The sequence below is a fragment of the Scomber japonicus genome, chromosome 14 (genome assembly GCF_027409825.1).
Source record: "Scomber japonicus isolate fScoJap1 chromosome 14, fScoJap1.pri, whole genome shotgun sequence".
Taxonomy (NCBI): Eukaryota; Metazoa; Chordata; class Actinopteri; order Scombriformes; family Scombridae; genus Scomber; species Scomber japonicus.
Genome location: NC_070591.1, coordinates 32,134,163 through 32,206,251, shown reverse-complemented (window position 1 = coordinate 32,206,251; position 72,089 = coordinate 32,134,163). Strand labels below are relative to the sequence as shown.

Sequence of the window (72,089 nt, the reverse complement as noted above, 5' to 3'; positions counted from 1 at the left end):
ATGATGACACTGATAAATCACATTCAGTGCATGGAAACCTTTGTACACACAGTTACTGTAACACGCTCAGAGATAAATGTGGCCCCCCAATTGACACACCTCAGAACTGACTGAGGGGCCAGTCTGAGTATCCAACTTTTGATCCATTCTGTTAACTACAATATCTTCTGCCAGCTTTGTTAACCACTGAGATCTTGGCAGATGTCAGCGGACAAGATGATAGCTTGGCTGCCACCTCATCTCTGTTCTCTCTGTTCAGTGATAGCATCACATCTCTCCTGTGTGATCAGCTCTTCCAACACAATGCGGGGATTAAACCCTGGCAGTTGTCACACATTTGAGCTGCCAACTATTGCTAACTGTTGCTTTTGAGGGAACTTGTTCTTCAACTGCAAACAAGACAACAGACGATAGAAATAAGTTGTAGTTTTTTTCTTGGCTTTATAATTTGTGCATTGAAATGTAAAGAAAAGGAAAAATCTTGGTTTTGGTTTCCAGAATAGAACTGAGAGTGAGATGTTAACATGCATCTACTTTACACATCATCACCGTTCAGATGCATAAACTGTTTTACTTGTCCTCATTTTTTAATTCCAGCTCTCTCTGCACCCTTCTCCGTTGCGCTCTTGCACTTCACAAAACTAGCAGAGCATCATATAAACAGTGTGTGCCGAGGCGCTGTACTGTACTGTAGCTGTGCTGAGAGAGCAGGGTGGGTCACTGCAGGGACGTGAGGAGTCATCTCCCCACAGACTGAGCAGGACAGTCTGGTCTCCTCTCAGCTGTGCTCAGGTTACATTGGTGAGATGGCTGACATATCAGGATGCCCATTCGTTTTGGTGTCACTGCATTCCACTTTCATGTTGCAAGAGCATAAATAACAGCTACCATCAAGTCACTGGCCAGCAAAGCAGAGAGGGTCACTCACAGTATTCAGACTGAGAAGCTGTTTTGTGTTCTTGCACAAGTCTTAATGCAGAATTGTATTCATTTAATAAGTTCACAAAAAATAATCAAGTTTGAAAACAAGATTTGAAAGGAAGAGAAAACCTCTGGAAGACTAAAACAACATATGAATGCACACAAAGCTGTTAACTGGACTTATAGCACTTTTACACTACATGTCACATTCACCCATTCACACACATTCATACACTGATGACAGGAGCCGCCACACAAGGTGCCAACATTCACACACTGTTGGCACAACCATCAGGAGCAATTTGAGGTTAAGTACCTTTCAAAATGTGGACTGGAGGAGCCTAGAATCAAACCGCCAATCTTCTGATTGTACTGCCACTGCAGATATTTCAATTCTATGTTTCATGAGAAGGTTGATCTCCCTCCCTGAGCACACAGCCTTGACCTATAAAAGAATAAGAGAAGGCCTCGCTCTGGATCTGGATCACCTTGATCTGGATCCCACACATGGCCACAACACTTAATAAACACCTTCCACAAACGATCTGAAGGATGAACAGCTATCTAAAGTTGTAATCTTTAAGACTTCAGTGTGGGTTGATTTGGTGACAAATGTAGTTACTTGTGGTATCAGCAGATGTGGATTAAAATCACAGCTGTATGGACCACCAGGGGCAGCAAACTACAGAGAAACTGGTGCACCTGTTTACTGGATAGAGCTGAGAGGATCTATCCTGTCATGTTGTTTGAACAAGAAAGTCAATACCTTGATCCGAAAGATCCTGGTTCCTGGTTCTCACAAACTGCAGTATGAGTCTGCCACCTGCAGCTCTGCATCTAACAGCTCACTGAGGCTCCAGTACTACCTCACAACATTAAAAAATGCTCTTAAGCACTAAACTTGACTTTGTATATGCATTAAATACTGTTTATACATTGTATTTCATATGGCTCCTTCAAAATAAAAACCACAGTACTACTACTACATGATTCAGCAGTTAAACACAATGAATAATACAGAAATTAATATACAGAGAGCGACCAGTTATCAATGAGATAAAATGAAAAATGATGGATTACAGCCTCCTGTGAATCCTGCAAACATATGTAGCCAGTAATGTCCCTCCTGAGCTACCGTACTTTCATGTTTTCAGATTGTTTGTTTTAATGCATAAGCTGTACCCATAACCACCGGGTATGCTGCTTTTCCTCTCTGATCCCTGGTGTGACAGCATGTGACTGTTCCAGGGAATGCTTTGGTCCTGCTCCAAAGTGACCCCCGCTTCCACATATTGAGCCTTCCGTATGGGTGTTGCGCAATAGTCAGGCAGTAGAGACACTGACAGAACACTGTTCTTGATCCAGTTGCTTTGTGTTTGCTTTATTTACGTTAATATTAACCTGCATTACCTCTACACTACCTCTGCTTTTATTTTCATCAGGTAGCTTTCATTATGTAGGTTTCTTTAGTTACCTTCTGCCAGTCGTTCATGGTGCTCATTGTTTTCCCCTCATTGGTGCTGCCCACACCCATAATTTGTGTGGTTTGGTGGTCTTTTTTTTTGCATTTCCTTCATAATTCACATTTTTTCCCCTCATTTTGCTTTGCTGTGTGTGTGTGTGTGTGTGTGTGTGTGTGTGTGTGTGTGTGTGTGTGTGTGTGTGTGTGTGTGTGTGTGTGTGGTGAGTACACTGTCCCAGTATAACTTTTCTCCTCTCATTGTCTGCAGCTATGGCCAATCATCCTGTAGCACGCAATGTTTTTTATTGTAAATAGCGTTTTAAAGTAGTTTGTAGCCTTTGTTTACAGTTTTCAAATCAAGTAGAATTTAATAAATGTCCTGTTTTTTACATTTCGTTTATCTATTGGATGGTTGAATACATTTTATAATCTTGGGGGATTTCCTTGTTTCTGTCCATCATTAACTGTCACATGTTAATAGCAGAAAGGATCTGTGGCTTTTAGCTGGTTTGAGTTGAGTATTAAAGGGTCAGTGTAACTAAACAGTATCAAACATGGAATTATAACTTGATAATGATGTTGTGTTTTTTGGGACATTCCCTAGTTTCAACCATGTTGCTGTTTTCCTCCTCTTCACAGGTTCTATCTTTGTATTCTTTACTCTGATGGAACTTCTGTTTCTTTGATACCTTCATCATTTTGTTAGCTTCAAATAGAATTAAATGTCAGGTTATTTACTTGATATTTGTTTTAAAAACTTTTTTTTTCAATATTCCTGCATTCTTGCATATTGAAGTATTTACTTGATATATTTCATCATATTAGACTATTTAGAGTTAGGGTTTTAATTGAAGAACAGATGGGGGGCATATTAAAGTAAAAAACAATATAAAGTGTCTTAGTAAGGTGTTGGGCCATCACATGCAGCCTGAACAGCTTCTTTTTTTATTGATTCTACAACTCTGTAAACTCTATTGGAGGGATAAACACCATTCTTCCAAAAGATAGACAGAGTGCTATCTGACTCTTAGGTCCAAAATCTTTCATAGGTGTTCAAGTGGATTGAAATTTGATCATTTTCACACTCATCAAACCATTCAGTGACCCCTCCTATTGTCATCCTGGAAGAGACCATTCCCATCAGGATAGAAATGCTTCATCATAGGATAAAGGTGATCACTCACAACTACTTTGTATTGAAGTGAACTTTCCCTGTAAGAGGACCATGCCAGCAAAATGTGCCTGACAACATAGCAGAGCCACCAGATCCCCTCAGTGTAGGGGTCAAGCATTCAGGCCTGCCCCCGTTCTCTTGGTGTCTGTAGATCAGTGTTTGTGGTTTTTGCACCACTGAACTGAACTTTGTATTGAAGGGTTGATGCACTACAACTCTATTATAATATCCTTCTCTATGTAAACTTCATTTGGTCATCAAATGTGCATTGTCAACCACAATTTCTGACCCTATTTACTGATTTAAATGCAGATGTCACTTCGGCTGCGTTCACACTGCAACCCAAAATCCGATTTTTAACCAATCTAGATTGGAACCAGATGGCTCTTATGAAGTCTGAACAGTCACATAAATCACATGAAATCTGATTTTTGCAAACCAGATTGAAACCGCCTTTGGGAGGATTTGACTGTCCGTGACGTCTCTCTACATCTCTACGCTACGTTACTCTATGCGACACCAGATCCGCGCTTAATCTTTGGGGAGATGGCTCGGTTCAAGCGAAGCTCGAGGGTTTGTTGTTGGTGTTGCAATTATATGACATCACACAATACACGCTAGATGACACCTCCGCTCCGACGACGTTGCCACAGCAACCTGTCAGATTGGTCATTAATGTGGCCCAGTCTGAACAGAGCCAAATCTGATTTGGACACGTGCTAAAAACAGTGTGGACAGTCAGGCCTAAAAATTTGAGAAGGAATCAGATTTAAATCAGATTTGCCTGCAGTGTGAACGCAGCCTTCAGTTATTGTTCTATTGAAACAGCAGCCAGTTCAACAGCCTTTGTGACTGAAGCTCCTGCCAGCTGTGCCCCAACAATCAACTCTGTTTCACTTAGATTTTTCCTCTTTGCCAGCTTCAGAACCAACTGGGCTTGCTCAGCATTTTTATAAATGCCACAGAGCACGACTGGATGTTAAAAGCTTGATTCCACCAAGTAGTGCACTTGTGTGGAAGCATCTGCAGTCATTATGTTTCTCCACACATTTATTCAGGTTTTTCCTTTAATTTGACCCATCTGTATTTGCTTGACATTGAGACCAAAAACCCATTTAACCATTAAGTCAATTTAGCAGCTGTTTTGGGGCTTTCAATTGTATAAATCATCAGCAGCAGATGTTTGGTTTTCTATATTTAAGAACATCTTATCCACGATTGCTTTAAAGATTTGATTTAAAAGCTCATTCCTGAACTTGAAAAATAATCTGTCTCCTCTGTGGAGGAAAATCATCTGGGAACCTCCAGAAGAGTTACTAAAAGGACCTTAATGTAAGATTACTTTTTCAATACTGTCAAGGATGAACTTTCAATCTCAAGATCAACACAATATTTCAAGATCGTTGTTTCAATAGGTTTAAGAGCTTGTGTAATGTTAGACTGTTTATTTCAGCGACATATTCAATTTTTGAAAATCTCTGACCTTTATAGAGTTTATAAAACATTTCATTATATTTATAGTCTTTCCTCCCTTCCTCCCTGATCCATTTCCGACTGGTTATTGCAGCCTGTGGTTCTAGTATAAGATTTTCACCACGTTGTCAGGGCATATAAAGTAGAATTCAATATTTTCTTTTAAAATTTCAAAAGTAAAAGAACTTTTACTGAGCACATATGAAGTATGGCCACACTTTTAGCCACACATTTTATAATAGGTGGTGATGTGTGCTTTCACAGGAACAGGAAATAGTGCAGATGGTATGAGTATGTAATGTGTTGCCAAGTTTAAATGCCAGCACTAAAAATACCCAGCTGGAATGCAGGACTTGGCAGCAGCGACAGGTTGGTGGCCCAGGCTTTGTCGCCACTCTCAGGGCCGTCAGACCGAAACCCGAAGCCGGCTCCTTGTTCTGCTCCGCTTTAATCTTCCACTTTTTCAGGGGATACTTGCAGAGGTTCTGAGAGCAGATGAGGGGTGGGTGGGGGTGCTATTCCTGGAGTCCTCAGGGAGAGTCTTCTGAAAGCCTTTTAATGTCTGCAAGGCAGTATTGAGTATTGCCTAGCCGTCTGGTGGCTATAAATGTCTGATATAGGTATCCAAGGCCTGGACCGCACGACAGATCAACTTGTTCTAACTTCAAACTTCACTTCCTGCTCCACCTCCCGCCTCTGTGATGACTGCTGTTATGAAAAATGTTGATGATAGGTTGATCTGAGGTATTTTAGAGCTAGTTTATGTCTAAAAACGTATTTTATTTTTGACAGTAGCCTCAACGAATATAAAACACCAATATCACCAACGTAAGGCACAGTGGAAGATCTAGAAAATGTTACATAGGGTGGCAAGAGATTTTGGCAGGATGGCACAGAAGGGTGGTGGGTGGGAGTCCCCATGGAATATATATATGTATATGTCTCCATTCATTTCTGTTTCTGACCTTCTCTCATTCTTCTTCTTGCTCATCTTTCTCATTCAGTTCTTTATCTCTCCATATCACTTCTCTGTTGGTTTGTCGTCCTCTGTATCTCCTCTCAGTCTCTCTCTCCATCTCTTCATCAATAGGATGCTGTGGATTTTTTTTCTATTTCATGCTTATTTCAGTGCTTTGGAACAAAGAGGTGACAGAAATGACAATTGTTTTTACAAAATGATCAATGTCTCCTTATTGATCAGTCCCTATAAGTGCAACTTTACTTGTGTAGTAACCGCAGATAGTGGCATTCCCAATCCCAAAATGATCTAACCCTCTAATCGTTATTTAGGACATAGCAAGGACAAGTAACAGGCTAACAGCATCACAGTGGGGAAACAAATTCTATGAACAGCAGCTAAAACTGTCATACAAAGTGAGAAAACCTCAGAAGTCTCTCAGAAACTGCAGGAGATTTAGTATCGAACTAGATACAAGCAGTAGGGACTCCAACCAACAGGTTTCAAGGCTACTGGTGTATGTGGTGTGATGCTAATGCTTGCTCTGCACATGAAAATGAGGTGAATGTCAGGCTCCTTATCAGGTGGCTTCCATCACTCAGGTCACAGGTTGTCTTGGCCAATAAAAGGTCTTTACCTCCTGTATGATGGAAGTCTAGATATTAGGCTATATAGCATATGGAAGAATGAAATCGAACATGCTTTTATCATCTCTATTGTATTATAAGTTGAACTAATGACGTTAAAGACTGTGTAAAGTGAATTCAGACATTTTCTTCTAAACACATTAAATAGGTCATAAATGTATTTCTAAAAAAGGTGTAAAAAGCATTTCAACCATTTAGATTTGAATTGTGGAGCTAGGCTTCACAAACTGTGTTTCAAGATTTCTGTGTTCAGGATTTAGTGGGCAGGTCTGAAAACATTAGCATAAACCCACCCCTGCTGCTGTAGAGGTATAGATACATACTAGCAGCAGAAAGCTCTCAGACGGTGATGTCTAGCTCAGTCGGTAGAGCACCTGCCCCATGTGTTGAGGCTACAGTCCTCACTGCAGGCGACCCTGGTTTGAATCCTGCACCGAGCGGTCCTATCCTAAATGTTATTTTCCCCCCTCTCTCCCTCCTGTCTCTCTCTCTACTAACCTGTACATTAAAGGCGAAAAGCCCCAAAAAATGTTTAAAAAAAATAAAAAGAAAGCTCTCAGACGTAGCGTCCATGTTTCTGGTAGAGGTGGTGACTTTGATTGACAGGTGACACTTGGTAGGGGGCGGGGTTTCAGCCAACTCAGCGGGTACTCCCACAGCGTTTGGTAGTAGAGAAAGCTGATTTTTACACAACTTTGAAGCCTAATTTCATATATTTGGTGATTTTTTTTGATAATTCAAATTTGGCAGGGTGGTTAACAACACACTTTTCTGTGGTATGTCAAACTCAGAACACTTATTTATTCTTACTTTACACAGACTTTAATAATGGCTCCATTTCATTGAAGTGTTCACTGAAGTCACACTAGTGAACCATCCATGAACTATACCAGAGTCATGATTTTGGAAAAAAAAACTAAACTGGACTCAGTGATCATTAATGTTATTAATATGGCCTGTGCTTTATATAAATAACTTTAATAGCCAATTTCATCTGGTTTTATGCTGCTTCAGCTGGATTTGATATTCCTCATCAGTATTCATTGCTCAGTTGTCATGGAGCAGGGAAAAATTATGAATGAAAAAAGAAAAATGTGGTTCCAGAAAATGTAGCAAACTATTTCCAGAGGTCAAGAATACATATTCGCCCTCAACATTTCTGACCACTGTATTATTATTATTCAACTGTTTGTACTTCTTACTTTATAGAGACCCCATATTAGTTTTTAATGTATGTCTTTTAACCTTTACATACTGTTCATATTCTACACCCTCACAGTTTGTTCAGTTTTGACCCAGTCTAAGAATCTCCTCATAAAAAGTGTTTATACCAAATATTGAACCACAGATATGTTTAGAAAGCATCAATAGTGGATGTGACTAATCAATGAATGTGAATGTTAAACCTTGATTCATGTTTCAGAGAGCAGAGAGAGTGTATTTTTTAAAGTATATTTTTTGGGGCTTTTTTGCCTTTAATGTACAGGACAGTGGAGATAGACAGGAAACAGGCAGAGAGAGGGGGAATGACACGCAGGATAAGACCGCTCAGCTCGGGATTCGTACCGGGGTCACCTGCAACGAGGACTGTAGCCTCAACACATGGGGCGGGAGCACTACCCGCAGAGATATAGAGATAATTTGACCCAGAACAGCCTCAATGGACTAAAATTTTGCACCTTTACAAAAATATAACATTTAAAATATTTTGTGCATTTTGGACCACTTTAAGAAGAGTCATCCAATTTCAGAGTAAAAGACATTTGGGGTGTTTTCACAGGTGTCAAATGTCAAAACAGATCAAATTTGACCCAAACAGTATGTAAGGGTTAATCAAATAAAAAAATATTGTGCATGTATATGTGTTTATTATTATTATTATTATTATTATTGATAATTAAAAATATTTACATTATTATTAAATATATATGTTATGTTTTGGTTCAACGGTGAATAAAAAAAGAAGGAAAAAGCTACATCTACAGTATGTACAGTACCACAAGCACTGATGCATCTGTTTTCCATTCATTGTTATAAGACATTTAATCTTCTGCAGTCTGTCAAATAAACACAGTGGAGAAATGGGAAGCTTTGATTGGCTTCTCGTCCATTCATTCAGACAGACCTGTTAGAATTAAAAAGGATGCAGCGGTAGGAAACAACAACATGTGGAAAACTGATGGATGACAAACTTCATTTAACGAGCTTACTGACTATACACACCATCTACCAAGCGGCTAAACTCCACAGATAATAAATGGACTTACAGTGACCCATTGATTATTCTGCTAACAGTATGATGAATGTTGTCTTTGTATTGTTGTGTGCCTGTGTTTCATTTCCTGAACATTTCTCATTGGCAGCTAAATCAGTTCTGAATGAGATCCACATTTCATTTTATATTTCAGTGACAGTTTCTCCCCATCACCAACACTTACCAAAATGCTTCCACAAATATTAGCCTGTCTCAGCTTCTCCCAGTGCTGCCGTTGTGATATGATCTATGTGCATTGTATCTCTGACTGATTCCCACTCAAATAAAGTGAGACTCACATCACTGGGGCCTCCAGTCTGCAGCAAGCCCCTGCTGCCTCTTGTTATACTTCACTGAACTCCACAGCTTATTTATTTTGGTCCTATCATCCCCCCTCACTGGTATATTTGATTATAGTTTCACTGCCATAGCTTAGATGTGTGTGTGTGTGTGTGTGTGTGTGTGTGTGTGTGTATATGTGTGTGTGTGTGTGTGTGTGTGTGTGTGTGTGTGTGTGTGTGTGTGTGTGTGTGTGTGTGTTTCTGGTGAAGTAATCTGTCAGCAGGGGTGGACAAAGGGAAGCTCATCCAACACAGCATCCATTAAAGTGTATAATGAAGGTACAGTTAGCAGAAGTCATAAAGTGTATTTTCATCCGCCTGCTTATTATGCATATTTTTTTTATTTGTGCATAATAAAACCTGAGTGGATATGCAGGGGTAAACACGTGTTATATTTCCATCATGTTTTCCATCGTTTGAGCTTTGCCTGCCACTCTTTTAATGACATTGTCTCGCTTTGTCCTCTTCTTCTGCAGTAATTTAATGGCCACAACAGTTTATCTTGATTAAGCAACTCCTAATATCTCCATAGCAACAGTAGGTGGAAATGTGCATTAATCTGCATTTTCCTTCAAGGTTGCAATTAGTAGGGGAGAACGGGGTTGGTTGTCACATCATCAGATCTAGGTCCCTAGATGGCGCTGTTAAAAAGTGTTGGTACTGAAAGTTACAGAATTTAGGTGAGATGTTACTTCAGAGATCATTTCTGGAGTAAACTAAGAGGACGTTTAGTGTCTTTCATGTGAAAATGTAAATATCCAACTCTTCAGTGTTTCTCTCCTTTTACACAATGAGTTTATAATAAAAACAATCATTAGCATTAAAACATATGAAGAGAAAACGATAGTTAGGTAGGTTTTTTTCTTAGCTACACCAAAACATGTGGTTGTTAGCTTTGCTGCTAGTTGGGGATGCTTGTCACATTCTCTTCAGGGTTGGTTGTCACATGTTGACATATACGTATATAGTGTGATTTATCTAGTTCTTTCTTTCTTTAAGATAACAAAATGAGCAGGAACTTTGTCAGGAAGACAAACAAGGGTCAGACTCCTCCAGATGTAAAGCTCAGAGCAGTCAGAGAGGTGAAAATGCATAATATTGTTATATAAGGACAAAAAATACAGTAATAGAAATGATTTATGTTCTCTTGGTGCAGGAGATGTAGGTTGTTGTATTTCAATTAAACTAAACATTTGAAATAATTGTTTAAAGACTGTGTAAAGTGAATTCAGACATTTTCTTCTAAACACATTAAATAGGTCATAAATGAATTTCTAAAAAAGGTGTAAAAAGCATTTCAACCATTTAGATTTGAATTGTGGAGCTAGGCTTCACAAACTGTGTTTCAAGATTTCTGTGTTCAGGATTTAGTGGGCGGGTCTGAAAATCACCGCCGCGTTAGCATAAACCAGCGCTGCTGCTGTAGAGGTATAAATACATTCTGCGCACACTACTACTACTACAGTCTACATTTATCCAGTTAGCTGCCAAGTTAGCCGCTGAGTTAGCAGCAGAAAGCTCAGACCTAGCGTCCATGTTGCTGGTAGAGTTGGTGACTTTGATTGACAGGTGACACTTGGTAGGGGGCGGGGTTTCAGCGAACTCGGTGGGCACTCCCACAGAGAAAAAGGCTGATTTTTACACAACTTTGAAGCCTAATTTCATATATTTGCTGATTTTTTTAATCATTCAAATTTGGCAGGATGGTTAACAACACACTTTTCTGTGGTATGTCAAACTCAGAACACATATTTATTCTTACTTTACACAGACTTTAAACTATTCCATAAAGGGTTGTGTGCATGCAGGTTTTTGTGCCAACCAATCAAGAGCACACAATTTGACAAATCAACTGTCTGGAGATTGAGATCAGTTGATTAAATGAGTCGAGCCTGGTGTGCTCCTGCTTGTTTTGAATTAAAAACCCTGCAGCCACACGAACCCTTTATGGAATGATTTGGACACCTCTGCTTTAGAGGAACACTGGAGCATGTTCAGCAACACAGTGATAGCAGTGAAGGTCACCACTGAACACCACAGGAAATCCACCTGTCATCAGTCTGCACAGCTCCTCTCTCACTCTGACACTGACAAGGATTACTATCACGCAATGCTGTCATAGACCTTCAACTCAGTCCACTGTGTCTACTGCTGTTTTTATCAACACATGCTTCATACAGTTCATTCAGCTTTTTAAAACTGTATATTTCTATGCATGTCATTTGTAACTTGTGCACTGTTATCAGTATTTTGCACTTTTTTATTGTCTGCTTGTAATTTATTTATTATTTTATATATTTAGGCACCGAAAGTTATTGCTTACAAACAATAATATCATGAATGTTTTTATTCTCATCAGTTCACTTCATGCAAAATTGAATAAAAAGCAGAAACCTAAATTAATCAGTACTTGTTGTGAGTAGCTATGCCTTTAAAACAGCAGCAGTTCACCTCAGTATACCTGCAGTATCATGAGTGATTTAGTATGCAGTATTACAGTAAAAGTACTGCAGTATTATGAGTGATTTAGTATGCAGTATTACAGTAAAAGTACTGCAGTATTATGAGTGATGTAGTATGCAGTATTACAGTAAAAGTACTGCAGTATTATGAGTGATGTAGTATGCAGTATTACAGTAAAAGTACTGCAGTATTATGAGTGATGTCGTATGCAGTATTACAGTAAAAGTACTGCAGTATTATGAGTGATGTAGTATGCAGTATTACAGTAAAAGTAGTGATATATTATTATATATGACATCATTAGATTATTAATAGTGAAGCATCAGTGTTAGAGCAGCATGTTACTGTTGTAGCTGCTGGAGGTGGAGCTAGTTTACACTACTTTATATACAGTTAGCTAGTTTACACTACTTTATATACAGTTAGCTAGTTTATACTACTTTATATACAGTTAGCTAGTTTACACTACTTAATATACAGTTAGCTAGTTTATACTACTTAATATACAGTTAGCTAGTTTATACTACTTTATATAGGCCTACAGGTAGCTAGTTTACACTACTTAATATACAGTTAGCTAGTTTACACTACTTTATATACAGTTAGCTAGTTTATACTACTTAATATACAGTTAGCTAGTTTACACTACTTTATATACAGTTAGCTAGTTTATACTACTTTATATACAGTTAGCTAGTTTATACTACTTAATATACAGTTAGCAATTTACACTACTTTATATACAGTTAGCTAGTTTACACTACTTTATATACAGTTAGCTAGTTTATACTACTTAATATACAGTTAGCTAGTTTACACTACTTTATATACAGTTAGCTAGTTTATACTACTTTATATACAGTTAGCTAGTTTATACTACTTTATATACAGTTAGCTAGTTTACACTACTTAATATACAGTTAGCTAGTTTACACTACTTTATATACAGTTAGCTAGTTTATACTACTTTATATACAGTTAGCTAGTTTACACTACTTAATATACAGTTAGCTAGTTTACACTACTTTACAGTTAGCTAGTTTATACTACTTTATATACAGTTAGCTAGTTTACACTACTTAATATACAGTTAGCTAGTTTACACTCCTTTATATACAGTTAGCTAGTTTAGTCCAGTGGTTCCCAACCTCAGGGTGGGGCCCCTCCAAAGGGTCAGCAGATAAATGTGAGGGGTGAAGAGATGATTAATGGGAGAGGAAAGAAGAAAAAACAAAGTTTACACAAATACACAAATCTGTTTTCCACTAGTCTTTGATTTTTGGTTAAATATTGAATCATTTGAACATTTACTGAAATAAAACAATGTGAGATGTTATCGTTATTTGGTGGAGCTGTTCACAACTCCAGTGATTGTTGTAACCACGACAACCACCTGAGAACTGGACTCTATTGTAGATGTAGCAACTGCTCAGGCCCGCAGACCACTGGACCCAGCTGGGAGGTAAGCCCAAGGCCCTGGTTAAAGTAAACAGAGTGGGAAGATCCGCATCCACCTCAGACCGTCCAGCTGATCAACAGCTTTTACATCCTGGACAAACAGGACTTCCCCCCACTTGTCAGTCATGACATCCAACCTTCATCTTCAGAGTCTGAGGGCCCCTTGTCGTGCCTCCACTCTCCACAGCTGTGTCCAAGCAGTCCATCTTCACTGTTAACTGTTGCTTTCAACAACACTCCCCCTCTTCATAACCCAGCTGTGTGCAATTCACTACGCTCTAGTTCAGGCCTCTGAACTGAAGAGGAAACCCATCCTGTAATCCCCTCTGTGGTTCAGACTTTCAAGAGCCCTCCTCCTGCTTCACTGATTGACAGTGTTTCCATAGAAACATTAAAACAAAAATGGCCACACCATATTGCTAGGGTTAGGGTTAGGGTTTTGAAAATGGTTCAACAGATCCTGTCTCTTTTGAGTAAACATCCTCACACCAAAATGTGGTTATCCATAATCAACGATCTGAAGTTCTAATTACTGAAAGACTGTAAAAAATACCTCTTTTTTACCTCTGGACCAATCCCATCTCTCAAAGGAAGCAGGCTTTTCAGTCTCCAAACATGGCTACAGTCAGAGTGCTTTTCAAATAACTACGTTTTTATTGGTAATTTTAATCTTTTCTGAGAGTGAGCATCCTTTTTTTAACAGAGATGGCATTCACCCCAGTCCACAGGGCATCTATGTCCTAGCTGCAAACATTCTTTTTGCTATCTCCACCACCACATGCACATGACAGACCCTAACCCTAACCCTGTAGCACACCTGGACACAACGCTGGTCATTGAATGGAAATCTTCTTCACTGACACTGACACACTTTCACTCACAGCTGTTAAGATTACTACCAGACTGAAGATGACATATTCCAAGCATTCTGTGCAATCATTACATTTAATACATCTATCAAGTCTCAACTATCCTCAATTGATCACCACTGTTTCAAGGCTAAGGATCCTAAATTTAAAGTTTGGTGGTATTCACCATCAAAATCTACTATATTGCATGTTGCTTCCCACTGCAGCTTAAGTTCCACAATCTGTTCAAGCTCAAATCTTTTTGCTCAAAACCTGTATTTTAAATTCTTTTACTACTGAAGACCATAACTTGAACAGAAAGGTGGTTAAGATTAGATAATCACAGCCAGTTAAATGAACTATGTCCTCCAATTCTTCAGCTCCTTTAGGGCAAGTTGTCGTGGATGAAGCCTTGTTGTCATTTTCAAATATCACTTAAGTTCAGCCTTATTTCTGCTAATTATTTAAGTTTCGAGGAAATGATGTTGAAAACTGTCATTTTAGTTCTGTTCTCTATATTGTTACTTTCAACCCCCCCCACCCCCCCCCACCACCCATGGATGTTGGATTGTTTTAGACCAATATCACTGCAAGGTCACAGGAAAACTGTCACTCATGAGACCCTCATTGAGTCCCCTTAATATAATCCCATTCAAACGGTTTAAAGAAACAATAGAGTCGATCCACCTTGCACTGTTGATCATCATCAATACCTCTCTGAGCTCTGGAGTTGTACCAGATCTTTTTAAAACTGCTTATGCTCAACTGCTGCTGAGAAAGAAAAAAAAAGATCCTGCCAAACTGACCTTATTTTGGAAATGTAATAGATTACAGATTACTAGTTACTCTGTTTAAAATGTAATAAGTAATGTAACTATTTCAGTGACTTCATCAAAGTAATGTAACTTATTACATGTGATGACTTTTCTAATGTTCTAACCAATATTTTCAGCTGTTAGGGAAAGTGTTCCCATTAAACACCAAAATCTAAGTTCAGCTGTTTTTCATGGATACTGACATGATTTATAAGAGAGACCATTTCTTATAAAGCAACATTTATCTCTCATTTGTAAATGTATTCATTAGATCATGTAGATTTTAGAATATAAAATAAAGATATTTTATTGAAAAAGTCAAAAGTCTTTGTTGGACTTCATTGGTACTGTGACCATTTAAGCCAACATCATGATTTAAAAACAGCAATATATGTATTCAGTAACATGTTAAATATTAAAACATGACTAAAATCTTAAAGGTGTGACTTCAGAACATTTTCATCAGTAACTGTCGTTTAGTGATACATTTTTTCTCAGTACTTTCTCTTTGTACTCAGATTACACTTACATTTATTTTTTAATTAAATTAGATAAAGCTGTTACATGGAACTAGTTACTCCCCAACACTGGTGCTGGACCAACTACTACAGAGGCTTCAGTCTGGGTTCCACCAGTTATAAAGCACAGAAACTGCCTGTCTTAGAGTCACAAATGATTTACTGATGGCTGCAGACTCTGGTTCATGTTCTATGTTAATATTGCTTGAACTCAGTGCAGCATTTGATACCATTGACCATTCTATCCTTACAGACATACTAAAGTAATAGGTGGGTATTGCTGAAACTGCCCTGGACTAGTTTCCTTCATATTTAGCCAACAGGAAAAAAAATGTTTCTGTTGGTGAATTTACCTCTCCAACTGCCCAGACTAAACATGGACTACCACAACGATCAATCTTGGGACCTGTTCTGTTTACCCTGTACATGTTACGCCTGGGATAGATAATCCATCATCACAATATCTCCTTCCATAGCAACACGGATGATATACACAGCTGTACCTGTCATTTAAACCGTCTGACACCTGTAAATTAGACTTGACTACATAGCTGCCTACATGACATAAAGAAGCTGGCTGTCCGGAAACTTCATGGAATTGAACTCTGACAAGACAGAAGTTTTCGTTATTTGCCCTGAACACGTCACTTCTTGGCCCCTCACTCCCAACATAAAGTAAGCTACAAAAAAACTGGATGTTATCCTGGATTGTAACTTGAGCCTGGAGCAACATGTAAAGAAAGTTGTGTTTTTATGAATTGAGGAATATTTCCAAAATTAGGTCTTTTTTGTCCTCCAGTAACACAGAGAAGATTATAATCAAGCTATGGAGCAGATCCAAATAGTTTAAAATTCAGCAGTTGGAGTATTGACCAGAACAAAGTGATTCTCACACATCATCACACCAACCCTGGCTTCCCTGCACTGACTGTCTCCTTTAGAATCCATTTAATCACATGCTAGCTTCTGAATGATCTGGCGCCAGACTTCTTTACACTGTACTGTCAGAACAAGAACAGGCCCCTCAGGTCTGCTATTGTGGTCTTCTAACTATTCCAAAGTCTAGGTCAGAATCAAAGGATAATCGAGCCTCTGCAGTACTGACTCTGGAACAGCCTTCCACTGAACATCAGGTCAACTGACTCAGCTGCTGCTTTTATATCTTGTCTTAATACAGAATTGTCCTAACAGTTGATGGACCACACTCTTATTCATGAGCTGTTTGTTTTGTTTGTTTGATTTCGTTGAATTTTTTAATCTTTTGTGTGCATGCGTGCCTGTGTGTGTGTGTGTGTGTGTGTGTGTGTGTGTGTGTGTGTGTGTGTGTGTGTGTGTGTGTGTGTGTGTGTGTGTGTGTGCATATGGCTCAGTGACAAATAAGAGTTGGTAAGATGAGCAATTCAAAAATCAGTTAAACTAGTTTTAAAAGCAGCGTCAGGTTTGTTCAAATGTACATTTAGTATTTTTGTTGGTTTTATGTCGTGGCCGCCATGCTGGATGTAAACAGAGTCGCTCCACGGTCGTCATCACCTTGAGCCCGCCTCCCCATTCGGTGATTGGTTCCCTATCTCAGGCGAAAATGTTGTCTTGGTGGCCATGCTAACTTTCTGAGTGAAGTAGAATCTCGCTGGAAAGAGAGCATGGGTAAACCCAGGCTAATTTGAAATGACATTTGAACAATTTTTTTTTACCAAAAGTAAGACTGAATGCCCCTGAAAATGTCAAATGGTGTAACCACAAAAGAATGATAAATAATACATATGTTATCCACCTACAGTATATTTAAGTGGACTTCTTCTAATAATTACTTCATTTTAAAACATCAGTATTTTTACATTAAAATTTTAAGGCATTTTGTCATCATTGGGTTTTATTTTTATTTGTCAAATTGCATGTTTTTATGTTTTTTTTTTTTGTTTGTTTTTTTATTTCCAATTCTTACTGTTAAATGTTTGCTTTATGTAAAGCACATTGAGTTGCCATTGTGTATGAAATGCCTTGCCTTGCCTATAAAAATACATCTTGACAAATTATGTAAAATTTGCTGAAGTGGATTATACTTATTCCACATTTTAGTTGACAATTATTTTCCTGTATATAATCAGATTTTTATGAAAAAATACTGGTTACACCAACTGGACACTGGGTTGCATCACATCATTGACCCATATATGTACATATGTATGTAATTGTATGTGCGTATAATATTTAATGAGGGAGAAGGAGTATATGTTATTTTAAGATTGTAAAGTGGTAATTTTTTTACTTTTTTGCAGAAAAACCCATATGAGACACACAATATTGTTCCAAGCAGAGAATCTTTATACATCTTTATACATGACTGGACAGGATCTTTAAGTACAGTACTTGAGTAAATGTTAACTTAGTTACTTTCCACCACTACTTAGTTGTATGGAAATAAAATGTAGAGACGTGCAGAGAGGTCTGGATGCAGTGCAGCTTTCAAGAGCATTTATTGTATGCTGTTAACTTTTGAGCTTAATTAGACCAAAACCTCTGCAGATCTTTTGACCCCAGGCTAAAGAAGCACTTTGATAACTTTCAGAAGTGATCCAAAATAGGTCTGATCATTACCTAACATAATGTCATGAATGCATGGGAAAAGTGGGCCAAACAGACAGAGCATAAACAGTCAGATAGCTTTTCCAGCCTTCTCCTAACGCTGCCACCTGAGTGCGGTTTGGCAGACAACTTTTCAATGGGCTCCTCTGCCGGGAAAAAGCTCTGAGCCCGTCCCACATGCTGCTGCTGCTGATGGGTTTGTCACACAGGCCAGGGTTAACCCATGCTGGATTCCTAAATGGGCGGCATCTGACTTTAATTATGGGGGAACATCGCAAAACCACAGGATGTTAGGAAGATCAAACACACTAAATTGGCTGATGGGACTGCTGACACGCTTTAATACATGCAGATACGTGTAGTCACGTAGCAGGAAGAACAAAAGGAGAATTGGACTCATCAGTTTTTACTGAATAAGGCAGGAGAAATGAGTGAAAGTGGAAGTATTTTACATCAATAAACCATTAGCACATTCATTTTCAGACATTAGAGTAGAGTTGGCAAGTCGCTGTGATTTCCACATCATCGGGGTCCAGGAAATGACTTGGCTCTTCATTTGTTTACCCAGATATCAAAGTAGCAGAGGCTCCAGATGATTCCACTCATTCAGTCAGTATGACCATTTGCTATGAGAGAATGATTGATAACTATATTAATTTAGTATTTTGAAAAATGAGAAATCATGGGTGCAAAGCTTCCTACAGTAAAGGAGTAGCTTTGTAAAGGACTGTAAGTATATGTGAAGAAACGGTGTACAGGTGTTAAATCTTCACTGATACCTACTGTAAGGCTGCTGAAAGGTCCGGACATTGTGACTTGTGCAGAATGATTTCATGTGTAAATAATATTTTAACAAAGGACTACAGTTTCAAGTTAAGTTTATTTCTAAAGCACATAGTATCATACAGAATCAAGTGCTTTGCAGAGTGATAAAACCATAAAAGATACAAACACACACACACACATTTCTATTTGTCTTTACATCCCTGTGAGACTCATTGACCATATGTCATTTATAGCCCTTTACTCTAACCTAAACCATCACACCTAAATGCCTCAAACCAACCCTTACCCTAAACTAAACCTGAACCCAATTCTAACCTTAACCTTAAAACCAGGTCTGAAGCGTGAAATTGCCCTTTGAAGTTGTAAAGACTGACCAAAATGTCCTCGCAACACAGGAATGTCCTCACAATGCACACACACACACGCAAACAGAGAGTCCTAGTTAAAAGCGTAACAAAATAGTTTAGTTTGGTTTATGCTTAACCCTTACATACTGTTCATATTTTGACTCAGAATTAGGCTTTACATAAAAATTCCCCATCAATCATTGATAAATGTTTAATTAATCATTATGGAAAAAATCACATTCACAATCACTATTTAATGGTCCAGGAGAACATTTGATAGAATGTGATGAATACAACATTAATGATGGTTTTAGAAGTATATACAGGTTCAAATTGTACATTTGCATATCTAAAAATGTGTATCAGCTGCACAAATATAAAAAAAAGATGCATTTTCATTTACGTCATATTAGGAAAAGTCAGGCTAAAAGAAACAACTCTCAAATGTAAATAATGGGCTAAATTTGTCGTTTTACTTGGTCTCTGGTGTCAAAAACACAATATTTGACAGTTTCATTATGAGGGAATGTCCTATAAGGACAGTCAGTCATGTTCTTTTATTAAAGCACAATGCTAAACTTGTCAGTTATGACCGCAATACACAACTCTACACACGTCTTTTTAGCTTAACCTCTGCGCTTTATTATTGTCCCCAGACCATGCACCTAATGCAAAGGTTTCTATCTGCATAACATGCAGCCTAATACTAAGAGTCAGAGTGCTGTGACTTCAGGATTTTACAGCTGACAGCTGGCCCTCAGTCGGGCTGCACTGTTGGATATGGATTTAATGATCTTGCTAGCACTTGTGTCATCACTCTTGGAGTTGGATACCCAGGCGGTTACAGACCACATAAGTGAGATATCTAGATATGAGCTGTGGCTAGACTTGATGGCACTTGGGAAAGCTTTGTACCTTGGAAATTAACCTTGCAATCAGAGCTTTCTTTTGAAGGCATAGTGTAGATTCTATTAATGCCAATACTAGTAGGTAACTATTAATAATAATAATACAAGGGATCAAATAACTAAGGAGGATATCTACTAAAGATTTGCAGCCTGATTTTAGGCACTATAAACTTGAATGACATTCTCCTCATATACATAGCTGCACCTCGCTAATCCAAAAGTAGCTCCTGCTCAATCAGTCAATCAGTATTCAGAGTTCAGCTTTTACTTAGCAGCTCTTTATGCAGATCACATTAATTGGGTTTATTTACATTTGTACCCTGCTAAATAAAAAAAATTGTGATGATGCAGATTTCATATTTTCACCCCTGACTGATTTTCAACAGCCTCATTAAAGTTATTATCCCTCCATCATGCTGGTGGCTCTATGAGTCACAGTGGGCTTTTGAGCTGTATGCTCACAATGACAATTTTGATAGACTGTTTCAAAGGTAATGTTGAAGTTAGTTCAGCATGTTAGCATGCTAACATTTGCTAATTAGCACTGATCATAAATACACAATAAAACAATTTCACAAATTTAGCAAAGCAGATATACTCACTGTTTTGTCTTGAAGAGCATTGTGAAGAAAATCACAGTGAACCACAAACCATGGTACCACATGGCTAGCCACCTCTATAATTATTATTGATTGATGTTGATGTTTTTGATGGTAAAGACAAACGGGGCGTCCCCAATTATTCATACTATATAACAGTTTGATTCAAAGAGTGCATCCTCACCTCTCTACTTATCCTCATGTTTACTGTCTGTCCAGACTATCAACTATATAATAAAGGCACAATTCCACCAAAGTGAGGGTTAAAAGAAATACATTGTCAGTTTGTACATTTCTGTGCTTTGGACTCTAAATCAGCTGTAATATTTTCTGGCAGCCTACAAACCCTTTATTTCAAAGTCCACCTCTCATAACTGCATACTTTCAACTTGAGATGAACTTACCTAGTTTGAATGTACACTGGTTGTTATCAGCTCATATCTCTCTGCTTCATCAAACAATGATGCCAAGGTGGAAGAGGGGTGAAAGTGGCAACATCCTTTTTTAGGAGAGGATTCAATAGGCTCTTGGATGGGACAACTTCATTCTGAGAATTGGCATTTAACAGTTGTAAAGCAGTTCTTGGCTGTGTGATCTTTTATGTTTCTGTGTAACTACACAACTGGTAAAAAATTTGGGATGCACAAATATAATAAGATGAACATAGGTAACATGTTAGCAGAATTGAAACCCAGACATGAGAAAAGCCCAAGAGTAACAAATTAGCTTCAATCACAGCAGGAAATAACAAGCATCCAGCTGTAATACGTCACCGTTTCCCACTCTAATCTGGACTAAGTGGTCTTTGTTGTACAAAGTGCTCAAGTCTCCCAATCACAAAACCTCGCAGATCTGGTCTGACTAACACTCCATCACATTCTCCCTGACCTGCAGCTCACAGGTCACACCACAAAGTACAAAGGCACTGAAATAAACACAGTGACCCCTAAAGCTGTCATTATATTTGTCCATAAACAGAATGGGGAGGAAGGGCAGGGTTTCCCTCTTATGTCAAATGTGTGTAGGTAACGAGATAGTTTGAGGGAAAGGATGAGAGGAAGTCCCACCCGGCTGACCAGCAGGTCACTTTCCCAGGGTGAGATAAACAAGGGTGTGTATGAAATGAACAAGATGAAATTAAAGTGCCTTGATGTCTTACAAAAGACCTGTGCAGGATCAACAATAAATTAAGAGAGACATAAAAGATCACACATCTAGAAAAAAAGTACAGACATGACTCAAATTCTACATCGCTGCTCGTGGCCTCTAGAGGCCTCTAGAGGCTTTGATTACACCCCAACAAAACAGATTTGTTGAAGGAACAGCACACTGAGGATTCTTTACTAATCATAGGTTTGCTTTAGTTGATCCTGAGACTGGCCCTAGAGGATATATTCCTAAAAATCTAATGGAGCAAGAGTGTTGCCAGCAGAATTCATTGTAATGTACCTAATAGATTATGAAGTACCCTGTGTGTAAAGTTGGCATCTTAACCTGAGGGTGGTGCCAGAGGACAGGCCATCTAATGTCCAAAATAGAAAGGATGGGCATCAAATGCTCACATATCATAACAATCAGCCAAGTGGAAATTAGTACCAGCTGAAATTCTGACCTCATTGTCGTGCCAGAAAGAAAAATCTAGGGTAACACTCTGGAGACCATTGACCAGCATTGTTGGCCAGTATCTTCCTCTGGACCAGAGTGTCCGTCCACTGACCATTATCTGTAAGGGACAAAATTAGACCGTGTGTGTAAACCATCAGCGGATCAGATAGCCATATATGTTGGTCACCAATATTTACAACATTTATATGGTAATAATTCAATCAGTATCAAATAAAACAAGACTGAGAGACATCCCTCATGGAAGCCAAAGAAGACAGCTCATTATATCTGATGACTGAACAAGCAAAACAGTTTCCTCACTGAGAGAAGAGGACGCAGGGATTAATAACCTTCATGCCTTCAGCCTGTAAAGGCTTAAGTATACCTTTAATTTGCAATAATAGAATTAGCAATTCGACTTGTTGACTGTGTGGAATCAGGGATGTGATTACAGTTTTCTGACATGGACTATCTGACAGTGGGGGAGGTAGAGCAGTTTGATTCCCGGCTCCTCCAGTCCATATGTCAATGTGTACTTAGCCCCAGATTGCTCCTGATGGCTGTACCAACAGTGTATACATGTGTATGAATGGTTAGTTTCCTCCTGATGAGCAGGTTGGCACCCTGTGTGGTAGCTCCTGTCATCAGTGTATGAATGTGTATGAATGGGTGAATGTGACATGTAATGTAAAAGAGCTTTAAGTGGTCAAAAAAACTAGAAAAGTGCTATATGGGTACAGTCCATTTACCATTTTAAATCACTGTGAGCACGATTAATAAAAATCAATCACAGCAACTGGATAAATGTGTAGAGGTGATAAAGTGAGGCCAGGTTTGAAAGTGTTTTTTCATTCTTCACCCAACTATTAGCATCAGTTTTACACAAATTGACTGCAACACCATGAATGTTTTCAAGGGCAGACTGAAAGTGTGCAGTTACAAATTTGTACAATTCATTGCATGGAGACTACAAAATGTTTAAAACCACTGAAATCTTGGATACAAGTTTAATCGTTTGGAACAGGTTGCCTTTGCCTGTTCAAATGAAACTTTGTACAACCAGCTGGTTTGAAGCATACTGAGACTTGACAAGGCATCTTTGAGAGATGAAATGGCTTCTTCCTGCATTCTTTAAGAGAATCTGTTATCGTTTCTCTTTTTTTTTAATGATACCATATCTCTGAATGATATACAGTATGCTTTATCTGGTCTGCAGTTATCATTAGACCGTTTTTTTTTAATCTGCTTTCAAAGATCAGGCAGACTTCGACTAAACAACCAAACATTAAGTCAATAGCACATCCTCTTCTATAACACTCCCAGAGAGGTGTTCACAGCAACTGTCACCAGAAAACAACCTGGATGTTGCAGTAATAAATAATCCTCGCGCACCTCATACAGAGAATCATCATTCACCACGTATACAACATGTGTCTGTGGTTTGGATACAAGCTAAAACTAACATGAGGGAAGGGCTTATCTTAAATGATTAACCAGATACACATGCGAGCCATAGGATAACATGCAGTCATCCTCTGAGCCTGCCAGTAGATAAGATGGATGGATGGGTTGCCATGAAATCTAGTAATCATGTCCTCCATTACTTTTTGTAGTTCCGAGTAAAATGTTTTGTCAACTATTGGACAGTTTATATATGAAATATGTATCAGACAGTCATGTCCTGTTCATTCAGCACCATCATCATAAATTTGTGTCATATTTTATTGACCGAATAAAACTAACGACATTCCCATTGGCCTCAGCTGTACTTGTGTTAAGTGCCAATTATCAAATGATGGCGTGTTAGTGCACTTAACTAAGTTAGCATTGTCATTGTGAGCGTGCTAGCTGGTTCAGAGTAACACTGTGTCCATTATTACACACAGAGCTGCTAGTGTGGCTGTACTCTTTTGTTGTTTCTCATGAATAGTTTGGTTGTTTTTGGCCCTGCTGATGCTCAGAATGAGTCTGATCCAGTAAGCTAGGACGTGCATGGCCAGTTCCTGTCAGTCCTGACTCACTGCGTAATATTTATTGCTGTGTTCAAATGCAAACCCAATGAAACAGCCACCAGCAATACATTCCATAACACAACTTCCTCCCTCCTGCTCAGAGCCAAAGGGACCTGGTCCACTCTTTTAACACTAGGCACAGGGTTTTTTGGGTTTTTTTGTTGTTTAGACTACCTTTTGTATCCAGGTGTTTTCTCCATCCATAGTGGATGCTGACTAAGAGTGTCCATGCCCCTTTAGCTGAGGGGCTCTGGGGCTTTTCTTCCCTCCCTGAAGCATCCCTTAGAAGAGTTCAGACAGCAAGCCTGGGGAAGCCATCTGTCGGGCCCCTGTGAAGGAGGATGCTAAAGCAGGCAGCATCTGCTACAGCAGTAATTTCTACTCTCTTACTGTACCTATATGAACAACACAGACTACATTGATCACATCCTGTAGGAAAGTGGATCCAGCATCATGCAGAATCTCCCACAGTGACTGAACCTGACTGTTAATACTCACAAGTGCACACAGGCCAATTACGATACGACAGAGTAGAACTGACAGAATCATTTGTATCTGTCAAAGCAAATAAAACACCAGCTCAGCAGACTTCTCTGACAGACATGTAGAGATAGAGATAGAGATAGAGATAGAGATAGAGATAGAGATAGAGATAGAGATAGAGATAGAGATAGAGATAGAGATAGAGATAGAGAGTCCACAGACCTGGAGGTTTTTTTTTGTCAGTTCATCTGATAACCACAAACATGGAGAGAACAATTGTCCTTCTAGTACTCTCTAATATGTACAGCTCTTTGTTCTACATGAGTTGTACCCCATCCTCTGCAGCACATGTATCAGTCTGGCAGGCTGTTGAGGATAATCTGGATGATATTTTAATGTCTAAATCATAAGGACGAGCTGGACTGATTGAGCTGTTCCCAAAAAGTCTGAGTTGAAAAGGAATGTTGGCTAATTTAAAGATGCACATATGTTTCTGTCATTGCCTTTCAGGAGGCCAATCAGAATTTGGGGATATGATTAACTTTCTTTCTGAGCTACAACACAGAGATCACTGTATGGATCACAACTGCTCTTGTATTTTTACAGCTCATTGTCAATGAGTGACTCAACTCAATATTTTGTCTTGATGCATCATTGCTATTGTGTTATGTTGGTGCGTTGAGTCTGTACCTTTCTGAAGTCATTTTTTTAATATCCTAACATATGAGTTTGTATTTGATAAATACTGTTCTTTGTTTTCTACCCCTCTAATGATTCATTGGAGGGCTCATATCTGGTTGGTCCACTAACTCAATAACACAATTTCCCATTGCAAATGAAGTTCTCTCTTACAAATTCATTCAATAATCCTTAAAATAGCACCAAAGCTATCTTATTTGTATATAAATAACCTGTTTTTTCTGAATTCATTTCATTGAATCGATTTAGCAAGAATGTCTTTTTTCCAGATTAAAAATCAGAATTTCATCATAGCAAAAAACTACTGAACATTATGAATGAAACAGAGAAATATACATCTTTACATGTATATTAGCACTGACAGCTTTTGATAATTTAGGCATGATGATTGCAGGTTTATTTTATTCTGTCACTGTGTCTTAAAATGTATAAAATAGATTTCTTTTTAGATGGATTCCAATGTTTTCCTATTTTATTCGTCCAGATTTATTCAATTAAGTTTTTGTATCTCTTCACTTACTAGAAGAAAAAAAAACAGTCCTAAAATCAGTTTTCAGGGCTGCATTAGTACATCCAGTAGCCTGTGGACACTGAAGCTCATGTCAACCAAACAACTTTTATTTTATTATGATTGGATAATGCTGCTGTCAGGTGGAAACCTTGTAACTCCTTATTTTAACTCACATTTAACTCACATATTTAGTTTTGGACATACCAGGTTTCTGACAGTGATAATAATTATCAACAGAGAATCAGTCTTGTGTTGTATTTCTGTAGAGGCTGACAACAACAAAAGAAACAAAAAAGAGGCACCCTTTCAGGTCAAGGGCCCCTGGGCTAATGGTAGATCCAGCTATGATTATTAAAACTTTTAACTTTCAGTCATTGCCACCAAATAATTGACTCTGGATGCAGTCTTTGGTTGGCTGTGTTGGAACACACTGCGCCAGCTCATTCAATACTATACTGTTTTCACCTCTACTATAGTTTGGAAGCGTCTCACGCTGTTGTTAATCACAATGATTGTGCCCAGTTTCCAAACAGCTAACCTTTGCCTTTGTTAAAAACTCAACAGCCAGGGTTATTTCTGAAACTGAATGTGTTCCAACATTTTTACAGACGGGTGTGTTCAAAAGTAAATACAGATGGAAAGAGCAGTAGAGCGTAAAAGTGATTGGTGGGATGAAGTTTTGAGCAGGGTCTGTTGCACATCATTAAAGCACATGATTTAATCTAATCCAGTTTAAAAGCAGCACACCTAACTTGATGGTTTGGATGAAGTGGAATGAAGCTGATGAAGACACAAACACAACGCTTCGTTATGCTATTTATGATAATAAATCATTATTTCCAACAGTCTTCAATAGACTGAACCCAGTTAAAGACATATCTGATGCTGCAGCCCATTAGGCAACAGAGGGTTTCAGTCAGTCCTGTACTGACCCCTACTGGTGAAGATGAAAATAGCAGCAGTGAATGCAATAATGCTGAAAATTATCAAATTAATTCTATTAAAACAGAAATACTTATTATTATTTCCAGCATGCCACAAGACACATTCTGCCAAATATTATAAGACAATTATTCTAAATCAGATTGACATTGATTTAAATTTTGAGCAGCATAAAAGTAATAACATCGTTTTTTAAATTTCAAAGACATATCTCACATGCGCATACTTCCTGGATAGCAACATTTGTGGTCACTTTTAGTCCCGCTGCACTCTAAGATGTGTTTTCTTTCATGCTGATATTTGGCTTTACAGTGCAGAATGATGTACAGATGTTAAATCATGTGTTGTTGTATACCTGCTGTCGTGGGGAATTTTGTTGGCCGCTTTTAGTCCCATATGAGTCCGTATATTGAGAACAGAGGTAATTTGTCTGTTCAAGGGTCTCATCTTAAAACCAGAGGGGACAGAGTGTTTCAGTCAGGACCCAGAGGTTGTGTCTGCAATTCTGACTCACTATCTTCTTTCAAATCTATCATTAAAAAGCACTTTTGGCAAAGAGCTTATATGATTTTTTTTTTGTTTGTTCATTTTGTTTTGAATTGTATTTTTATTTAGTTTATTTGACAGAACTAGAATTTGTTTTACATATTTTATTCTAATTCTTTGTCACTTCCTCATTTGATTTGACCATTACCATTGATTGTATAAAAAGTACTTGAGTTTTCAAAGTCTTCTGTAAATAAAGATGATTATCTACTATTCAGTGAAGACAAGTAACAGGTATTCATTTTGGGCACACAGCCTCTCAAATCTGGTGTTCCGCTGCCCTCTATAGACTCTTATTTCTGATAACTCTACACTCAACTCTCATAATATATAATATGCGCACAAGTAGGAAAATAATGTATATACTTTAAGATTGTGTGTTGTACAGAAGCATTTCCTTAAATACATTTTAAAAAATCTGGTTTTTCTGAGTAATTTATTTTTTGGTCTGTTTTTTGAGGTAATTATTTCTGTTTTTCTGAGTATTTTTTTTTCTGTTTTCTAGAGTAATTTATTTTTATGCTTGGTTTTTCTGGGGATTTTTTTCAGATTTTCTGAGTAATTTCTTTCTTTTCTGTTTTTCTGGCTAATTTTTTTTCTGACTTTAGAGGGCATTCACAACATTGGACACATTCACTTTTTATTGAGAGCTCAATGTAATGTAAGCAAATATGACCTGCTTGTTTAGTTTAATCAAGTTTTACTTTGATCTGGGTTTAAGACACTGGGAGATTGTCCTGTCTTTAAGTCATATAGATGGTATTACAATTATTATATAACTTTCTCCCTCTTTGCCTTTTCTCTCTCTAATTTCATATATTGGTCAAAAGACAAAGTCCCACCAAAAAGCTCAGAAACTGGGCATATGTGCGGAGCAGGAGTCACCATAGATGGGAGTCACTTGAGGAGGTTGGCTGTTCTCGCGAAGTATCTCGATAATTCAGAGAAAATAATTACCCCAAAAAACAGAGGAAAAAATAGCCAGAAAAACAGGAAAAAAGATTAGTCAGAAGAACAGGAGAGAAAAAATTACTCAGAAAAACAGAGTTTTTTTTTTTTATTCAAGTGAATGTAATACGCTTCCGTAGTGTTGTATTTACATGCACATTTCCACAAATTTCATTTCCACTAAATGTTCTCCTACATGCTTGGTAGGGAAAGAGCATGGGAGTGGTCTTCAGTTGGTTGCAATCATCTGCAATTAAGTATAAGATTTCTGTTTATAAATGAGTACATGTACTTAGTTATTTTCCACCACTGCTGGTGAATGAAAGACACGTCACTGCTTTAACTGTAAATTATTCTGACATTGACACAACACAGATCCTGCATTTGTGTCACAAGACTGGAATAATGAAAATACATATGTGTGGACAGTAAAGCTGCTCCCAGATGTTCCACACTGTAGCAGAAAAAAAACATAGAGCAGATGACCTCATGGGTTTATGTTGATTATATGTTACTGACAGGCAACACAGCCATCAAACTCACAACAGCAAAACTGCCTCATAATATGGCTGGATTACATTTGGAAAAAAAATGTGCACATCCCAGTGCACATGAACAGAGTCAGCAGGAACTTGTGGTATAACATAGTATCTATATGGCCCATATATTAAACTGTGAACCTTAATTTGCCATTTTTACAGTATACAGATATTTGCTGATACATTACCTTGTCATAAGAATCAGCCACAAGAGCATTAGAGAATTCCAAAACTGACGTTGGCTGATGAAGTCAGTGTTGCAGTTCATCCCAAAGGTGTTGGTTGGGGTTGATGTCATATCACTGTATGCTGTAACATCACATTTATTTTAATCGGAAGTGATGGAGATGGAAGATTTGAAAAAACACAAAAAGCATTCAGTGACTATACAGCCTTAAAATGTCCCAAATATATTCTCACTCAAACACAAATAAGCAAGAAAACTGTGGCTGTGCAGTCACGTATTCATATGGACAACAATCTGCCAAATCTTAACCACACAAAAATACATCTATATTCAATCAAAAACAGTAGAATACATTGTTGTATGTTGTATAGAGAGCTACACATGTTGCTGTATTTACACAATATGAGAATAATACAATAGTGATTTACTGCTTCACAAACTGGCATAAAAACATGGATCCTGTGTTGCCTACACTACAGAGTTAGTTTCCTGGGTACCATCGTATCCAGGGGCCTGAAGCCTCCATCAGAAAAAGAGCACAACAGCGGATGTATTTCCTGCACCAGCTCAAGAAACTCAACCTACCACAAACCCTGATGATACAGTTCAACACAGCGATCGTCGAGTCCATCTTCACCTCATCAATAACCATCTGGTTTCAATCATCCACATCACAACAGAGAGCCAAACTCCAAGTGCATAGTCAGGACAGTGGAGCGGATCATTGGTTGTAGTCTGCCAGCGTTACAGTACATCTACAACGGCAGGGTCACTAAACATGCTGGTGAGATTACAGCTGACCCCTTTCATCCTGGACAGCATCTTTTCCGCCTACTTCCTTCTGGAAGAAGACTGCAGGCTGTTGAACCCTCACATACTGTTCATATTCTGAGCCGTCACAGTATTTTCTCACATAATTAGTCTCTATACCAAACTTCTGAACCATAAATCACTGATAAAGAGCTCATCAGTCACAGATAAACATGATTTATCCTGAATGAAGCTTTCAGAGAGCAGAGAGGTTATCTCTTTAGTTTTTATGATTAGAAAATGATATAAAAACACTATACTATCGTCCAATATTAAATAAACCATGAGAACTACTTCAACATTCTTGAAATGTTGGATGAAAATGTGTCAAATATAATTATAAATAAATATATCTTTTTTGTATATTCTGGGTCACATTAGGGGAAGGCATCACATCTCAGGCTAAAAGAAAACAGTATTTTTACTGTTCTCTGATGTAAAAATGGGTCAAATTTGAACCAGCAAGACCAGCAAATACTTTCTTCCCTGTGTCACTTTTTGATTGCACATTAAAGATAGATATTATTTATTTCAGTTCAGCTATATTTATTCAAATATATTTTTCATTATTTGCCTATTCTTCTTGCTGTTCTTACCATTATTCAGGTATGTTTTTAAAGATGTGTCTACGTTATGTTATATGTTTCATGTCATACATGTCTGCACACACCAAGTGACGATAAGTTGATGTGTTACATAACTGGTGAAATAAAGTGATTGTGTTTTTGATTATTGTCTGCTGGAAGGATTTTCTTTGGTTGTGCCCAACAGTGTGCTGGTAAAGTTAGTTTTGATGATGTGGGGTTGTAATAGACTTTCTTCCATGGGCATGCCTTCAGGCCTCAATTATTATTTTGTAATTCTTAGTAAAACTGTCCTGCTCAGGCTGAGTCTACTCTTATTTGGTTATTACTACAGATTCTTTATTGCTGCTCTTTATCTTGTTCTATGACTGCAGGAAAATATTCATATAAGCAAGAATATGAAGACACAGAAATGCAACAATAAAGCTATTTTCAACATAACTCATATAGTATGTTGTACAGACCTACTCTGTGCTTATGACGGTTTGACATAATAAATATAACAGCTGATATATACAGATAGATGACAAATGAAAGGAAAAACAATTAGTGTATTATGGAGTGAGGCCACCACAAGCCTCTAGAACAGCTTCAGTGCTCTGTGCCAAGTCTTCATTGGAGGGATGAACTCTGTTCTTTTGCAAATTATTCCCTCATTTATACAACCTTTATTTAATCTTATTGAGATCAAGGTCTCTTTTGCAAGAGATATCTGTGTATAGCAGATAAAGAATGAAAAACAAGCATAGCAAAAGAACATAGAGCATCAGAGACAATCAAACATGACTAAATACATTTGAAGATGGACCTTTTTTTTCCCAGTTTTATCATTTGGTTTTATGGAGATGGTGGTGGAGGGCATTGTCTTACCCATTGTCATCAGCCCAAAATCTTCTATAGATGTTCAACTGGTGACTGTATTCTATTTAATTAACATAATTTTCATTCTCACCAAACCATTCCACCTTCTGCACTGAAGACCCTGCATTTAATATGTTTCTCCACTGTTTTTATTCAGGTTTTTCTTTTAATGTACATTTCATGATCCAGTACTGATGATTGTGGGGATAGTCACAGTCTGTGTTTAACTATTTTAAACACGGAGACAGTGGACAATTCAAATTCAAAATCTCAAGTGACCAACTCTCCACACAAGTTTTCATGCATTTCAGAACCAAATGAAAATCATCTGGTTTAGTTAGATAATGCATCACATCATATCTGCTTTTATTGTCAGAGTTGGACTTACTGCTTGTGTAGTAATGCAACAGTAAATCCAGACTGATCTGACAGTCCTGCAAGGCAAACAACTGAATAATAGTATAGCTGAAAATAAAAACAGACGAGAGTTCACTGTAATATGATTTATCTCAACCGATTTCTATTTCAGAACTGCTGCAAGCTGATTTTCATGCCATACTGAAATACTTATTGGTGAATAATATAAGAATTAAATAAAAAGCAGAATGACATTCCTTTTTAAATGGCAAACATTGACGTACAGCAGATGTGATTTGTATTTTTTTTTTTAAAGTCAAATCAAGATAACCAATCCAATTTAAAGAGTCATATCCTCAGTGTGGTTGTCATCCTTCATGCAGGTATTGGCTTTGACACATCAAAGATGTTGTCAGGAGGATGTGATTGGTTGCTGTGACTCTAGTCCCTTGTGATTTTCCCTCTGATGCATCAAACAGGCTGGCAGGATCATCTTCCTCATTCACTTCTCCCAATGTGCATGTTAAAGGGAGGAGGAGAGCTATTTTATGCACAGTTACACTACCTGTTAGACCTGGAATCACGCTGGCCAGGCTGTGGGTCAGCTCAGTCCACACTCACTGTAAATCACTGTGAAGAAGCAGGGGCTGGGAAATGTGAAGTCAAAATAGAGCCAGGCTCCAAGGCCTTATATTGAGCCATTTTAGGGTACAAATATGGATCTAATGGACCTTCTAGGATAATGTATTTATATATAGTTATATCTCCTCCGCCTTCAAACACAAATACTATCTTTATCTCTAAGCACATCGCGTTCCTTTCAACCAACATTTTTCCCATTGAAGCCATGTTAAGGGGGCGTTTTCACTGAATTTTTCCCCTTTGCAGCATCAGTAGCACAGAGCCAGCCTCCGACCAGACTACGCTGTTCCTGCTTGCTGTGTGAGGGGTTTTTTTCTCAGGTTGGGAAACAAGATTACGCACAAGGACAGCAAATAAACACAACCAAAACAAAACGCGCCGTCTTTTCACCTGGGGAGGGAGGAGGGGGGTGGGACGGTCAGTCGCCCCGTGCAGGAGCATCTCGGGCCCGCGCCGATTCGCGTGAGAGGAGGACAAAACAGGTAGAAACTTGGAGGCTGTTTTTTTTTTCATTTTTCATGCCTCGGCGCATATCCGGATTGACCGAGACGCTCTACTTTCCATGTCTGATGCGATTACACACATGCAGAGGATTGGAGGCTACATTAGAAAAGGAAGCGGGAGGGAGGGGGGCTCGTTTAAAGAAATGTCTCGTTGCGGTTAATGTCTCTATTGGACAATTACACGCAAAAGTGGTTGGCGGAAGGTGTAGTGGTTAATTCTGTGTGTCGGCTAAATGCAGCTAGCTTAAACGAACATGTTTGTCCTCCGCTGAATTCGCGCTATTAAATAATTCCACTCCTCCGTGTAAACTAACGTCGCCGTAACCGGCTTGTCTGTTTTAAAATAACAGGAAAAGCCTTGTTCAACGTCTGCGTAGCTACGTCGAAGAGAGGTGTTGCTTCTCTGTACAGTCAGGCTCAGTGTAATTACTGTAATGTTTGCCTACATGCTCCCGGTCACATTCCCGTCTTTTTCCACTCGGTCAGTCCGCCGAACATGGCACGGTCACGACATATCCCTCCACCTTTTTAACGCCAGCGGTGAGCTTCGTGTTAGTTAGTGCATATGTATGGAAATGAGTGTTTGAGCTCCAGCGGCGCTGCTCACAGGCCGCAGCCGAACAGAGCGCTCGCTGCTGGGACTTGTTTACATGGAAACCTCGAGAGGGGGGAAGCGGTAACCTTTCCTCCGTTACGTCCCCGGTTATTATATAGCTTACAAGGAAAATAATGACTGGGCTTCATTATGGCTGCCTAGATACAAATAGTGGACGTGACAGGTTTTTTTCCCCACTAGAACTTTAATATTCAAATATGTCAATTCTTTTTTCGTGGCTATTTGATGTTAAGCGGTCAACGTGTAAGTGAGTGGGTATTATTAACGATTCAGTGAGAGTTTCACATGAAAACAGCTTCTCAGGTTGTTCCTCATTCATTTTTAAGTATGTGCTCACCATACTGCTCTGATATATGAAACACATTCAAAAAACATATAGTGTTAAAAAAAAACCACTGACACTGAGATCATGGCTTCACTGTTTTCTCTGTGTTTACATTGTATAGATAATAGTGAACGGATTGAATTGGTTCATTCCAGTTACAAACTTCATAATTAAAATTTTGACATTTGACAAACCAATAAAAGAAAAATATCGTAGGAAGTAATTGTTTCCTCAGCAGAGTTGGATTGCTGCTGCTGCTGCTGAAGATAAGTTGTTACATGTTTGTATCAGGAACACAATTGACAACAAACATAATTGAATAAATCATTTATGACTAATCCAAACAAAACATTTCACACTTTCTCTTTAGTGTCATCACAACATTCAGAACTTTGACTCATGATCTCAGTGTTTCATAAATCCTGTCTATGACGCTGCTATATAATGTATACATACCTAGTTGAACTGTGCGAATGTGTTAAGACATTTTGTATACACTTGAATTATGTTAATTATCTAATGCGATCACACAGATTTATGGGGAAAGTATTTCATTAACTGTAGCACTTACAATGACTCATTGTAAGTGCTACAGTCATCTCCACCATTGTTTCATTTCATTGGCAAGTGTCAAAATATCATTAGATCAGTTTAACTCAAATTATGTTAAAATAACAACCAATAGGTTTTGAGGTATGTACATCTTCTTACAGAAACAATATCCTGGCTCCTCTGGATTAACCTCCACAACAGTCTTAATGACATGCTGTACTCTGTTTCCAGAACAGGATGTCAGCCAGAGGGGGAAAGAAGAAGGCCACCAAGCTGTCCCGTTCAGCCCGGGCTGGTGTCATCTTCCCCGTGGGGAGGATGATGAGGTACCTGCGCACCGGCACGCACAAATACCGCATCGGCATGGGTGCACCTGTCTACATGGCAGCAGTCATCGAGTACTTGGCAGGTAAGTAAGGGGCGTGTGTGTGTGTGTGTGTGTGTGTGTGTGTGTGGGGGGGGTGATTGGTTTTATCATGACCTGTGTCCACTACAGCTTTGTTGTCTGTGATAACATGTTGCTGCACGTGTGTAGTTGTGTGCAGTTGTTAACATGTGCACACAAACACACACACCTCCTGTCCATCTGCATATGTGTTGAATATCAATTATTTACTGTATATGATTTAAAATTGTTTATTAACAGCCATTAAATGAACAATTTTCATATTATATAATTTGACTTATTGTCATATATTTGTTCCTACTTTTAATTTTTATGTGTTTATATTCAATGTACTGGTGTAATAATCCTGAATTCTGTTGTGTTTTATATCACTTCTTATGATTATGTACATATGTATACTATGTTTAATAATAATTTTATACATGTAAAGCTTAACATGTGAAAAAACACGTATACAAATGACAAAATAGTAAAGTTGAGTCCAGTTATCCTCCTTAATTACATCTACAAATCACTGTGATCATAAATAATACATTCATAATGACAAACAGCCTGCTGAACAGAAGGCAACAGCAAAACACATTTCTTTTTGTTTAACATGTCTGTGTGTGTGTGTGTGTGTGTGTGTGTGTGTGTGTGTGTGTGTGTATACACATCACTGCAGCAACAGTCCACATGTAAAGAGATTTCAGTGTAATCTTCCTGACTGCTGTACTTGTGTTTCTGAGTCACACAGTGTAAAGTAAATATGTTTGAACAGAACAACTGATGGCTCTCTGCTGTTTTTCTGTCTTCTAAGCTGAGATCTTGGAGTTGGCAGGAAACGCAGCGCGAGACAACAAGAAAGGCAGAATAACTCCCAGGCACATCAAGCTGGCTGTGGCCAATGATGAGGAGCTCAACCAGGTAAGCACAACACACTGATCTACTGATGAGTGTGTGTGTGAGGATATTTACAGTGGGTTACGTTCCTTTTGTGATCCAGATGTCTTTTAAACAGGAACATACATCAGTGCTCACCTGAGTCCTCGTGCATCTAGATGTTGTTGAAAACAGAGAGGAAACAAAGGGACAGAGAAAGGAGATGACATTCAACAAGGTCCCTTGCTGGACTGGAAACAGGGACATTGGGTATATAGCATGTGCTGATGTGCTGTAACCACTCAGCTACGAGAGCACTCCAAGAATACCGTTTTTACAGTAAACAGGATCCTCTTGAATTCAGGGTCACTTCAGAACACAGTGAGGAGAAACTAAGTGGAAACTCATCAGGACTTCTCAATGAAGTGATAGTGAAAACTAGCAGTGTAACTGTTTATGTAACAGATTTGTATTATCTGAGTTTCAACACATACAATTTACAACATTTTTAAACAGTTCAAATTACCACCAATAATTTCATGTAAAAACAGTCCTGTATACATTTTTGAATAGTATTTTAGCTGTTAGAGAATTAACATATTGAACTACAGCAGCAGAGCTTAAAGGGAATTTCATCACTGTGATAAATATCATACATCATTTAATGATTTTTTAAAAATAGGTCACATATGTAGTCTAAACATGCCATTATTTTTGAAATTGTTGCCCTATGATTAGAAATGATTGAAAAAAGGCTTTAGATTCTCCTCATTGCTCTTACGGGAGAATCCTACAACAACCAGAATGCATTGCATGCGTCCTGACAAATCATAAGTGGTAAATGGACTGTACTTATGTATATGCACTGTTCTAGTCACATTAACACACAATTGGCCTAGCTCATCAGGAACAATTTTGGATTGGGTATCTTGCCCAAAGACACATCAGCGACTGACTTTACTGACATTGTGTTCATGATCAGTAAATATAAAGTTAGTGTGCAGCATTATATACAGTTAAGCTTATTGTTAAGGTGTAATATATTAATGTCCATTATAAGTCTTTGTCACAAGCGTTGTTGTTGTTTTTCACACTGTTCCTCTAATCAACAGATGAGGCTGAAAAGCAGCAAAGTGGTTCCATTAATGAATTCAGCTGTTTAGCAGAGCGGGAACCAGATACCAGAACACGCCTAATTTACACATCCAGCACACACACACGCACACACAGAGCAATATTAGCATTTATTAGGGACTGAGCCGAAAGGCAAGAGGGCGAGGACTAGGGTTGCAAAATTACGGGAATTTTCAAACTTGGAAACTTTCCATGGGAATTAACGGGAATTAATGGGAATTAACGGGAATAAACTGGGAATTTACTAAACTGAAGGTATGTTCTTATTAGGGAACTTAAATATAGTTGTGTAAAATAATATTTTAGCATAATCCTGACTAAAACAACCAGATATTATGCAGTACAGTTGAATATCTTTGCTATCACATGCTCACATAGCACACTGTTTACTGCAGGGCTACTGAGGCCACGCCCCCTACATGCACTGCGCATACTGAGACCACGCCCCCTACATGCACTGTGCATACTGGGACCACGCCCCCTACATGCACTGTGCATACTGAGACCACGCCCCCTACATGCACTGTGTATACTGAGGCCACGCCCCCTACATGTACTGTGCATACTGAGGCCACGCCCCCTATATGTACTGTGCATACTGAGGCCACGCCCCCTACATGTACTGTGCATACTGAGGCCACGCCCCCTACATGCACTGTGCATTCCTCCATCACATGCACAGATGATTTCTACAATCCTAGACCACACTTTTGAGCCCAGAGCACACAACTTGAAGCCAGACTTTTGAGCCTGTGGTTTTGATGACATTATATGGTAATATATTTAGGGATATTTTTATGTGTAAGTGCTATATTAGCCTTATGGTGGAAAAAATAAAACTGGTCAAAACCAAATAAACCACAATTTATACAGTAAATATCACTTTAACAGACAGGAGTGGAACTTTGATGTTACTAGTTATATCATTTGCACCTAAGTAAATAACAATAACTAATACCGTAAATTCCGGACTACAGAGCGCACCTGATTAAAAGCCGCATGCTCTAATTTTAGAAAGAAAATCAATTTTGTACTTGTACAAGCCGCACCGGATTTTAAGCCGCAGGTGTCCCACGTTGTAATATGAGATATTAGCTAGGGTTGGTCCGATCAGCGATGCCTGACAGCCGATTGCACACAACCTCAATGCAACATGGAGACATTATGCATATGGGTTCCCAATCCGACCATTTATTGTGTATTATTTTGTCATTATTAAGGCAAAATAACTCAATTTATGTCCATGGACATTATAATGAATAGACTATAGGCTTAATATTAGTTTACATCCAGTGTGCTGCGTGGACTTCATTACATCTGCTGCACCGCTGTTACCACAATTATCAAATGGTAAGTTTATTGTCTGTGACTGTGACCCTCATAAAATGTAATAGTAATATTTTACAAATCTGCATTATATAAACTAACGAAATTCATTAAAGTAAGTAATTTGGCGACTTCTAAGTCATTAAACAAAGTCTTACTTTTACTGGAGTAATCTACCTGTCATTGTACATCTTGTATTGGAAAAACTTACTGAGCGAACTCTCCCGTTCTCTCTCCTCTCCATCATGTCTTCTTACTACTGTAAACGTGTTTTTGGTTCTCTGTTCAGACATGAAAGTGAAAAGAGTAGATGTTGCTCTTTACCTTTTCTGCTTGACAGTTTCGGCGATGTCTCTCGCCTTCATCAGAAGTGTCTCACTGTCAACATCTGCCAGTGTCAAGCAGAAAGGTAAAGAGCAACATCTACTCTTTTCACTTTTATATCTGAACAGAGAACCACAAACACGTTTATAATATGAGATATTTACACAGAAAGATATTACACGTGAGGATTTTTTAACTTTTAATTTAGTCCGCATGGTAACATAAACAAATACATATTGCAAATGCTATTTTTCGCACAGCCGCATCATATGCTGTTCTTCGAGTATTTTCCATGTTGATGAGAGTGAGTACAAATGACTGATTTACAATAATAAAGTGCGCTTGATTTATCACACAATTTCATTGGACCTCTGTGAACTACTCATCAATTTTATTGGTCTACTGTTACAAGACAAAATGTTTTGGGCGGCACGAAAAAAAAATAAACATGCATTAGCCGCACCGTAGTAGAAGCCGCAGTGTTCAAAGTGTGGGAAACAAGTAGCGGCTTATAGTCCGGAATTTACGGTAGTTTTAAAAACATCTTGTATATTTTGGATTTTATGAGTTGTATCTCCACCAGGATACATTAGACACATCCCCCGTCAGGGTTGTGTAGCTTCACAGACACATTGTTGTATTTTTTCAGAGTTGTGTGTGAAACCATTAAGAATAATAACATTTAGTTGCTTTTTTAATATTAAATTATAAATAATTGTATAATTTAATATAACTTCAACAGCTCAGGGACATCAAGCGACATTGTGCACCTTTTTTTATCGTCAATTTAAAATAATGTTTTTTAATGAAGGGGTGGACTTTTTTATCCAATTAATCAATCAAATGATGATACCTTTCCACTAAATTACCCTCAGTTGCCATAAATTCCCATTTAATTCCCATAAATTCCCATAATTCCCATAATTCCCATGGAAAGTTTCCAATTTGGAATATTTCCAAAATTTACCAGAAACTTTCCGGAAATTTACCAGAAACTTTCCACCTCTTTGCAACCCTAGCGAGGAGTCCTGCCCTTGCCTGGAGGCAAGGACCCTATTGTTTTTGTGTCGTTTATTATTCTACCGCCTCTTTGAGCCTTAATTTGACCCCCTAAACCTGCTCCAAAACTCACCAAATTTGGAACGCGTATCAGGTCTGGCGAAAAATTCAATAAAATGGAAAAACAACGGCGCGCAGGTGGTCGAGTGGTTAGAGCGCATGCCATATACGCAGCCGACCCCGGTTCGAATCCCGGCCGGAGGTCCTTTGCTGCATGTCACACCCCCTCTCTCTCCCATGTTTCCTGTCTGTCTACTGTTGAATAAAGGCGTCTATGCCGAATAAATCTTTAAAAAAAAAACAACGTTGAACTCTCTAGCGCCAGGCTTTTCAGGCGTTTCCAAATATATACATTATTCCTGCATACTTTCAGCTACAGATTCCATTCAAACGTCAAAATGTAGCCATCAGTCTCATCTATAGATGTGTGTAATTTGGTCTGGCTATGTTTTAAACTTCTTGATCTGCGGACCCACATGTGCACCTTGTTCCTCTCCCATTCAAATTTCCATACTGTCTGTGCATGTCCTCTGTCCTCATGCTGCACAGTTGTTAACTACCATGGCAACGACTGTGTGTGTGTGTGCAGCTGGCTCATTTGTGCTCTGCAGTCATCCTGATTCATTTCATCTGGTCTTAGTGTGCCACCCAGTGGAGAAAACTTGTAATGACTCATGATACCTGATGAGGAAAAGGTTTGTAGTTCTAGTTTATTGACTGTATTATTATGTTTTTAGATATCTGTGCAGTCTGTCAACTACTTCACTGACAATGCTGTCAAAGTCTAGATCAAACACGAATTACAAGAGCATGACCTACGAACATATCTACAGGTTTCACTGGAAATAAGTTCCTCTTCTGTTTGACTCATCAAAGTGTTGGCAGTTAATTTCAGTTACTCAGTCTAAATGTCTACAGAGAGAGAGAGAGGGAGAGAGAGAGAGAGGGAGAGTGTGTGTATGTGTTAGTGTGTGTCTATATGTGTGAGTTTGTGTTTGTGTGTGTGTGAGTGATCTGCTTATTACAGTGTCCGATAAAAGCCCAGGTCTGAAGACATCTAAATGCCCCTATCGGAAACCTTTCCGCTTCGCCACGGCCCAATGTGCGCAAGGGGGCGAGGTCCCGCCCAACACTGCTTGCAGCTTTAATTAGACTTGTGTTTCTGCTCGTCCAATGAATATAAAGAAAGTGATTATTTGAAATGAGATGTGTGTTTGGTTACAGTGGCACGTCCTCACCAAGGTTATTATACTTTTGAAATATTCTTTAGTTTTTATTTTTATTTAGTTTTTCAGTTTGCTTTTTTATTTCAGTTTAGTTTTAGTTAGTTTAACAAGTGATTAAGTAGTTTTAGTTTAGTTTTTATTTTGAGGAATTGATTAGTTTCAGTTTAGTTTTTATTTAGTTTTAGTCTTAGTTTTTAGTGTTTCAGGTATTAAGAGAAAGCCTCGACCTGTAGAAGCTGAAAAGGATGAAAGAATGTGTGCAGGGGCGCAACTACCTACTTTCTGAGGGGTATGCAGATACATTGCAGGCGCCCCCCCAGCACAGCACCCCCGCCTGAATTTTTTTTAATGGTTATGTAACCCAGCTGTAATTTCAGTCACTTTATGTTACTGTATTAGTATTATTTGTGTTTGTATTATTTGTATGATTTGAGTGAAATGCCCCTTTAAGGGTTAAGACGACATCACATTATGACAGTTTTAAGACAGTCATGAGATTTACGATAGTGCCCCTAGTGAGCATCGCAAGCTCAGATGTGTGTCCTGATTCTTTCTCTCCATCCTCACACCTGAATGACATGAACTTTGTGTTAAGGAGGTTTCAAAAATACAGCAAGCAGTCAAACCACATATAAAAATATGAAATTTTAATTGTAAATGATATCCTTATTGGATATCAGTTACTGATTGGACGCTGCATCTGATCTGACTTATCAGATACATCACAACAGCACTGTAGTGTTATATCTGAGTGAAGACATTAAACTCAAGTGTATCCCAAGTTCTATAATTTATCTGTTTTATGATTCACCATCTAGTCAAAAAAAAAAAGATAACTGTCTGAACAACAAAATAACCACAAACCAGTTCCTTTATTTTTCTTGTCATGGTCTGTTCTATAGGCTAGTAAATACTGATCAGACAACAGTAACCTGTTGTTTTACTAGTAGTAGCTTTAGCTAACCTGAATGTTTACAAGTCTCCTCTTGATACACTGACATAACTTACCTACTGTCTTTCAACCACTTTGAAAAGCTTTTTTTCATCCCTGCAAAATCTTTCTCTTTCTCCCTCTTCAGTTTTCCGTTTTCTGTTTTGTGCCCCCGAGAGCTTTATTTTCTGTCTCTCCATGTCATTAGGTCCCTGTCATCAAATGAAAACACTCCTGCTCTAGCGCGTGCTCGAGGGGGCGCGCGCCTATAGTGTGGAGGCGCTCCGGTGCTTTCACCTCTCTCCCCGGAGGGGAGGCGATTATCGGAGGGGCAGGGGAGGGAGGCGGAGGGGCGCCTAATCAGTGACGTGCCTCTGTTATTGATCATATCATTTACTATACATGCACAAACGCTGTTAAATACAGAAAATGCAGACTCGATATAATTTTACCCCCATCGCTTTGGCGCCCCCTCCATTGTGGCGCCCCTATGCGCCGCATATAGTGCATACCCACTTTTTGCGCCACTGAATGTGTGACACCAAATATGGTTTATCATCAAGTCCTTTTTAATTTCATTCTTTAAGCACGGCTGCTGCAGGACAGGAAGTAATCGAGGGAGAAAACAAAGCTGAATTTATCTGCAATTCAGTTAAGTTTTAGTTAGTTTTACATTGTTCATTGTAGTTTTTATTTAGTTTTCTTTTTTTTTTATTGTCGTTTTTATTTTAATTTCAGTTAACTAAATTATTTTTTCATTGCTAGTTTTAGTTTTAGTCTTAGTTTTCGTTAACTATAATAAGCCTGGTCCTCACAGGAAGTGACAGCTGAAGATGAAGAATCCAATTCAAGAGAAATAGCTGGACTCACTGACAGGCCCAAAATTCTTCACCGCCACACCTCTGACAGCATGATGTCTGAGTAATGAAGCCCTCAACATTCAAAGACAGATCTCTGTTCTGTGTGGGTCTGCCAGTGGATCAGGTCCCCACCTCCCCCACTTGCACCTTTAACCTCATCTAGTCATTACACTTTGTTCACATTCTCAGAGGAGCTTTAAGTGAAGCTGTCATCCATCCAGTTTATAGACTTTATAGAGATGAGAGAGTTTATAGAGTTTATAGAGATATCTCATGTCATCTTTTTCAAAGGTGCAGCTGTAATAAATGCAGTTTGGATTGTGAGAGTAACAGAAATGCTGTTCCATTAGTTACTGTCCCGTCATGATGATGATGATGTGACATTTTAGTGGAGTCCTTCCTCTGGAGTGTGAGACGTGTGTGTGCTGATACTGAAGGTGTCAGCTGACAGCAGGTGGTGTGTGTTGCAGCTAATATTTCAGAGGGTGCGAAGTACTGACACTGAGGTTAACCTCAGCTGGGAACGACGGCAGCTGCCACACACACAGACGCACGCCACATCCGAGTGTGTTAAAGAGAATGACGTACTTTATCAGAGTTTATGTGTTATTGGTACAATGTGTAACGAGCTCTGTTTCTGAAATGTCTCCTGTGTTAGCTTCTGAGGGGTGTGACCATATCAAACGGGGGGGTTCTGCCTCGGATCCACCCGGAGCTTCTCTCCAAGAAGAGGGGGGGCAGGGTGAAAGTGGACAGCCAGGCATCCGTCCCCGAGAAACAAGAAGAACGCAAGAGCAAGAAAGTCGTCAAATCCCTGAAAAAGGTCAAAGGCAAACGAGGCCGCAAACCAAAGGTTGGTTAGCTGGATGCAGTGAGCAGATGTTGGTGGTTATTAAGACATCACTACACATCTGTCTCACAGTCTTAACAGTGTCGATGATGCAATCTGAAAAACTGCGTTCCAACTATTCTTGTAAAGGTTCCAATATCAACAATCCTACAATCATACAGACTTTACACAGTGATAGTGTGAGTGTGTAGAAGTGTCACACTGTTCCTCACACAGCTGCTGCTCTCACTGCTCATGTGTACAACTGTCCCAAAGACGCAAACACACACACAATTCTGATCGCTAATCTTCATGTGAAGACAGGAAAACAGGTTGAAACAGTGTTTCCTGAAGACATGATCGTACTAGTCATAGAAACATGAGGCTGATGTGTCTGTTATCTGAATAACAATCAGCATACATAGAAGTGAAATGCTGTTGTTGACAGATCAGGATATACACATTTAAAACAGGCAAAACTAAAGACATATTTAACACCTTTAAAACAAAATGATTTAAAAGAGACCAGCTTTGAAGGTAAACTGCTGATGAGTTGATTTGTGCAATGAAGGATAGCTTATGTATCGGTCCATTAAAAGACAAGTAGTGCTGATGTATTTACTTGAAGTGCTGGTTCATTGTGTCCCAATGTATCAAATCATAACTTCCTCCATATTATGATCTACTTTAAACTCTCAATGAGAAACATCACAATGAACATGACCATTGGAAAAACATTCATATCTAAGATGAATACAGTTTATTCCATCGTTCTAGTAGTTCTAACTTTTTAAATATCTATTCTGTTATATTCACAGAGTCACTGTGGATCCTTAAAAAGTCTTAAATGTAGTTTTTGATTTTCAAGATCTTAAAATGTGTTAAAATATCTGGAATTGTAGGAGTTAAGGCATTACATTTGTTTATGTTATTTATCATTATCATTATTATCATTATTTTCTGATTATTTTACATAAACCAACCAATCAGCTTATTAAAGTAAAAAATATTATAACTAATCATTAGTTACAGTCCTATATAAATGAGTTGAAATGATCATGATTTCAACTCACTACAATAGTAAATTCCTGCTTTTGTATTATTGTATTATAATATGTCACATGTGACACTTTTCTGTGTTGAATACAAACCTGAAAAACTTTCTCTTTTTTTTTTAAAAGGTCTTAAAAGTCATTAAATTAAAAAAGTTAAAAATGTAAAACTTAAAAAAATGTGCAGAGACCCTGACTCCTCTTCATCGTGGCTTTCACTGGAAAATGCTTAATTAGTGTGAATATGAAGTTTCATTACAGATGCCAACAGTTTTAAACTTTGATAACATGATTTCAAGTCAGGGTTCATATTTTCTTTTTATTGATTTAATCCTGTGATGATGTAAAAGGAGTTTAATTGTTTGTTTTTCCCTCCATGTGGTGAAGAACACAGACAACGACAAAGAGTCTGTACCGAACTCCACAGTGGAAGACGGTCCTGGAGATGGATTCACCATCCTGTCAGCAAAGAGCCTGTTCCTGGGTCAGAAGGTAAGACTGAAGGCCAGCTGCTGATTGGTTCATATGTATCATGTGACATGAGTGTAGTCTCACATGGTGCTGATGAATCCACAGCTTTCACTAACAGAGAGCGAAATCAGCAAAATTGGAACGATCAAGGTGGAGGGGATCATTAACCCGACGAATGCAGAGATGGACCTCAAAGACGGTGTAGGTGAGGAGCACGTGTTAACATGTTAGCATGTTACTTAAACAACCGTTCAGCTTTGCTATGCTCACCTGCTGCTGCTGTGCTGTGCCTGCAGGAAACGCTCTGGAGAAAGCTGGAGGCCGAGAGTTCCTGGATGGAGTCAAAGAGCTGCGGAAAGCACAGGGACCTCTGGAGGTGGCATCAGGTACACACTGAGATCTACTACTGTTTGACATCAATGTTTTAATGGAGCTCCATGGCAACTGATGCTCCACTGGAAACACATGCTCACCAATCCCTGCACTGTGTCTGCAGGCAGTTTAACAGTGACTCCTGCTCTCCATCTACATGACTCACTGACAGATTAGAGTATGGTCACTTTTTAAACTTTATTAGTAACAAATCCAATGTTAACCACCAAACTACATGCTACAGTGTCAATATGTATGACATTAGCAGACAGAAAAAGAACAAATTCACTTTTTAGCATGTTATGAGGCCTGAAAAAATATAGAATATTTTAAATAAACAGCCGTCAACACTTTGTTCTTACAGACTGTAACAGAAAGAATGAATTGTTAGATGATACGTCTTTCAGATTCAGCTTTATTTATCCCTGAGGGGCAATTCAGTTTCTACAAGCCCAACCTCACATGAACAAACAGTAATCAACAACATTCGTTCCTACACAACAACATCAGAGGAGGCGATAAATGACCAGCGGGGAAATAAAATACAATACTACACAATATTATACTAATACAGCTGCAAAGAACAACTGAATAAACCCCTAAGGGTTAGTGCAAGAGACTATGCCAGGCATAGCAGCTTAATGGCAGAGGGAATGAATGAACTGGAGTAGCGGTTTGTCTTTCTATGTGGGGGTAAGTAACGCTGCCCTGACGTCATTAGTGTAAATTCTTTGGATAGAGCGTGCTCGCTGTTAATGATACTTACTGCTTTCTGGAGAACCTGACGCTCCCAGAGAGAGTTTAGATCAGTCAGCTTTGACCACATGATGAGCGTGAACACGCTCATCAGCTGCTTTACATAAAAATTGTTAGGGTTTTTTTTTAAACTCATTTTTATTTTAGTCATTCATCAGTCATTCAGATGAAGATGTTATAAGTTCTCCCAGGAGAATAACAAACTGTCTGTATATGATTCAGAGTTTAAACAAGACAGACAAGAATATGACAACTTCTAGCATGAAAGTAGCTTCACATGAAAATACTCAAGTAAAGTTTAAGTACCTCAAATAGTACTTGAAGGTGCAGTGTGTAGAATTTACTAGCCGCCACTAAAACGGATTTGGCAGAAATGGAATATAATATTCATAAATGTGTTTTAATCAGTGTGTAATCAGCTGAAAAATTACAACCATTGTGTTTTCTTTATCTTAGAATGAGCCTTTATATCTACAGAGGGAGTGGGTCATGTTGCACCACCATGTTTCTACAGTAGCCTAGAATGGATAAATCAAACACTGACTCTACCGAGGGTCTTTTATCACAGCCAGAGGTTCTCTTACATGTTTGGGGTATTCAACTGGTTACCACTAAATTTTACACACTGGTCCTAGAAGCCTCCTTTAAGGATCACAAGAGAAAATAAGAGTTATGAGATGATGGACAGAATAGAAAGGAAGACAAAAAACAGAAACACAAATATCTGCTCCACAAAATCATTTTGTATTTTCTCTTCAGGCCTCTGAAAATATTCATCTAAAACGATTTAATAGATTCAAGATTTCCTTTATTTGTCATTTCTGATGCACTTACATACATAAAACACTAAATTATTTTTCCCTTAAAAGCACATCTCAAAAAACACTACAGAACAAAAAAGAACAAAATGAATAGTAATGTAACAGGTTTGGATCAGGTGAGGATAATGATGAGTCAGGGGTTGTTTTCCTGCATTTATTTGCTCCTGCAGAAGACATAAACACACATGTATCAGTCGTCTGGACTCTTTCTGTACTTTCTGCTCCCTCATCAATGCAACACAGCACTGTGTGATTTCATTGATTTTCTTTTAGAATGCACAGAAATGCACTCTTACACTTTACTAAATAAAATCTATTAAAGCAGACAGGAAACACTTAGTTTCCTCTCAAACCATAATAACCAATATGGGAACATTGACACCTAGTGGACAAAACAAAACACTGCATATGTGGGGTAAACAGCGAAAATAATTACATTTAACAAAGGAAGACATAAACACACATAAACCAGTCTTCTGGACTCTTTCTGTACTTTCTGCTCCTGAATAAGTAAAATAACAATGAGAAAATGTGTGCTAAAGGCTCTGCAGCGCTGTCTGGTTTACATTACGCAGCAGCCTGCTGTAGTACAAAAGGCGTGAAAACAAAAGCATCCATAAAACGTATAATAATGGTTAAAACAACATAAAACAGCTACGTAATGTTAGTGGTATTTACATTATATAATATGCACCAAAATATAAATAGATCGTTTTTCAAAGAAAACAGTTAAAAATCACAGCAGCATTTCCTAACACAACTTACCCTCATCAATGCAACACAGCACTGTGAGGAGCTGACGCGATGGCCTACGGAAATCCAGGAGGTACAGAAAGAGGTGACAGCCAAAAAGGTAGTTTCCTCAGGAAACACAAATAAAAATAAGAATAAAATAAAACAACTAATTGAGACAAAATTCACATATATTCAACAAAATAAATAAATGATCAATAAAATCGCCAAAACAAAAATTATTTTAGTGCATTTTCCAACTCTGTTGCAGTAATACCAGAATGAATAGACTGACATGGCCTGAGACAGCTGTGATTTAAAAGGAAACATAAAGTATTTTGTATTTATAGTCCATCTACCTGTGTGTGAATGAGTGTGTCATAAATCTCTGTTTTAACTGGTCACCATAGATACAAGCAGACACTGGGAACCACTGCTCCCATCACAGACCTAATGTGTCCACACAGGTGCTTCCTCTGCTGTGTAATGACTTAAGACTCTGTGTGTGTGTGTGTGTGTGTGTGTGTGTGTGTGCGCAGTGGCAGTGAGCCAGGCCAATGGGATGGCGGCCCGCTTCATTATCCACTGTAACGTCCCTCAGTGGGGTTCAGAGAAGTGTGAGGACCAGCTAGAAAAGACGGTGAAGAACTGTCTGTCAGCAGCAGAGGAGAAGAAGCTCAAGTCTGTGGCTTTCCCGTCACTTCCTGCAGGACGGTGAGGACTCTCTGTGTGTGTGTGTGTGTGTGTGTGTGTGTGTGTGTGTGTGTGTGTGTGTGTGTGTGTGTGTGTGTGTGTGTGTGTGTGTGTGTGTGTGTGTGTGCGTATCAGTTAGATGCTACTGTACAGCTTCATCAGTAGAGTTCCTCCTGACTTCTTTTCCAGTTCACATCTGTACAGCTGTCAAGGCTCCAGATGTGTTTCAATTAAGTTGGCATGAGTCTGAACTGTCAGATTAAGTTTTAACACACATTGTTTGTCACCTTAAAATCAACTTAATACATGTATTATTTAATCATCATCTCACACAAAGAAAATAAAAAGTGACACGCTGTGAAGGAGCTAGTTTGGAGTTATTAAGAGATCAGATCTACTCACAGGCAAGTGTTTTATCTAATGAACTGATGATCTGAATGATTCACTGTGAGGAGCAGATGATCATTCATTAAGACTTCAGCAGCAAAATAAGTCTGAACATCCATCAGTGATTCAGTCTAAGAGAGAACAGATACTCAGCACTGTTCAGCAGCAGCATCAGTTCCTCACTCTTTCTCCTCTAACTGTTCTGTCAGCTGAGAATGAAGCCATAACAATCATTCATGTCATTTAGGTAGAAACAGAGAAGCATTAACCTGTGTGTTTAACAGATAGAAGGCAGCACAGTTACATGAACATTGAAACCTGAGGGGAAACAGATCATTACCAGGTGGGGAGTTCCGGTCCACTGAAATGAGGCCAACGCAGAAGTAACTTAGAGCTGCATTCTATCAAAAGGCCACCAGGGGGCGACCGTTTTGGTGTCAAAAGGACTTCCGTCTCTATACAAGTCAATGGAGAATTCACCAACTTCTCACTTGATTTCTAACCTCAGTAAATGTTTTCAAAATGTGTTTATGGTCTCAATCGCTAGTTTAAAGCCTTCTTCAATGCAGTATGATGTTCATTTGGGACATTTTGGCCTCCCTGATTTTATATTTGACAATAAAGCAGGGTATGCATTAGGGCGTGGCTACGTCCTGATTGACAGGTTGATTGCACAATGTCCTCGAGATCCAGCCCTCGCAACCATAGCAACCTCCCCGCTCCGCCCATGGCTCCGCCTCATGCCCATATAAGTAGAATCTGTGTCTTTATTTTTCCCAGCATGCACCTGAAATTTTCAAGGTAGCGCTGCCCAAATTCGAAACTATTGGCTTCTGAGCAGCAGTCCATAAACCAATGGGTGACGTCACGGATGTTACGTCCATTTCTTTTATAAAGTCTTTATACAGTCATCTATAGGCATACAGCACATAGGAAGAAACAACCCCCCCCCCCCCCCCATACCTCCAGTTACCCTCTAGTCTCTGACCACATAAAAAGACAGATCAAAACAAAACACACACATGCACACTCCCAACCTAAATCCCCTGCTGCCAAGAAACCACAAAGCCAACATAGATTGATCATAAACCAATAGTATATTAACAAAATGAGATTGGATAACTTTGCTGATTTCCTCCATCTATATATATTTATGATGATATCTACAGAAATAGCCAAATACATAGCATATATGTATATATATGTAAAATGATCAAGAGGGTGTACATATGGTCTACTGTGTACATGTATTGATATAAGTATATTAACTGGAGAATAAAACAAATCAAACAACAGGTAGAATATAAAGGAGGAAATAGAAAAGAAGAAAAAAAACCCAACAAGAATTACCAAAAACAAATCAAGTTATTCCAAGATTCATAATAATACTGCTTTTCTCTGGTAGTTTAGACCAACAAGCAGTATTACATGATTAAGCACAGTGACACTGATCATGCTGTAGACAGTTCCAGCTGTGTGATATCGTGTGATATATAGCGACAGGATACCATTTGTTTTATCAGCTGTGAGACCAGCCAGCAATATGAGCTTATCATTTATAGTTAGAAGAGTCATTAAGTAACAGGAGACGGCTCTCCCCATCATATCACACATGATACTTGAAATGAATTTATAGAAAATGAAAATACATGTAAGCTGATATTTCTAGCAGAGCATCATATTTCACATCATCTCAACCAAAATATAAACTAGATCTTTTTATGATAAGTTTTTAGGGACCGAGCCGAAAGGCAAGAGGGCGAGGAGGCAAGGACCCTATTGTTTTTGTGTCGTTTATTATTCTACCGCCTCTTTGAGCCTTAATTTGACCCCCTGAACCTGCTCCAAAACTCACCAAATTTGGAACGCACATCAGGTCTGGCGAACAATTCGATAAAATGGAAAAACAACAACGTTGAACTCTCTAGCGCCACCTAGAAACACTAAAACGGCCACTACACCTGATAGGAATGTCGTAGAGAGATCAAACCAAAACTCAAATTTTTTTTACCTACAAATCACGCGCTACAAAAATTACAAAAGCATTACCCAGAAACATATCTACAGGTACTGGACATAAGTTCCTCTCCTGTTTGACTCAAAGTGTTGGCAGTTCATTTCAGTTACACAGTCTAAATGTTGAGAGAGAGAGAGAGAGAGAGAGAGAGAGAGAGAGAGAGAGAGAGAGAGAGAGAGAGAGAGAGAGAGAGAGAGAGAGAGAGAGAGAGAGAGAGAGAGAGAGAGAGAGAGAGAGAGAGAGAGAGAGAGTATATGTGTGAGTGTTTGTGTGTACATGTGTGAGTGTGTGTTTGTGTGAGTGTGTTTGTGTCATGTGTATCTTCTGTATCTGTACTTATTGCAGTGTCTGATAAAAGCCCAGGTCTGAAGGCATCTAAATGCCCCTGACAGAAACCTATCCGCTTTGCCACGGCCCGATGTGCGCAAGGGGGCGAGGTCCCGCCCAACGCGGCTTGCAGCTTTAATCATGGATTTGAACTTGGTGGAGAATATGAAGCTGGTGTCAGACTGAATGAATTGGAATAAAATGACAGACAGGATTATGTGACATCTGTTGGCTCACAACCTCAGAGACTTTATCACCATCATAATTCACATTGTTTCAGTGTTTTGGTGACTTTGACATAATATTCCCCATGTGGTAAAATCAGCTTTAAAAAGCATTAACAGCTGTAATGAGTCATGTGACACTTCACAGCTCACCTACACAAGCTTCCAGCAGTGTGAAAACATCTCTTATTGGCTGCTGCTCCCTAACACTGATTAGTCTACCATGTCTAACCTGAATCTCTTTCACAGTCACGGATTCCCGAAGCAAACGGCCGCCCAGCTCATCCTCAAGGCCATCTCCAACCATTTTGTGTCGTCCACCAGCTCCTCTCTGAAAAACATTTACTTTGTGCTGTTTGACAGTGAGAGCATCGGAATATACCTTCAGGAAATGGCCAAGCTGGACGCCAAGTGAGGATTCCTGTTTGAAGGGCTGTTTTTTTCTAACTGTTGTTTGTTGCCGACGGTTTAGATAGTTGATGACAGTAGAGGGTTTGATGTGGAATCTGTCGGTTTAACAGAGGAAAAAAAAAATTGTGAGTGGAGTGTTGTTCACATTTATGTTACACTGTCCCTTCAAGAGATTGCATTCTTTATCGATTAGATAATTTAAATCCGTACAGTCTGCCATTATGGTTCCTTGTTTCACTGATGTTTTTACATTCCATGTACAAATATAACAGTTTTTTTCCTGGCCTCTGTAGTTTCTGATACAGTTAGTTTACTAAAAAAAAACTGTGGTTCTCATTCTGCTTTGAAATAAAAACTCAGATGTTTTACACCAGAGAGCTTTTTTCTTTTGTCTCACTGACAAGCTCAATATTTTTAAAGGAAGGATTAGATTGGAGATGACATCATTTGTACTCGCACTATAAAATACTGGTAAATCATTCTGAAGCTGTAACAGTGACCAAGTTAGGAGAAGCTCTTTAAGGATAATGGGTGTTATTTTATGTTTTCTTACTGTCATCAAATCCCACGTTCAGACTCAAATAGCATGTTAGTCTGTCTCTTATACTTCCTGACTCTCCACTCTTATCTGTGGCTCTCCGCTCCAATCCCATTGGTTCCAACTGAAAACATCCATCATAATGAAGGCTGTGTAATTTACTAAAACAGCTGCTCACTGTACTTTTAATCATATGTCACTTAAACTGGAGGAAATAGTGGATTTGTTGGGGACTATTTTCAGTGGCGGAGGAATCCACATTTGGTGCTCTAATGAGTATTTCCAGCAGGAAGATGTGTGTATGTGTGTGATCGAGTCAAAATAAACTACAGTGTGTGTGTGTTCATGGTGATGAAGTGCAACACTGTGACTCATTCATGTTTTTAAGTCTTTGGACAACAATGGAGCTCTATGACACAGAGGAAGGAGATGTATCAGGTATTGATAAACACGCAGTACTATTTCATTTCATTCATCCTATTTTCCTTATTTTCTGTCGTTTATATAATATTATGATGTCAGATGTTCATATTAAAATGTGGCCAAAGTGTCAAATAATGAAGTAAATGTGTAAAAGTAATCCCTCAACAAAAGCATCAACTTGACATTTGGAACAGCGCTCTACAGAGTGAATGAGAGTACTTCCTGTGCAAAACTAAGCAATAGACAATTCAAGGTTTTACATCACACTCAATATTCCAAAGCAAGACTGGCTAAAATAAAAACAACCTAAAACCTTAATACAGATGGAAGCTGCAACAGCTGTCTAAACACTCCTGCCAACTATATGTTTAGGTCCCGCCCAGCCCTGGCATCCTATTGGTCTGTGATCTTTAAAACACCATCAGAGGTACTTCTTGATCTCCAACCCAATGCAGCAATGGCCAGATGTGGTATCACAGAGAGAAGATTTAACAGTAAGGAAATTATATAAAAACATCATTGCTTTTACAACGCTGCTTGCACACAGAAGTATATTCCATACATCCACCTAAAGCAGGGGTGTCAAAACATACAATGGATAACTTTTTTAAATATATACGATACGATACGATAATTTATGAAAATTATAGAAAAATTATTTCCAATTCTTCAATAAAATTGAGTTATTCTTTATTTTACCACAGGGGGGCGCACTGTCCTAATAAGAGTAGCAGGCCTAATTCTCCCGCTTACTTCTCGTTCAGTCTACGTGACCCCACACTGTCAAACTGAGCGGGTCCATGCACGAACTGCCGGTGTTTCGGTTAAGCTGGTGACCGTGTTAACTGGTGACTTTAACATACAGTAGATGGTCTCCTAAAAGCCTTTAGCCTTTGAAGTTTAAGTTAATATCTAAGTTACGCTAACCATTTATGTCCGTTAATTGTGTTCATTCATCTCTCCTAATGTAATATCTCTTGTAATATAGTCACCAGTCAAACCAAAAATGTTTGAGGTTCTTATAATCTATTCACAGAGATAAATGAGAAGCCAGTGTGCTCAGTATGTTCACAATGTAACCTAGCTGTAATTTCAGTCACTTTATGTTATTGTATTAGTATTATTTGTGTTTGTATGATTTGAGTGAAATGCCCTTTAAGGGTTAAGATGACATCACATTATGACAGTCATAAGATTTACGATAGTGACCCTAGCATCGTGGGCTGAGATGGTTGAAGCTGCAACATGTGTGTCATCTGTCTGCTCATTTCATCTGGTAATGTCATTATTGTTAAATGTGCCATGTCGTTATGTAAGAATTATCTTATCTTTATCCAAGAGCGTAGATTTGCAGTTTGAGAGCATGATTTTATTCCTTTTCAGTGACACAGCTCCTTCTCATGCTTACATTTATTCTCCTCATGCTCACATTTTGTGCTTGCACTGAGATGTCTGCTGCTTTCTTTCAAAATGTGTGCTTGAACTCAAAAATCAAATGCTTGTGCTCACATTTCTTCTTCTTGGACACAAATATTTCACTTGCATTCAAATATGTCCTGTGCTGCACACACTCACAACAAGTATGTCCTCTCAGATTAAGATCTCTGCTTAGACTAAAGGAAGTCCCTCTCTGCGCTTAATAATAAGGAGACAGCTAGAGTGTGGAACAATCAAATGACGGATGCCGTCTTGGGTGCGTTCCTTCGCCATTTTTGAGCGCTCCATAGGGGTGGGTATATGGTCTGTTTGTAAAACTGCTTCTCTGAAAATACACCAATTTACCATATTAGCCAGCTATTTGAATTGTCACATATTTAAGACGCCAGCATATTTATGTATAATTAATCTTAAGTAATCCTAAAAAAAGTAATCGTAGTTTGGATTTTCTCTATTTTTTTAATCATTTATAGACCTCCGAGATACTCAGGAAAATTAATTGATGAGTTTGCTGATCTGCTGTCAGTTATCTGCACTGACTACAACTTTTTTATCACAACAGGGGATTTTAACATTCATGTAGACAATAACATGGACAGTAATGCCAAAGAACTCTCTTCTCTACTTGACACTTTTGGCCTCTTGCAACATGTGAAAGGGCCCACACACACACTCGAGGACACACTCTGGATCACTGGATCTAAAGGTGTTGATATTTCTTCTGTTGATGTTAAGGACTTGGCTCTTTCTGATCATTTCTGTGTGTTTGACTTACAGATCATTCCAAATATTCAGTTAACCTCTGTGTCTGTTAGGAGAAGGTACACAAATGAGAATACCAGTGCAAAGTTTATGGAGGCTATAGCTATGTCAACTGTGAGTGCAGAGTCAGTTGATGAACTCCTGGATAAATTTAACTGGAAAATCTCAAATGTCATGGATGATGTTGCACCTATTAAAACTAAGAAGGGGTGACTTCCGGTGATGCGGACCGAGTAGCAGCGTTCGGTGTGAGCTCCCGCATTTTCATTGCAAATTATCCTGACGAACGTATCTGAATTGGCCCTTTTTGGCTTAAAACACAGACGTAAGTTTATGTGATGTCCTTAGAGCACTTCTGGAGCAAGAACTCGGATAAAATGACAACTAGGTCTACCTCGAAGCCCCAGGAAAAGAACCCTCCGGCTAGCAATGCTAACAGCACACCGGCCGGCAATGCTAACAGGACCCCAGCCAGTAATGCTTACAGAACACCGGCCAGCAATGCTAACCAAACACCGACGACGGCCAGCAATGCTAACCAAACACCGGCGGCGGCTAGCAATGCTAACCATACACCGGCCAGCAATGCTAACCAAACACGAGCTGGCGGCGGCAACACGGGGGCTGATAGACTGGACCCAGCCATGACCGAGGCCATGGCCGCAATGTCCTCAAACATCTCTAAGATGATGGAAGCTAAATTTGACTCTTTCCTGCAAAAAATCGAAAATTTTGCAAAGGAGTTGCAAGATACGACCAAGCGTGTTGACGAGGCTGAACAGCGTATCTCAGCAGTGGAAGACACAAAGGCTGAAACAGAGCAACGCATTTCATACCTGGAAAAAACCGTTGCCTCGCTGCAGGAACGTCTGGACAGTGTTGCCAACTCCTCAGTAAGGAAAGTAGCTATTGGCTGTCCTAAAAGTCGCTAGAAGTCGCTAAATGACGTCATCGTCTAATTTGCATAATTATCATGTGCATGTTATTGTAATGGACGATGTAGGAGAGAGGAATAACGTCTTGGGAGAGACAAAAAGTGAGTTAAAAAACCCTAAATATGTTAAAAACTACAAATGTGCTTTCTTATGTTGATTCTTGGTGTGTTTGTTTTTTAAAATGTAAATACATTTTGATATTTATTGTTAAATGTTAGAATATCAAATTGAATCAAAAGACTGTTATGCAGGGTGGATGTGGAGTGGTGTGGGTCTCCTCTCTGCTCTGACTGCAGCTGTGTGAGGCTACTGTGAACCTGACCGCCTGTGAGTGCTTTGGGACAGGGGAGGGGCTCAGGGCAGCACCCACTACTCGTTGAGGACAGTAACGATACGTGCTTTCATTTCAAAGTCTCCAATAACACCAGAAAAAGTCGCTAGATTTGTCGCTAGTCGCTTTTGAGGAAAAAAGTCGCTATGAGGGTTTGGAAAGTCGCCAGATTTAGCGAGAAAGTCGCCAAGTTGGCAACACTGCGTCTGGATGACCAGGAGGACCGAGGCAGACGCAATAATGTGAGGATTATTGGCTTGCCAGAATCGTCGGAGGGCACTTCGGCCGTTCATTTCATGGAGTCGTGGATCCCTCAGGTTCTCGGACTGACCACCAAAGCGGGGAAAATCAAGCTGGAGAGGGCGCACCGGGTGACGGGGTTCCCGAGGAGAGGAGCCGAGCCTCGCAAGCCTCATCCCCGCGTCATGATTGTGAGATTCCACCACTACAGCGACCGGGTTCGAGTACTGGATGCAGCCAGACGGGCGAAGAGTGTCCACTTTGAGGGTAATCGGATTTTCTTCTTTCAAGACTTCTCCAGCGGCACTCAGAGGAAGCGTCGGGCTTTTGATGAGGCCAGAAAAAAGCTGCAGTCGATTGGGATACGGTCATATGGGCTAAACTATCCTGCAACGCTGAGGGTTACCGTGAATAACTCTACCAAATCATTTGATGACCCTGAAGAGGCGATGACGTTCATAAACAGGCTGAGGAGAGAGGACACTGCATCTGATGGCTGAGCGTGAGTAAAGGAGTCACTTGACTGCATTTAGGTCTGAACGAACTAAATCATCTACGGCAATTAATGAGACTCATACAGTATTCTCTAAATACTTGAAATCCCGGCTGGAGCAATTTGTCACCAGCATAAGACTGTTTAAGAGGGTTTGATGTAGCTGGAAACCAGGCTCATCATAAGGTCGATGATGCCCTCTATTTACTTTTCTATCTTATTTTATTTAGTTATTTTATTTTTCTCTCCCTTTTCTTGGTTTAAATGTGAATGACAATCCCCTATGCTACTACAACCACCAATGATGCTGATGATGCCACTGTGACTAGATTTTAGCCGACTTATCTTTTATTTAATTTAGGCTATTTATCTTCTTTTTTCTTTTTCTTTTTTTTTTCCCTCCTTCTCCCTTTTCCTGCAATTTATTGGGGATCTATTTTATTTACTTGTTTTTTTTGTTTTTTTTTTTCAATTACATTTGGGTACCTCAAGTAAGGAAGAGACGCACAATATTAGACGATTGGACACAGCATTATGCAGGGCTGCCTATACTGATTGCATTTGATCATGCGGGCTCAGGAACATCATAGCCGCATCCAGAGTAAGGTTAAGAGGCCCTAGTGGTAAGGGCTTTTCTTCTGAAGATAGAGTTGACCCCCGTTTTGTTACCTTGATTTTCACGTGTTTACTGGTTTACGGGGGAACAGTATGTGTATATAGTTACAGTTATGTTCAGGGGGATGCAGCACAGTGTTTTTTTACTTTGTGGTCAGAGAGCCCGATATATGGAGAGAACTGGATTTTGATTAGGAAAGAGGATGCATGCAGACAATGTCTGCTCCAAGCCACATTTAATACTTCATTAGCGCCATGAATATCTCCTCACTTAAACTATGTACCTGGAATATTAGGGGTATACACCATCCTGTGAAAAGGAAAAAAATACTAACATATCTCAAAAGAGAAGAGGTTGACATAGCACTACTACAGGAAACGCATCTGAAAGACACAGAACATGAAAAACTCAAACGTGAGTGGGTAGGACAAGTTTTTTTCTCCTCTTTTACATCTAATAGCAGAGGTGTTTGTATTCTTGTCAACAAACGACTTCCGTTCACATTAGAATCCTGTATTAAGTGTGGCGAGGTGGAGTGGTGAGTAGTGGTGTGTGGTTGCCAACAACGCCACCTGGGGAGTTTCGCCCCAGGAAATAGTTACGGTATTTTTGTAAGAATGAAAATAAAAGGTCACGCAGGCTCGAATCACCACAGGGGAGAGTTCAGGTATCAAAAGAATAATAATTTATTGTCACAATATTGTTTCTATAAAACTTCAATAGTTGCCAAAATATTTCACATTCACAAAAGACTGGGCCAAAGAAAGGGGAATGGACAGGGCTGGGCCAGCCACGGCGACCCTAAACCAAACCAAGGGGAAGGAGAAAAACCAAGAAAATAATATCACCCGTGACACTGCACACACACGCAATGGAGAAGTGAAGAAGCCACCACCAGGGATTGGGCCGCCGCGCTGGACTACAGCACCTGTCCACAGGGAGAGAGGGAAAAATTAAGATGGCCGCAGTCTAGCTGACCTCCTCACACACACCAAAAACAATTAAATATTATTTATAATACCAAACCACATTAAACATAATTAAGTCTTCTTAAAATATTCAAATACAAATTAGAAGAAAACAATTAAACAATTATCAAACCCGCCCCCCCCAAAAAAAAAAGAAAAAAGGAAAACAAGAAACAAAAGAAATAAATTGTTAAACGTCTCTGAGGTCACTATTGTCGGCAACAACAATCATTTAATCAAAACCATGTAATCGAGCCAAACAAAACAGCAGCAAACATCGTGGTGGCCGATGACCGGAACACACCAGGACGCAGGATAGTGTGCAGAACTAGGAGAGTGGGGGCCGCTGGTTACAGCGCCCCGCTGTAAAGCAAGAGAGAGACAGTGTCACAACTAGCGCAATGATGTAAAACTGCAACAGCAGACAATTAGAGCAGCCTACCTCTGAGCTCTACTGCACCCAACACGCGCCCACCAGAACCGCTCGCTCCCTCCGGCTCACGGCCGCTCCGAGCACTGCAACGGAGCGGGAGGATGAAGCCCCAGGGCCAATAAAAGCAAAACACCAAACAATAACTAACACGGCATGCTTACCTTAGTGATATGACGGGGAGACTCGGGCATGCACGCCAGCCCGCTCACCGAACGCGCCGCACAGCAGAGGCAGGGAGGGAGAACAGCGACCAAACACACCTGTCCCAATCACACACACACAGCGTCGCTCCACCAGCTCGCTGTTGCTCCAACACTGCAACGGAGTGAAAGTATGAGGCCTCAGGCCCAATAACAGCAAACACAAACCAGCAAATACGCAGAATTCCTACCTTACTGATACGACGGGAAGACACAAACAAGCACGCCGGCCAGCTCACCGGACGCACCGCACAGCAGAAGCAGAGAGGGAAAATGTCGACCAACACAGCTGTTTTAATCACCTAACAGTGCCGTCCCCCCATTAACCTGCGCCAGGCTGACACAGCGCCATGCAGTGACCAGGAGGGAGATGACTCACCCAGTCACATAAGGATAAAGCAGGAAGGTATGTTGTAATAAAGGGTTGTCTCTTTGGTGAAAATATATCAATTCTAAATGTCTATGTCCCACCAGGTCACCCTCCTGATCTTATAACAAAGGCTTTCTCAGAGCTATCAGAGATGGACTGTGCTCAGTCAATTGCTGGAGGAGACCTCAATTGTTTATTAGACCCTCACGTTGATAAATTACCTGGTGAAAATAATAATCCTTCTAAACGAGCACGAACAACAGTTGATATATGTGATGAGTTGGGCTATTTAGACCTATGGCGAACGCTTAACCCTAACAACAAAGAATTCACATTCTTCTCAGCAGTGCACAAAACTAGTTCTAGAATAGATTATCTGTTTACCCCGAAAACAATGGTGCACTCTGTTCTGGCTTGCGATATCGGGAGTATTACAATATCGGACCATGCCCCAGTTTACCTAAAATTTATACATGGGGAGACCCAGCTAAGGTCAAAAAGATGGCGATTTAACACACAACTGTTAAATGATCCACATTTCGTCTCTTATTTCCAAAATGAGTTCCAGATGTTTTACACTAGCAATAATACACCAGAGATATCCCCATCTATATTATGGGAGACATGTAAGGCATACTCTCGTGGCATAATCATTTCATATGAGAAAAGCAAAAAAAAGAAGTGTCTAGAGGAACAACGGAGGCTGGAACTACAACTTCGCGAATGCGAACACGCATATAACCAGAACCCAACTGAGATCAATCTAAAACTAACCCTGGCTGCAAGGGCGACACTTAACTCATTGCTAACCCAAAAGGCAGAGCAAAATATAAGGTTTGCAAAGCAAAAGCTGTACAAATTTGGTAACAAACCCAGTAAGTATTTGGCCCACCTGGTGAAGAAAAGGGCTGACTCTCAAAACATCTCCTTTGTTAAGGACTCCTCTGGCCACGTTCAGAGGGAGAGCAATAGTATAAATAAGGTCTTCACAGAATTTTATGAAAAACTATATTCGAGTGAACAGCCAGCCGAGGCCCGACAGTTGATGGAGAACTTTTTCTCTAACTTAACACCAAGCCTAATGATGAGCAAAAATCAGACCTGAATAAACCCATAACATTAGAAGAAGTGAACGAAGCAGTCCGCATTTTACAATCAGGAAAAGCCCCAGGCCCTGATGGCTTTAGTTCTGAATTTTTCAAACAATTCAGATTACTGATGGTGACGCCCCTGTTGAATATGTTTAACCATTCCCTTGAAACAGGAGCTCTTCCTAAAACACTTACGGAAGCAAATATTAGCTTGATTCTTAAAAAGGACAAACCAGGTGACGAATGTTCATCCTATCGGCCTATCAGCCTGCTAAACGTGGACTTTAAGATCCTATCCAAAATTTTAGCTTTAAGGCTGGAAAAAACTCTCCCATATATCATTAACAATGACCAAACAGGGTTTATTATTGGAAGGAATTCATGTAATAATGTTAGGAGATTACTTAATATTATTCAACTGTGTCAACAAAAACATCTTAAGGGTATGATCGTATCGCTGGATGCAGAGAAAGCGTTCGACCGCATAGAATGGGATTTTCTGTTTTTTACACTTAAAAAATTTGGTTTAGGTGAAAATTTCATTGATTGGATCAGATTGTTATACCATAATCCAATGGCAGAAGTCACCACAAATGGCAAGTGCTCTTCATACTTTGCACTGGGAAGAGGCACCCGGCAAGGTTGCCCCCTATCACCCTTACTGTTTGCAATTGCAATCGAGCCACTAGCAGAAACCATTAGAACTCATCCCAATATTCATGGCATATCAATTAATCAAAGGCAGCATAGAATCTCGTTGTATGCGGACGACGTCTTATTGTTTATTGCAAGACCAGAAATATCTGTCGTCTCAGTCCTTAATGTTATTAATCAGTTTAGTGAATTCTCTGGGTACAAAATAAATCTTAATAAATCAGAGGCAATGCCATTGAACCAAGTACATCACACTTTACCTCATGGACTGTCACCCTTCAGATGGGTTACACAAGGCTTTGTATATCTGGGTATTTTTGTTACTCCTGTGCTTAAAAACATGTACAAAACCAATTTCAAACCTCTGCTTAAACGCATCCATGATGACTTAGAGAGATGGGCTTCTTTGCCGCTCTCTATGCTAGGAAGAATTTCTCTGATTAAGATGAACATTTTGCCTAGATTACTCTACAAATTTCAAATGATTCCAATCCTACTGAGTAACAATACTATTAAGACAGTAAACAACTGGTTACGAACATTTATCTGGAATAAAAAGAGACCCCGGCTTAAATTTGTAAAGTTGCAATCACCATTACATCAGGGAGGATTGGCAGTTCCTAACATTAAATTATACCAGCTAGCCTCCCAATTTCGGTATTTGGTAGATTGGATTCGGAATGATCCAGACTCTGTATGGTTAGATATTGAAGCATTCAATCTGGGCAGGCCACTAACACTGGCCAGTCTCCCTTTCACTCTGAATCGGAAGGATTCAGAGGTTTCAGATGGTAATTTAATTATTAAATCCACTTTGAAGGTTTGGGATATGATTAAGAAATGGGAAAAGAGATCTAATATGCTTTCGCCGATCACCCCAATACTAAGAAATACAGATTTCCCTCCAGGGATGACGGATACTGGGTTTTCTATATGGAAAGATGCAGGCATCGTGGCTCTGAAGGACCTATTTGAAGGTGATAGTATGATGTCATTTGACCAGTTGAGATTGAAATATAATTTACCCCAAACACATTTTTTTAGGTTCCTACAAGTTAGAAGTTTTGTTCAGAATCATGCCGGGCATACATTTAGTTTGGAAATGTCACCAACTGAGAATTTACTTGATAAAATACGCAGTAATAGGTTTATAGTAAGACGCTGCTATGAGGCCCTTTATAAGTCCAGTAGAGCAAAGGATTCAGCACTACAAGTGTGGGCCCAAGATCTTGGAGTGGAGATAGATGAAACTACAGAGATTAGTATATGGGAATGCGCCAGTAACATATCTATATGTAATAGAGCAAAGGAACTGCAATTCAGGGTGCTACACCGTCTTCAGATATCATCCCAACTCCTACATAAAATGGACCCAAGAAAGTCAGATATGTGTGTTAAGTGCAAAAAGGAAGTTGGTAGCTATATACACACTATATGGAGCTGTGACCATATTCAGGATTTTTGGGCAAAAATAGTCTCGAAGCTGAGTCTATTTTTTAATGAAGAAATGGTTCTGGACCCTATATGCCTCCCCCACACCCACAAATCAAACGGACCAACAGAAGAAAACTGCTATTTATATTAACATATGCAGCACGCAAAAGCATACTGTTAAAATGGATCTCAAATAAATCACCAACACTCTCAGACTGGCATAAGGTCATATTTAGTCTTCTACCCATGGAATACCTGACATACTGGGCCAAAGGTAAAATTGGTGTTTTTTTTTGACATATGGGCTCCATTTTTTGATTATGTGGGACCAAGGATATCTAATATATTTTGGAAGACATTTCCAAAACCACGGAATGGGGATTGAGCTTGTGAGGAGCTCTGGTTCGCTGTAACTCTTTTCCTTTTTTTTTTTTTTTTTTTTTTTTTCTCTCTCTCTCCTTTTGTTTTTTTTTTTCTTTTCTTTTTTCTCTCCTCTTTTCTTATGAGAATGATGTTTATGTGTAGATGTGCAGATTATGTGTACACACGTGTATGCTTGTCTGTGTATGCACATGTATATGTATGTATTTGTAATCTTTCTGAATACCACTTGTGGAAAAGGACTGTGCTGTGGGATTTGTTCTGGAGTTGATGTGTGTGTGTGGGGGGGTTCATAAATGGGAAAAAAAAGACAGAAACTGTAATATGTGACATATGAATGTTCAAATATTAATAAAGATATGTTAAAAAAAACAAAACAAAAAAACTAAGAAGACCTTGAGCAGAAAGTAAACACCATGGAGGAACACTATGATGGTAAAGGCTTTAAAAACAGAATGCAGGAAAGTAGAGCGTAAGTGGAGAAAAACTAAACTTCAAATTCACCTTGACCTCTACAAACAAAGTCTTTGTAATTTTAAATATGAGTTACTCAAAGCTAGACAGCGACACTTTTCTGAAATGATTAATAAGAACATCAACAACACTCGTACTCTGTTTGCTACGGTTGATAAGCTTACAAACCCCCCTCAACAGATAGCTCCAGAACTCCTTTCCACAGAAAAATGCAATGAATTTGCTTTTTCAGTGAAAAAATCCAGTCCATAAGGCTAAATATCAACACAAAACAATAAAATGACACAATCCCTAAGACCTCGCAGGAATAACTCAACTGCGATGTCAGAATTTAAAACAGTTGACCAAAAAACCATAGAGGAAACAGTGCAGCATCTAAAACCATCAACATGCTGTCTTGACACAATGCCATCAGATTTTTTTTAAACTATTGTGAACTCTGTCCAAACAGATTTGAGACAAATAATAAATAGCTCACTTCAATCAGGCACGTTTCCTAAACCCCTAAAAGTAGCTGCCATTAAGCCACTCTTAAAAAAGAGAACGCTGGATGCTTCCATGTTAACCAACTACAGACCTATCTCAAATCTTCCTTTTATAGCCAAGATCATTGAGAAAGTGTTTTTTAATCAACTCAGTAATTTCCTGAACTCCAGTGGACTTGTTGACAAATTTCAATCAGGCATCCGACCTAACCACAGTACAGAAACAGCTCTTATTAGAGTGTTAAATGACAGAAGGTCCTAGACTGGTTCAGGTCCTACTTGGAAGAGCAGAGTTATTTTGTGACCATTGGAAGTTATGAATCTGATTGAGTGGCTATGACATGTAGAGTTCCTCAGGGGTCAGTTGTTGGACCCCTTCTGTTCAGTCTATATATGCTGCCTTTGGGTCAAATTCTGCAGAACTCTAATGTAGACTATCACAGTTATGCAGATGACACACAGATATACCTAGCACTGTCCCCAGATGACCACAGTCCAATACAGTCATTGTGTCACTGTTTAGAGCAAGTAACTAATTGGATGAACCAAAAAAATTCCTTCAATTAAATCAGGACAAAACTGAGGTCATTGTTTTTAGCAATAAAGAGAAGAGGATTGCTGTCAGTAAACATCTCGAGTCACTCTCTCTAAAAACTAGGGACCAAGTCCGAAACCTTGGCGTGCTGATAGACTCAGAACAAGAGAACATATCCAGAGTGAAGGGTTTTATGTCTCAAACAGACCAGGAGAAGTTGATTCATGCTTTCGTAGAGTCGACTACTGTAACGGTCTTCTGACTGGACTCCCACAAAAAAGCATTAAACAGCTGCAGCTCATTCAGAACGCTGCAGCTCCAGTTTTAACCAGAACAAAGAGATCAGAGCACATTACTCCAGTTCTAAAGTCTTTACACTGGCTCCCAGTCAGCTATAGAATAGATTTTAAAGTTCTGCTACTGGTCTACAAATCACTGAATGATTTAGGTCCAGAATACATAAATGACATGTTAGTAGAATATAAACCCAGTAGAGCTCTGAGATCTACTGACTCAGGTCAGATAGTTGAGCCCAGAGTTCAAACTAAACATGGTGAAGCAGCTTGTAGCTGTTATGCTGCACACAACTAGAACAAACTACCAGCAGAACTGAAATCAGCCCCAACTGTGAACACTTTTAAATCCAGGTTAAAATCACTTCTCTTCGTACGCGTCTGAACTCTCATCAGAGCCAGCTGATATGCACACGTTCTTAGATGAACTTCAGTTTCCTTCTGTAAATCCGGAGTTGGTTACTCAATTAGACTCAGCTCTGACCATTCAAGAACTAAATTTGGCTTCACAAAGCATGCAAAATAATAAAGCCCCGGGACCCGATGGGTTTCCAGTGGAATTTTTTAAAGCCTTTCAGGCCAAACTTATTGCATTACTTCTCTCCGTTTATGAAGAATCTCTATCACTTGGCTCTCTCCCCCCTACATTGAGACAAGCCTCTATTAGTGTTCTCTTAAAGAAGGACAAAGATCCGGATCTTTGTACCTCCTATAGGCCAATCTCTTTAATGAATGTAGATACAAAGATTCTGGCAAAGGCCTTGGCTTGCCGACTTGAAAGGGTCCTTCCAACTATAATTTCTAAGGAACAGACTGGCTTTATAAAGGGGCGTCAGCTCTATTATAATGTTCGTACTTTATTAAATGTAATCTACTCGAAAGAAACAACAGTCACACCTGAAGTGGTGATATCGATTGATGCCGAAAAGGCGTTCGATCAAGTTGAAAGGCACTATCTATTTGCAGTCTTAGCTAAATTTGGATTTGGTTAAAGTTTTATATCGTGGATACGCCTTCTTTACACACTCCCTTGTGCCAGTATAACCACTAATAACACTCAATCCGGCTATTTTTCTTTAAATAGAGGTTGTAGACAGGGCTGCCCCCTATCTCCCCTATTGTTAGTAGAGCCCCTGTCTATTTATTTGAGGACTTCTCCCACTTTCAATGGCATCACCAGGATTCATACAGAATTCAAACTTTCGTTATATGCCGATGACTTATTGCTGTACGTCGCAAATCCAGTAAGTGCTTGCCCCGCCATTATTTCACTCTTTCATAGATTCGGCCGGTTCTCAGGGTATAAAGTTAACGTTGCCAAGAGTGAATGTTATCCTGTCAATAAACTAGCAATGCAACTCTCCCAGTCTGATATTCCTTTCAAATTGAGCCCTTTAGGATTTAGGTATCTTGGGGTTAGCATAGCCAGGTCTTTTAAATCCCTTTATTCTGAAAATTTCTTTCCCCTTTTAGCTGCAGTTAAGGCAGATTTTCAAAAGTGGAGTTCCCTCTCTCTCTTTGATTGGGAGAATAAATACAATCAAGATGAATGTTCTGCCTAAGTTTCTATTTCTGTTTCAATGTCTGCCTATATTTTTACCAAAAAGTTTTTTTAAAACAATAGACTCGATTATCTGTTATTTTCTGTGGAATGGCAAAACACCCAGAGTCAGACAAAAAGTACTCCAGAATTGTAAGTTCTATGGCGGCCTCTCTCTGCCAAATTTTCAATTTTACTACTGGGCGGCGAATATAACTAAAATTACATTCCGGTCCATGCCAACTAGTGTACCTTGGTGTCAACTGGAAGCACAGTCGTGCTCCCCAGCCTCTCTTTCTGCTTTACTGACCGGCCCAGTTACTGCAAACCTCTCTGGCCTTACCTGCAACCCTGTGGTTACTGCTACGCTTAAGATATGGTTTCAATTTAGGAAACACTTTAAATTTACGGCGCCTACAGTTCTAACCCCACGGTTAAAAAATCCTGTGTTCAAACCCACATTTACCGATCCCACTTTGTCCTTATGGCAGGATAAGGGACTGAAATGTTTTGAGGATTTCTATATGGAAGAGGTCTTTTGCTCTTTCACAGAGCTGGTGAATAAATTCAATCTCCCACCCTCCCACCTTTTTAGATATTTCCAGGTGAGGAATTGCGCAAAATCTTTATTCTCCAATTTCCCTCACCTTCCACCTAAGCAACCATGGGGTGAACTTTTACAATTCAATCCTCTACAAAGGTCTTTAATCTCAAAAATGTATACTTCTATTCAGTCATATGATGGCCATTTGACCACCAACACAAGAGAGCAGGCCTGGACTGGGACAAAAATTCAGCCCTGGACTTTTTGGTCCAGACCGGCCCACTACAATCCATCCATGCTCAGATACTGTGCCAACTCACGTTGATATACATTTAAACACACAAGCCCTTAATAACAGTAGTATACTGAACAATATCCCTTATATTCTGGAGACTTGAATAGGCTTGAATTAGTTTTAACTGTATAATGTGAAACTGTTGAATGAGCAATAAACCATAAACACTGACTGAAAAAAATATGTAAAGTATCATCGGCTACATATGTGTTATGTTAGATCAATGTCCATCATGAACATATTAGACTATAGGCACAAAGAAAGGTGCATGTTGACACTTAAAACACTTTAACTCTGGTGACCTGATTTGGGGGAAGTCATTATAGGTAGAAATTATCAAAAATTGTGAAAATAGCAGTTCTACATGCTCAGACCACATCACATTGCAACATGTGAGTTTTAAACTTGTAGATTTGTAAAAGTGTGGCATCCTTTGATGAAAATAGTGGTTAAGTGGTTATTAAGGTTGTTGGATACATCTCGTGATGCAGACTCTTGGACACATCATCAGTGATAGTACCTGGGGTCACGAGGGGTTTCGGGTCTTTCAACTTCAGACCCCCTCACCCAGGCGACCCGACCGGGAGTGATCAGCTCCCGGCCTGTGTCCAAGAAGCGCTCGTCCACGCCTTGTCCCTCTGGATCCACAGCCACCGAGAAGCTTTCTCAGCGGCCTCTGTAGCTGAGCAGATGGCTCTCCTCTTCCTTGCCCCTGTGATGCCTAGGAGACTGTAGGCTCTACAGAGTGACTTCCCTGCAAAGCCCCTTCCCCCGACTTCAATGGGCAAGCATCTTGCTCGCCACCCCCTGTTGCGGCAGTCCTCCACCAGCTCTGCATATTTCTCCCTCTTCCTCCCACTGGCTTCCTCCATCCTCTCCTCCCAAGGCACCGTCAGCTCCAACATGATAACCTGCTTGGAAGACTCAGATTGCAGCACAATGTCTGGTCTCAGGCTGGTTTTCAAGATGCTCTCGGGGAACTTCAGCTGTTTTCCTAAGTCCACCCTCAGCTGCCAGTCCTTAGCTGTTCCCAGCAGTCCTGTTTGGGCCTTTGGTTGGGGAGGGGGTTTTTCCCCAGCCTTCACAAATGCCTTCCCGTGCCTCGGTGGTGGTAAGCGCTTGCTGTAATCGACGGCACAGTGGATGGACTCAGCAACTGCTTTCAGTACTTGGTCGTGGCGCCAGCGGTAGCGACCATCTCCAAGTGCCCTAGGACAGCTGCTGAGGATGTGTTCAAGCGTTCCCCTTCCCTGGCACAAGGTACATGATGGAGCTTCAACCTTGCCCCAAAGGAAGAGGTTTGAAGGGCTGGGCAGGACATTGTAAACAGACTGGATGAGGAATTTTATGCGGAGCGGTACCGCCTTCCACAACTCCGGCCATGAGATGGTTCTGTTCATGGCTTCCTCCCATCTGGTCCACGCGCCCTGTTGCCTTAGCCCCACCCACTGGCTAGCACGCTGCTCCTCGACTCCAGCCCGCACCTCAAGTTGGACCCGGTCCCGCCTATCCTTGCCCCGGAGCCTGCTGAGGTGGGTAGTTGGTACGGTTCCCAGTCCTGCCCGGCCAGTGGCCACAGATCCCACAAGCTCTTTGTGGGACAGCCGAGCTTCAGCCTGGTCCACCGCCTCTTGCGCCCTCCACCTTCTGCCTGTCCTGACCTCAATGCCAGCTTGAGCCACCTTTGGGTCCTTCGATTCCCTGTACTGGAGGACCTCCCTTGCTCTGGCAACCATGAACTCCTCCGTGAGGCCCTTGACTGGTAGGTTCAGCTTGTTGTTGTTGCCGTAGAGGGCAAGGCTGCTGAGACTCCGAGGGAGCCCCAGCCAGCGTCGGAGGTGGCTGCTGACCCTCCGCTCAAACCCTTCCACGGTGGACATGGGAAATTCATACACCAGCAATGGCCATAATATCCTGGGCAGGATGCCATGCTGGTACACCCATGCCTTGAACTTCCCCGGGAGACCAGATTTGTCCACTGCCTTTAGCCAGCCATCGAGTTGTTCATTGGTGGCCCTGATGGAAGCTGTATCCCTCAGGGAGCAGTCGAAGATCTTCCCCAGGCTTTTCACAGGCTTCTCTGTGACGGATGGAATCTGGGTGTCTCCAAGGAAGAAGCTGAACCGGTCAGTCACCTTCCCTCCCTTAAGGACTAGAGACCTGGATTTCTCTGGTTTGAAGCGCATGCGGGCCCAGCAACTAATCAATTAATCAGGACAGTATATGAATATGATTGTTTTCCAATACTTTAGATAACTAGATTTAGGCCTAGATGTAACACACCACACTATACAGAGTTTGCTATTTATTATGTCAAGTAAAGTTCATAGACAGGTAGTAACTGTTCTGAACCTTTAATAAGTGTTTATCCACACCATGCTGCAGGTACACACCTGCTTAAAACTCTATCACCACTTCCACATGGTGGAGAGTCTTCCTCAACCTCCTGCTCCTGCACCAACACCATGGCAGCGGGAGCCTCAGTTGACTCACTGTCCGACACCTGCTGCTGAGAGGGACCCACTCCTGAAGCCGCTCCGGCCACGCTGGCCCCCGCAGCAAACATTTCTGAAAATGTTTTGCTCGTAGCAGCGTCGGTTGCTAGAGCTTTTCTTTTTTTATCTCTTTGTTTTTCCGCTCCGTCTTTTCGCTTTTTAGCCGCATTGTCCATTTTGTTGTAGTAGTATCTCTCACTATCTCTCATCTGATTGCTTGTCATCAAAGGTGATTGGACGAGGAGGGGTTGGGGGGGGGGGGGGGTCAAGAACCAGCGTGGGTGGGACTCCTGGGCCTCTGTAGCCTATCATAGGGCCACTGGGCCAGGTATTCTTTAGACAGACAAACCATTGGGCCTCTGCTGTGTCTGCAGGCTGCAGCGGAGCTCTGTGGGCCGGTGCATGTCTCTGCCCCTGGGCCGGGAGAGTAACCATGGCAAGGCGCAGCAAAAACTAAATAAACAAATAAAAAAAATAAAAAAACGGCAGCCACCGGCCCATTATTGACCGGCCCACTGGGAAAAGTCCCGGTACTCCCTATGGCCAATCCACCCCTGCAAGAGAGGCTTGGGAGCTAGGATTGGTTTTTGATGAGTATTGGTGGGAATCTGCTCTGAAGGTCATTCACAAAACATCTATTTGTGCCCGTTTGACCCTGATACAGTTTAAAGTTGTATTTAGATGTCATTATTCTAAGACAAGGTTGGCACAGATTTTTCCAAATACGGTAGATGTCTGTGACAGATGTGGAGGCTCACCCTGCAACCTTACACACATGCTTTTCTCCTGCCCAGCCCTGAAACATTTCTGGCAAATGTATTTCAACACTATGTCGAAGGTATTCTCAAAAACTATTGACACTTCACCACACATTTGCATTTTTGGTCTTCCAGAAGAGCATACCCAATACTCTGCTAAAGAACTGGAAGTCATAGCTTTTACCTCCCTGATTGCTAAACGCCACCTCCTTCTTAACTCGAAATCCACAACAGCTCCTTCCAGCACGCAGTGGATTAAGGAGGTTATGTCCTTTTTGAAAGTGGAGAAAATTAGATATTCAAGAAGGAGAAACTTAAACAAATTCTGCAATAAATGGCAACCGTTCATGGATTTTTTTGAGACAATGTAACCCCCCCCCCCCCCTTTTTTTTCTCCTCTCTTTTTCCTTTAGTTTACTATTGTTTGTTTATTTGTTTATTTTTATTCTTATGTTTGTGCGACCAGGAACATCTTTTTATACAGACTATGTCTAAATACTTTTCTTTTTTTTTCTTTTTATTGTTTATCTGTACCTATTTTTGTAATCATTGTTTGTTTCTTAAAATATGTATATGTAATGTAATGTAATGTAATGTAGTTTATTTATACAGCCCTTTATAACAGTCCTTGCGGTGTACCAAAGTGCTTTACAGTAGGTAATAAATAAATAAAGAGAAAAATAAAAACAATTAAAAACAATAAAATAACAGTGAAAGCAATAAAATACAACAAAATCGAATAAGATAGAATAAGATAAAATAAAATAAAATAAGATAAAATAAAATAAAAGTGTCATCCTACTAGGTGTTAAAAGCCATCCTAAAAAAGTGCGTTATTAGCCTGGACTTGAAGAGGCCCAGGTCAGTAATAGTACGCATCTCGACGGGGAGCTTATTCCAGAGCCTGGGGGCAGCGACAGAAAAGGCTCGGTCACCCCAATGCTTATACTTTGACCTGGGCAGTTCCAGCATGAGTTGGTTTGTTGACCTCAGAACTCTACCAGGATTACGGACAGTTAAAAGCTCAGATAAATACGGTGGGGCGAGGCCGTTAAGAGCTTTAAAAACAAACATTAAAAGTTTAAAATCAATTCTATAAAAGACAGGAAGCCAATGGAGGGAGTTAAGAACAGGAGTGATGTGCACACGTCTGTTAATGTTAGTTAAAAGACGAGCAGCAGCATTTTGCACAAGTTGGAGGCGACTGAGGGAAGACTGGGAGACGCCGACATAAAGTGCATTACAATAGTCTAACCTGGAACTTATTAGGGCATGAATGGCTATCTCAAGGTCGTGACGGCTTAAAAACATTTTAACTTTGGCCAGGAGGCGCAACTGGAAGAAGCTAGTCCTGACAACATTGTTAATTTGTTTGTCAAACCTTAGATAACTGTCGAAGGTCACTCCCAAATTTCTGACAGTTGAACTGAACTTTGAAGACAAGGTGCCAAAGCCAGCCGTCACAGTATCCCCAAACACAATACATTCAGTTTTATCCTCATTTAAGTGAAGAAAATTTTGGGCCAACCACTGCTTAATATCAGCGATACAGTCAAGCAAAGAAAATTGTGCACTGTTACTATTTGGCTTCACTGGCAGATAGATTTGTAAATCGTCTGCATAACAGTGGAAAGAGAGGTTGTGCCTGGCTATAATTGACCCAAGTGGTAGCATGTACAATGAGAAGAGGATAGGGCCAAGAATAGATCCTTGTGGGACTCCACAGGAGAGAGGAGCACTGGAAGAGGACAGGTCACCAACCATAACGGAGAAGGTTCTATTGGACAGGTAAGACGCAAACCACTTCAATGCAGTGCTGTGAATGCCAACATAATTGCCAAGACGTGACAGGAGAACTGCATGGTCCA

The 72,089-nt window shown here is 39.7% G+C and overlaps 2 protein-coding genes across 5 annotated transcripts; one reads left to right on the top strand and one right to left on the bottom strand.

The window, feature by feature from the left end:
* The first annotated feature begins 32,582 nt into the window (after positions 1–32,582).
* Positions 32,583–51,869, top strand: LOC128372431 (core histone macro-H2A.2). Of its 4 annotated transcripts, none has more exons than XM_053332476.1 (9): positions 32,583–32,601; positions 34,509–34,686; positions 35,483–35,589; positions 43,063–43,257; positions 44,673–44,777; positions 44,862–44,961; positions 45,053–45,142; positions 47,977–48,151; positions 51,335–51,869. In XM_053332476.1, the coding sequence occupies exons 2-9, from the start codon at positions 34,515–34,517 to the stop codon at positions 51,498–51,500; spliced, it is 1,110 nt and encodes a 369-aa protein (XP_053188451.1). In that variant the 5' UTR covers positions 32,583–32,601; positions 34,509–34,514; the 3' UTR covers positions 51,501–51,869. The 4 variants fall into 4 exon arrangements, with proteins under 4 accessions (XP_053188451.1, XP_053188448.1, XP_053188450.1 ...); XM_053332473.1 differs by lacking the exon at positions 32,583–32,601 and adding an exon at positions 32,615–32,763; XM_053332475.1 differs by lacking the exon at positions 32,583–32,601 and adding an exon at positions 32,617–32,763 and having other exon boundaries at positions 34,514–34,686.
* Positions 51,870–67,515: 15,646 nt separating this feature from the next.
* Positions 67,516–69,391, bottom strand: LOC128372573 (uncharacterized). The gene is made up of 2 exons (XM_053332670.1): positions 69,381–69,391; positions 67,516–69,167 (listed from the first exon to the last, which is right to left on the bottom strand). The coding sequence occupies exons 1-2, from the start codon at positions 69,389–69,391 to the stop codon at positions 67,559–67,561; spliced, it is 1,620 nt and encodes a 539-aa protein (XP_053188645.1). The 3' UTR covers positions 67,516–67,558.
* Positions 69,392–72,089: the final 2,698 nt, after the last annotated feature.

Coding starts and splice junctions, on each gene's coding strand:
- LOC128372431 (XM_053332476.1), top strand. CDS start 34,515: ATGTCAGCCAGAGGGGGAAAGAAGAAGGCCACCAAGCTGTCCCGTTCA. Junction 43,258..44,672: donor AACGAGGCCGCAAACCAAAG/GTTGGTTAGCTG, acceptor CATGTGGTGAAG/AACACAGACAACGACAAAGA. Junction 44,778..44,861: donor GCCTGTTCCTGGGTCAGAAG/GTAAGACTGAAG, acceptor ATGAATCCACAG/CTTTCACTAACAGAGAGCGA.